Here is a 69,644-nt window from a genome sequence, read left to right as displayed (position 1 = left end):
CGATGAGGGGGCCCAGGGAGCGAGTGTAGAGAGAGAACAGGAGCGGGCCCAGGATGGAGCCTTGGGGTACGTCTATGAGGAGAGGTTGGGGGGTGGATGAGGAACCTTGCCATGTCACTTGGTAGGTCCAGTCGTTGAGGTAGGAGGAGATCCAGGTGAGAGCAGTTCCAGAGATACCGAGGTCAGCGAGGTAGGAGAGGAGGATGGAGTGATCGACAGTGTCAAATGCTGCAGAGAGATCAAGGAGGATGAGGACTGAGGAGAGGGAGGCCGCCCGAGCACACCGGGGGGAGTCAGTGACTGCCAGGAGAGCCGTCTCGGTGGTGATTCTGAGTCTGACATGTCCAGGGGTGTCACGAAGAGTTGCGAAGGGGAACAGTCTCTAGACAAGATGAGGTCTAACTGGCAGCCTGCTCTGTGAGTGGGTGGAGACGGAGAGAGAGAAGTTAAAGGAGTAAAAGAGAGGAAGAAATCCGGCAGAGTGGGAGGGTTTGGAGAGGATGGTAGGTGAGGACAGCGAGGGGAGGGAGGAGAGAAGAAAGTCGAGTTCATCCAGGAAGGTGGTGAGTGGACCAGGAGGACAGTAGAGAACTAGAAGAAAGAGGTGAGAGGGAATTCAAAGCTGTTGGAGGCGATAGAGGAGAGAGAGGGGGGTGGCACAGAGAATAGCAGAGAAGGGGAGAGCAGGAGCCCTATTCCCCCCCCACCCAGTAAGACAGGGGGAGTGGGACAGGACAAACACAGAGGATAAGGCAGCAGGGGTGGATGAGTTCTCCGGGGAGATCCATGTCTCAGTCAGAGCGAGGAAATCCAGAGAGTGGTGGGAGGCGAAGGCGGAGATGAAGTCGGCCTTGTTGGAAGCATACTTTACACATTTGGATGCCTGTGTGTATGTGTGTTTACTACATGTATGAATAAACTTTATTGCAAACTGCTATGCCCTGTACATGAAAAAGCAAAAGCCACAAGTGTTTTTCATTTATACTATCATTCATGCTTAGTTGGCGCTTTGTGTGCCTATTCAAATAATGGTTTGTGTGTACTGTATTGCATACGCAACCTATCGTTATCTTTCAAGTCGGAAGCACTGCCCAAGGGGGAGGGGTTGCTGTATAACAAAGCCGTCGCAGGGGCGGAGGCAGCGAGCTGATAAGGGAGCCTGCCACGAGGTGCACCGCAAGGGTGCCTAGGCAACACAACTCCAGACAGTTACCTCAGGGATCCCGTAGGGCCGCACCTGAGCCGTCCAGGAGCGAGGACCATAGTCACGCTCTACCGGGAGCTGTCTGCTATCAGCATATACAAAGCGGGGCTACAGAGGTTAACTCTTATGCCCTCCACTTACAAGAACAAGGCCGGCTGCTCTACTAGTGCAGCTAGGAGTGAGGCCGTAATCTACTTGCACAATGTCTGGTGTAGGCAATCAAGCACTTGTGCGGCCTCCGCGCAATATCATGGCAGTGGACCCCTGATCCAATAGGAGCGGGTCACAGACCCAATGAGAAAAATACAATATAATACATAGCTGGCTAATCAGAAAGAGTAGCCGAGCTGAACAATATACAATATAAACATATCGCATGACAGGAAGACAGGACAGGAAAACTTCGGAGGTTTCAGGAGAAGCATGCAATCTGCCTTAATGTTCAAAATAGCCCTATTGTAAATATAAACCAAAGATATTAAATGTTGTAATTTCCAAAACAGGGCAGTTGCCATAATATCAGGTACTGTCAAATGTTCTCTAGCCGAAAACTGTTTTTTTCAGTTTGTTACGCCATGGCGTCCAACTCGTAACACCTTTTTTCACTATGTCACCATAGAGACATTTCAAGCCAGGCAGTTTATTAGGTTTACAAATAATAATAAATAATCTAACTGCTGTTTGACGTCTCCCATGTCAGCTTCTCCTTGTACTGCTTCGAGACAGGACAGAAGATTGCTTTAGTTTCTATGTCGCCACAGTTTCAATGAAGGCACTGTTCCTCGGAAGATGTCACAGAAAATATACAGTATCCTCTTGGACTGGGGCTGGTATTGCGAGACCATGACCGTGCAGGCCCCACACCCCCATCTCCACAGCCATACTTCGTCCCAGTCAGCCTCACTGACCTCACTATTAAACAACTAAAAACATGATCCTAAGTCAAACTCACTAACAAGCCATTCAGCGGTGGTTCTAGCCCCTTTCATCTCGGGGGGCATGGCTGGGGCCAGTTGTAATCGTAGCGGGGCCATCATCGGGGGGGTGTATTGTCCATGATGTTAGTGGTGGGGGGGGTGCTGACAGTGTTTTGTCCACGGTGCCAGTTAGGGGGGCCACAGGGGGTATGTGCCAAATTTGAGGTATGTGCCTATCCTGCGTTTTCTTTTCTTTCTTATTTCTTTTTTTTTTTACATACCAAAGTAAAGCTGTGACCTTATTTGGCAAAGTAGGGTTCAGGATTTAAATTCACAGTGGCTACCTGAACTAACAGTAATGGGGCACACAACAAGTAAACAGAGAAAATAACTACACTATTCCTACCCTCCCAAATCTTACAGGACAGGTGAGATGCCCCTACTCCAAGATACTTATACAATAGAAAAACTATGGTAATAATAATATAGCCCAAGACAAAAAATATTAATCTTTCTAGACTGTATTAAAGTTCAGCACTTCGGAAAAATAGAATTATTTTGTATTTCAATAAAACAAAAATAATTACTGGTATCCACACACCCAACCAATGTAAATGTCACGGACGGTGTTAATTAGCTCCTTAATCACCATTACTTATTATATTTATATTTCACTTCACTTTATGCAATATGGCTTGTGTATTTTGTTTGGTTCTATATTGCCATTATTTTGTGTGTTGATTATCTTTCACTTTATTGTTTAATTTGTTATTCACTTAGTATTATTTTGATTGTTTGCACGCGTGCCTTATTATTTGTGTTTCTTTGAGCCAATCACCACCGCACAACTCACCTGGGTCCACCTGCACTCTTCACACGCGTCCCCACTTAATCACCCTGCCCTGGGAGAGGAGAGGAGGGAGCGTCTGATACGAGCCGCAGAGACCTCCCACATTGGAAAGTGGACTTCAGCAGACAGGAGGGGAGGTGGCAGACCTGGGAGCAGGACCCAGATCAACACGGCGCACAGGGACAGAATAGTGATGTCGTTCGCGAATGTGCCGGGTCCCGTCTGAGAAAGGATGTCTGTTCTTATGTTTTTATTTCTTATAAATGAATACAAGACAGAATAAAAGTATGAATGTTGTGTTGATGTGCTGCGTATGATGACATTGTCCCGGTGCTCCCGTTTGGTGCAGCACACACACCTCAACACAACATTCAGTCAGTGCGAGTGGTGCGGCCGAGCAGTGTGGCGAAAAGTTCATCTTTAATTACGGGTCAGAAAACAAGATGAGTGACAGGCACAAACGAAGTAGCATTTGGATGCATTTTGATAATATAAACAACAAAGGCAGAATGTAAAAATTGTAAAGTATCATATCAAGCAGGGTCTACTAACAACCTTCACAGACACATTAGAATTATAAATCCATCAATGCAGTTGGAAGAAAACAGGCAAGCTAGCATGCCTGCTACTGAAAATGAAAATACCTGTGCGATTACTGGAACCATTGCTGCTGCAGTGCTCACAGCCACCCCTCAGGCATCAGGTACTGCGACCTATTGCAACCCATAGTTCTATAAGCCAATTTATGCCAAAGGCCATGACCCCAGCAAGACCAAACACAATTGATGAGGTATTGGCTAAAATTATTGCAAGGGAATTCCAACCATTCTCAGTCGTGGAGGACAAGGGATTTAGAAGCTACACCCATGCTCTCAATCCAATGTATGTTCTTCCAAGCAGGAAAACACTCTCCCAAACAACTATTCCAAGACTGTATGACAGACAATGTGCTTCACTGCAAGAAAGGGTTAAAAAGGCTACAGCAGTTTGCCTGACAACTGACTGCTGGACATCCAGAGCCACCACTTCCTTCATGTCTGCTACATGTCACTTCATTGAAAATTATAAAAAATGGTGTCCAATCTTCTGGACTGTTTTGAGTTTAGTGGCAGACACACTTCAGATAACTTGGCAGAGGGACTGCTAAGAGTGCAAAAAAAGGGTGGCAAGTAGAAAACAAAGTGGATTGCTGTGTTACTGACAACGCAGCTAACATCACCAAAGCTTTTTAACATCTTGAAATGGACCCACCACCCATGTCTCGTGCACACAATCAACCTGGTTGTAAGAGATGCCCTGAAGGTGATGAAGCCCACTGTGAACAAAGTGAAGGCGATGCGGGAATTCTTCCATAAGAGCACACGAGCCACAGAGAAGCTGAAGTCTTCTCAACGCCAGATGGGTATGCCTGAGCTGAGGTCCAAACAAGAAGGTGGAATTCAACATTTCATATGCTGAAACGGGTTCTGGAGTCCAAGGATGCAATCATCTCTACCTTGGCCATTATCAATGCACCTGTTGATGCTCTGAGCCAAGAAGAGTGGGAGGAAGTGCGAGAGACATGCACTGTTCAGGAACCCTTTGAGCAGTCACTGTGGAGATCAGTGCAGACAGGTACAATGGACAACTGTTTTTACATTAGTATTACATAATTGCATATTTGAGGTGCATATTAGAGGGGAATGGCAGTAATAATAGACAAGAATAAACTGAACAAAGTCCATATACCACATAATAAAACAAAGCATAATTCTGAGTTTTCTCTTTTTTTTCAGCTACGTGACAGCCTCCAAAATGCTACTCCTGTGCAAGGGTCTGCAGAGAATAACAGCCCACCACCAGACAGGAGGAACAGTAACCAAAGGGAAAGAGAGAGAGTTGGTGACTGCTCTCTGTGCATCTATGGAAAGAAAGTTCCACAGAATGGAATACAATACTGTTCTCTCAGAAACCACCATAATGGACCCAAGGTTCAAACAGCTGTCCTTCAATGACAACAGAGCTGTTGATGAGGCACCTCAAAGAGTAACAGCAGCAGCAAGATGCAGCCCCAGCAGCCAGCAGGCTACACCACTAGGAGGCCAAGAGGGAGAAGAGGGAGCAGGGGCACTAGAAGTGGAGCCACAAACGTCTGCTGTTTGGAGGTTCTTTGATGAAAGAGCAACAGGAGACACTGCAAGAAGGAATCCCACAGCAGATGCTATACTGGAAGTAAGATCCTATCTTGAAGAGCCCCTTATCCAAAGAGCCACAGACCCGCTGAGCTGGTGGGAGACCGAGGCTTCAGTCTACCCACGACTGGTCAAGGTGATGGCAGGGAGACTCTGCATCGTAGCAACATCAGTCCCTTCAGAAAGAATCTTCTCCAAAACAGGGCAGATAATAACAGAAACCGGATCAGCCCCTGTAAGCTGAGGCACTTAGACTTTCTTAATGCCAGTCTGCACTAAAGACAAGGTCACTGGTAATATATACATCTAGAACTGTTGGATGCTGCCGTTATGCGCATTGTAATTCATTTTTTATTTGTTATATGGTTCCATTTTGAGTGTGGTTTGCTTGGAATGGTTTGTGTTTTGGATAGTTCAATATAAATAAAACGTTCAATACACGTGTAATAGTGTTTGATGTTTTCACATGATTTACGTTTTTTTTTTAATACAAAACATGTAAATTATGGTATTCTGGAAATTATAAGATTAAGTATAATTACATTGAATAAGTGATGTATGTGCACACATACCAATCATAGGTCCAAACATTGCTAAATTTGCCTGAATTATAAAAGCCAGAAGTGGTACTAAATGAAGAGCCATTTGGGAGCCGAAAGAGCCGGCTCTTATTGCTGAATTGAGCCAAATGGTCTGGCTCACTGAAACCAGCCGGAATTCCCATCACTAGGACAGAAGCAGAGAGAGATGGATTCCTCTGGAGGCTACAGTGAGTGCACCTTTGGTTTCGCTGATTTCCATGGAGTGTGGAAACGTAGAGAAGTTTAAGACGCCAAGCTGCGAGTGATTTCCTGCTGTGCCCACCCCTCTCCCCTCCTTGGATTATAAGCGATCGAGGAAAGACATTGAACATTACAGTGTCTGTTTACATACTGGACCTACTAACCTGGGCGCTGTGTTGCTTGGGTATTCCTCCATGCAGTGGGCAGGGCAGCTGGAAACCGGCAAACAGGGAAACCGGCAAACAGAGAAAGCGAGAAGAGGGTTAACATTAACGTTAACGAGCCTGACCCGGCAGTCCACTGTCCAGATTCCGCCCTGCAGTGAGATGGTGCTGTGGGCACAGGTGCCAGAGTTCCCCCACATAGCGGAATACTGTGTCCTGATCGAGGCTTGGGATGAGGAGCGAGAGCGGCAGGTGGCACGGACCATCACGTGGGTATGCCAGGGTAGGGTCCCGTTGCCAGTGTTAAATCTTTTCCCCTACCCTGTAGATGTGCCCCAGCGCTGCCCACTGGCTAGACTCTCCCGTATAGACCAGCAGGACATTATCACTGAGGATGAGGCGACATTCCAGTTCCGATATCCAGACATGGTAGAAGTGGGGGTCCGTCCGGTCCAGACACAGGGGGTGACAGGGACCGTGGACTGGACAGGGGGAGCCACCGACTTGTCCAGGGAGCAGTGAGGATGGTTAGGCCCTGTTGCAAAAGTGGTGTTGCGTCTAGTAATGTAACCATTCCTTATATCCCAGGACATTAGTTTATAGACACTGTTGCACCGTTTGTAGTAGAACACTTGCATTTACTCATAAGGCAGTTCCCTAATCTCAATCCCTTACACTGGTTTATTTATGGACTTCCTTCCTAATTGATAGGGTATTACTGTTTGTGAAAGAACTATTTCCATACAGTCAAAGTTTCATGACATTAGACTTTAAACTAACTCATATCTCATTCAATTATTTATTCATTTATTCTACATCAAGTTATATCTTCAGTAACGTCCGTATTTTCCCACGTTTCATTCAATCACCATCAGAAGCTCTCTGTGCTAAAAGTGGCAGCACATTTGTCTCACACACATCAAACTCGCCTTTTCCTGCTTCCCAAGCCTTATCAACTTACTCAGACCCTCGTCAACTTACTCAAACCCTCTTCAACTTTGGTCAACATTGCTCTGCATTCTAACAGCTATTCTTTCTCCTATTCTTAATTTCTTACAAGAAATGTATTCAGGTTTTTTTATCAATGTTTTATTTATATTTATACAGATGTCACTCCATTATTCGTTTATTGAAGTCATATATGTACCTAACAAAATATTAGCCAATAGGCCATTGATCTCAATAATGATTCCCATAATCCTAGGACACCTTCTCTTTTACTCTTCCTTTCCATTCTTACTTTTCTCCTGTAAAGCATTTTATATTACTTGAGCTTACTTATTCTATAGTTGTAATCTTATACTTCTGCGGTATCTTACCCTTTTCCTACATCACTCATCTTAAAACCATGGTCTACTTTGACTTTCATTTCAGGTATTATATGCTAGGCACCAATAACCAAACATTTTCTGAAAGACTGTAACATGTCACCAGACTGTTTACATTCTCCTGCTTTCACAGGCTGTCAGGGCTGCACCAGGCTCTCTTCTAGCCTTTCGTTTCCTTGAATTTGACTTTTGACAGAGCTTGTCCATAACATGATGTTTAACAAACAAATTCTGGTTCTTCTTGTGGAGACACCATGACTATTTATGTATTACTATTATTATCCATCTGTTTATTCAATGTATATTTTGGATTACTTTTCTTATAATAGTCTTTCTTTCTGATTTCTGATGCTTGAGGCACTCTGTATAGAGCCAAAGATCCTCATGAATATGATAAATCTGTTGTTACATTTTTAAATATAATTCTAAAATGATTGCCAAAACATAGACATTTACCTTATATCACCTTCAAACTATACATATTCATAAACACACAAAGCACATACACATTGATATCTAAAGATAATTCAGATATCCGATCTGTGGCATGTTTTATTGACCCTGCAGTGTCTCAAACAGCCCTTATAACTTATTATTTAAGCTTATGATTATTTAGAATAAAATGTCAAATAATCCCACTCGATTATTTCATTATTTCACTATCTCAGTTTTCTTGATCCATTGTGAAAAAGTTCTGTTATTTCCTCCTCATCTGTAGAGGCTACATTAGCCCACTCCCCGGTCTGATATTCTCGTAGTAACTGTATCCAAATGTTGGGCGGACATTTAGCCTTCACGATGATGTGTACATCGTGCGGGTGAAGGAGGTGAATAACCATCTTTTCATCTAGAATATCCCAAAAAGTTGTGTTACCCTGGTTTGGTTTTAATTTTGGGAGGGACGCCCATATCATTTCTTTTTCTCCTGGGGAGAAGGGGACATGGGTTTTAGTCGTATAGACTATTGATTGACCTTCCTCTTTACTCTGTCTAGTTTTGACTTGCATGGGTGCAGCTGGGACCGTTTTCAGAGCGGTCAGATCTGGATACAATGTATTATTATAACCAAAATCAGTGATTGATTTATATTCCGGATTATATGGGGGAGGAGCGCTAGCAAAACCTCCTTTTTCATATTCCCATGCTTTGCGATCTAAATCATCCCAATCGGGCCTGTCGTCCTCGGAGTGATCTGTGTCGCGACGCGCTCCTAACACGGCAGCACATCGCGCACCTACACCTTCACCTTTTCTGACCACTTTTCTTGCCCTTCTAATTTGCCTTGTAGTTCTATTAATTCTATCGTATTTTTCACAACTTCTTCTCTAAATTCACAATACTGTTTATGATGATCTTCCATTTCTGTTATTTTCTTTTCTTGATTCTCACCAACCTGACACAATATCACAATTCCTTTCTCTGTCTTATCTGGTTGTTGTTGCTTCCACCAGTCCCGGTGCTCCTTCGAAGACCAGTCTTTCTCCCAACTTCCTTCCAACATTTTCTTCTCTACATTCTGTTTTTTTATTTCTCAAAAAACCAATAATGCTGGTGTCACTCATTGTGACGATTTATCTGAAATATTACATTATTATATATTATATATATATATATATTATAATAAAAACAAACACTCTAGTAAGGTACGGACACCCGTACATGACACTGGCTAAGGTAAGGGAACCCATAAACAACCATAAGCACCCCCGGACCTAGGACAGCCTGTAACTTGCTAACTTGCTGTTTTGTTTGCTTCTCATCGTTTGCTGCTAGTTGCATGCCAAACGAGTTCGTTCTGTCCAAAATATAAGCTTTTTTTCTTCTAATAAACTCAATACAAATACAGTGCACTAGCAACTATTTCCCTTTCAAAAGTTGTAGTCCCGTTTCAGTTAAAACAAAATGTGTTCTTCAAACAAAGAAAATACTTGTGTTTCTTTTCCCTCTTTACCTGCTCTTATCACAAAGCTTCTCAACACAATCTCAGGTGCAGGTGCACTCTGCGCTATCCTTTGCCCGAGCTTTGTCCAGGAAAACTCACTGTAGCCATCTTAGTTCAACACGGGCTCTCCTTACCTGCGAGTCACACGGGTCCAGTTCACTTTGCAAGTGAACAGTCTCTTCTCAGAAACAATAAGGAAACTTGGAAAGAAACACAATCCCAGGTCGGTGTTAAAAAAAAGTTCTTTGTTTTCATATTAAAAGAAAACATTTGTATTTTCTCTGCACACTTCACAGCTCCAATTAGCACACTCAACTAATCCCTGCCCCCCTCAGAACCGTCACTAAAGAAAGGTACTCACAGTCATTTTAAATATGACATCCTGTAGTGTTTGTTTTCAAAATATGATCTTATTATCACTTGAACCAAATAAATCCTTTGACCCACTAATACCAAATTACAGTTAGGGGGGCCACAGATGTGATTTGAAAATACGATCTTCCATGTCTTTCTGTTGTGTTTTGACCTGGGGATCTGTAATTGTCCAAGTGGCTACTGCACATGTACTTATTTAATATTAAATGTGTTATTTAATTAGGCTTGGTTCTGGTGAGCATGTACAAGACGTCAGCTTTTTAAATAACTGTGTGTATTGGATCATACACATTTTAGAAATACTCTCTCAAACTTCCCGCATTGGTACCTCACCAGGGAGGTAGAAAACAGCAATAGCATTGAAAAAGTGTGATTGTAGTTCTGCTCTTCTGCAATATATTTCTACAATATCTTTAACATCTTCTTTAACATTGTTTTAAAGGCTGGGACCAATATGGTGGAATATCTCCAACACACGGACATTGAGAGACTCGACCCCTTTGTGCTGCTGCTCAGAGACCAACTCTCAGTTGTCTCTGAGTAGGCTATGGATCAACTTCCTTTCCTAATATGAAGGAGACAATGGATACAAAACCTATAGGCAACTATGAAAAACAGGTGATTATTGTTATTCTTCTCATTATAAACTACTTAATACATCTCTCCCATAAAGTACAACAGGATAGTGGTGACGTCATTCAGGATTGGATTGCCATTGGTCAAAAGCCCTCTGAGAGAAATTGTGTGGCGACACTCCACACTCTTAGAAGAAATTGTTCTGCACAGAACCATAAAGGGTTCCTCGAGTAATCGCTCTGGTGGATCCCTTTATGGTTCTATGTAGAACCCCTTCAAAGGGGTTACATGAAGAACCCCCAAACATAGCGTTCTACACAGAACCATTCGTTTTAAAATGTTATATATAGAACCCATTCAAAAGGGGGACACGTGCTATACCTGAATTTGTTTTCCAAATACAATCTTTAAAAAATGTATGAGTTCATATATACAAACACACATACACAACGTAGAAATCGCACTACTAGTGAACTAACTTCATTTACATTATATGCCACAACTCCTCAATTTGGAAAGCAAAAACAAGACATCTGATGTAAAAGTGTAAACTAATTACGAACAGCACTTTTGATTTTTATCTTCAATTCAGGGGCTACTTATTCGAACAGTAAACTGTATTCTCTCTTCAGAGTGACTGGAATGTTTTTGCCTACATTCAACTTAAATATGAAAGTTTCCAAAAACGGCATAGTTTTCTTTAAGGCTATTCAATGCCAAACACAAAATTCTCTCTGCTTTCAGTGCTTGTCCTTCAGCACAATTACACAGGTTCATGATGTTCTCATTTCAATACATTGTTTTCTTATTTAAACTATTTGACTTTGAGCTTACATTGAGAATAAAATCACTTTTGCAAGTAAAACCTGGCCAAGAAAGGAAGCAGCACTACAATAAAACAATACACAGAATACAAAGCAGTTCCTTCAAAAGTGAAAGTGATAAAGAGTGATGTCTGTCAGTAAATTACGTTGAGATACATATTGGTTATTTTGAATTAGGAGTCCAACTTCAATAACTTCTATTAACAAGCCAAAATACAGATCAGAATTACGGGTAATTGAAAATAATATGTAGCGGCTAGGTAAGCTTGGATGTGTTCAGAGAAACACTAAAAACGGATTGGCTTTATTTGTGGAATGCAATCCTGAAGAGTATTTGATATTTTGGGTAATAAGCTGACCGAAAATATTAGGAGAGCCATATGCACAAAATAGTATAGTCTCCTAGTGCACGTCACCGCCCTCTATTGCATAATCTACAACACCTTATACATCAAACCCAATTTACTAATATTATTGTTATGCATTCATTTGTCACATCTGCCTTTGTTGGTTAGGATAACAGTACAGGATCATCAAAATGTACTGTAACGAAACCTGTCCTAGTAAGGTCGTGTCCTAACTGGATTTGACAGAGGAGCATGTAGCTGCCACCACCTTTGGTTTACCGGACGGTCCGGTCGAATAACCCTGGAAGCTAAAATTAGTGATGTAAAGGGAGAGTGAAAAGCCAAGAGGAAGTATATAACCAAGTCTATTTAATAACCAATTTAATACGCTGGGTACACAATGTGCAATTTAGGCAAATAGAATAACAATCACAGTATCACTAAACAATCCATAAAAAGTCAATATCCATTAAACAGTTAAGTTAATTTCTCCCTCAAATACATACGACCAATTATTATAATAAAACCGCAATTGACCTTCATTAAAGAAATACTAAAATAAACCATACAATAAACACCAATGTAAGTGAAAAGAAACCACAATATAAACATCAGATAAACCATACAATAAACACACCAATATAAGTTACCACAATTACAACAGCAATTTCAACTATAAAAGCAAAATACAAACTCTTCAATGTAAAGCCAAAGAAAAACAAAAAACGGGTTAATTGTTGTTTTAGATCAATTGATTGGAATATAGCTAATAGGATCAGCACAATCCAATCAATCAATCACTCACTCACTTGGCCCTGTTACACAGACTGATTAATAGCAGTATGTTTAAGTCTAACCATAAATTCATAAATTAAAGCAAAGAAACTGTTACTATGTTTAAACTTGGTTTTATACAAGTCCTTGCCCAATGAAAACATGTAATCAAATACACATAATCCCACAAACAAACACATATAGATTTAAAATAGAGTCAGAGAGCTCCCGTCAACTGAACAGCTCCCCAGCATTTGGCGCACACTGCACACTGCACACTGCACACTGCACACTGCACACTGCACACTGCACACTGCACACTGCACACTGCACATGTAAAAACAAGCAGCCCCCTATTATCTGCACACAAACCAACACAAGCAATGCTAGCCGTAGAAAGAGTCTCTCTTGTGTCTTCTGAGCACTGCTTATATCCCCATCTGCTCCCGGTATGACATCCCGTGATTGGTCGCAATGCTCAGTCCAATTAGGGTTAATAAGAGCCAATTCAATCAGTGACAGAGCCGACTGGCTCATCACAGTACTACTATATTTACAGCATGACATAACAGCGCGGCGCTGGAGCGGGAAAGTGCGCTTCTTTTTGCACATCGTCTACATGCGCGAAAAGCCTGGACACTTGGGCTAAAAAAAAGACAAAAATAGAAAGTGTGAAATATGAACGTTAACATTGTAGCGCAAACATTGGGCTTCGAGCCACGTGTAACAGACAGTGCGATTCAGAACAAAGTCAAAAATAGCTTCTGCACAACAATACAACTCTTAGCTAGTAAATTCATGTGGAAAATGGACGCCCCGTCTACAGGGCTGCGGCAAGTCGTGGCCTATTTGTTGGGGAAGGATGTTGAGCTCGGTTTTCCAAACGAGCCGCTGCATATTGACCTATGTCTATTGTCTAAATGTCTATTTATTTATTGATGTATTCATTTATTTCTTTCAACATGTATTGATTCATTGATGATTTTCTCTGTGTATTCATTTTTAATTCTGGCATGGATTATCCTGCATACAAAAGCAAAGGCCCGGGACAGTGCGAGCATGACTTATACAGCGCAGTGCAATCATGGTCGCTGCTTGACATCGTCCTGCAAATAAAAAAACATTGGCTGGATGTCAAGTCACACATTGCCGGGCCAGACCTCGAACCCGGATCCTCCGGATCGTCACCCTGCTGCTCTCCAGCTGAGCTACTCCGGCAACGGAGCATCGGCGCGGAAGGGCGCTATTAACTGTGCGCTGTTTCTGCCGTCACTCATCTCCTGCAATGCCGTGTTTATGTGAGAGCTGTGACGCGCTGTAGCAGCAACTACATGTTTACTACATCTCATCTCCTCTGGGGTTTCAGTGTTTGTGAGACGGTGACACTAAACGCTGAAGTATAATGTCGGCCAATAAGCGCACTGGACACCGCCCACTGGCTGTGATTGACACAGCGGGCTTGTATGACGTCATTCACTGCTACAATGATCGAGCGCAGAGATACACCGTGGTCGTGCAAAAATGCTTTTTCTACTCTTGCGGTTTTTATTTTACACTACAGGAATAAATAACTAAACCAATATTAAATACATAGATACATGTCCCTGCCGATTCCAATGTTGGCGATTCATTGAACATGTAGCACTATTTGCACATGCATGTATTTATTGTCTCACATTAGAGATGAGATGTAGAAAACATGTAGTTGCTGCTACAGCGCGTCACAGCTCTCACATAAACACGGCATTGCACATGCCTGTAGCCAAAGTCCGTTTTTTTGTCTTCATTAAAATGATCCTTTACAGGAGTATTACATGCGAAGCCAAGGCCGGCCCTATCGGAACAGGCAAATGCTAGGGGCGCCCGAAAGAGTGAACATTTGTACGGAGGTTTGTTGCACTCAGTGCTTGTTATTGTGTGGAACCAAGTCACAGCAATTCCTGGTTATTAGCCAATAGGATGTGAGTGTTAATATGGGATGTCCTGTATAGAGCTGCTGTTAGGGAGTCAGTCAGTGAGTTGCACTGGGCAACAGCGGCACTTTGTACTGTCAAAAACAACACAAACACAGCTATTGGGTTTTGCTGATTTCTATACATAAGCAGCTAAAATTGGACATTGTCAACCTCGCCTCTAAAATATAAAAGTGCGCACACGACCGGGGGTCACGGTGCCATAGCTTGTGTTCACCTAGAAACTCGTCCGGCAGCGGCGGACGCAGCGGATTTCAGTGCAGACGCGTTTCAGCAGCGACACGTTTCCATCACACCCACCGGCACCGCGTCCAGTTTGCATATATAATGTTGCTTGATATGGGATTTTCCGCTGCTGATGTGTGGTTGTGAAGCAAAGATATGTTTGAGTCCAAATCTGCCTGATTTCATGGAGATTTTGAGCTGTTTTTTGACTTGTCTCCAGTTGTTAAAATCTTCCCCAGAACCCGCACCCTGAATTACTCAATCGTCTTTGCCCTCATTTTTCAACACTAATTTTGTGCAGTGCACAGTGGGACAAAGGGAAATGCTACAGACTTTAATCTAATAAGACACAAAATGCTTGAAAGTTTCTATTATGTTTATCTATATGACTACAATAATCTTTAACAAATTAAAATGTAAGTGGTCTGAAACCGTTTTAATACAAATATATACATTTATTTAACCAGTTGATTTTTGTACTTTGTGAAATGAATGTACTAAATATAAGCAACGGGGTAAGTGACTAATTCACAGATTTAGTCCATGTCTGGACCTTGATTATACCTTGACCAAGAAATGTGGACCCTGACACAACATAATTGACTACCCCTGCTGTAGAACATTGCTACATTATGCATATTGCACTAAGGTGTCTGTAATATCGTTTTTTCGTGCAATACTTTTATAATACTGTATTTATAATTCATTTTATGTCACTTGTTTCTTTAATACTGTTTTTATACTGTTTGTGTGGGGGTTTTGTTTCTAAAATAAAGAAGATCTCAAAGACATAAAGCTATGCAGTCTGTGAGTGTATGAACACAATGACCCTGCGATGCAGGGGGCACCACTTAAAATCTTGCCTAGGGCACCAAATTGGCCCTGTGCGCAGCAACTGACGTTATGCAAACGACATCCAGCTGGATAGTGAGTATGGGGTGAAAAGAGCAGGAGAGACGGGAGAGAAAGCAGGCAGCAGCGTCATTGTCGCAGAATATTGAACATATGTTCAAAAACACTGCCAAACAGGGTAAGGTTGTTATATTTACTACCTAATCTAACAGTTGAGATAGATAACGCTAACTACGTGCTAGCAAACAGTCGTCAACTCCACGCAGAAGGTAGCTAATGTTTTTACTCGTGTGTGTCTGTGTCTGTCAGATTACACAAAAACTACAAGACCGATTTTCACGAAACTCAGTGGAGGGGTGTAGCATGGGTCAAGGAAGAACACAGTAAATTCTGACCATTATCCATCCAGTGGGACTAGCTAGCTACAGTGACCGATTCAGAAGATTTTTACCCTGAATATGTGTGATGTGTCGGCGCTCCATTCACGTGTGTGTGTGTGTGTGTGTGCGCATGTGTCTGTGTGTCTGCGTGCGTGCATGCGTGTGTTTGGACTGAAAAAGGTGGTACATGATCTTGGTAAGCAATTTGACAACATTGTAGTAAATATTTTCGGTGCATCAAAAAGCGTCCTCGTTAAGATACCAGCAGACAAGCTAATCCAGCACAAATTAGTGCATAAAAAGTAACCAAAATGAAGTATTTAAACCTCATAATTGAATACAAAATGAGGGGAAAAACTGCAAAAAGGTCCACTTTTTGAAAAAAGAACCCCCCTTCCACTAGGCTGGCTACGGGCCTGTTGCAGGAGATGAGTGACAGCAGAAACAGCGCACAGTTAATAGCGCTCTTCCGAGTCTTTCCGGAGTTGCCCGAGTAGCTCAGTCGGGAGCGCGTCAGACTGAAGGTATGAAGCCCCAGGTCCGATCCCTGGCTCTGGCAATGAGCTACACTGTTTCCACTTCCACACTTTTACTCTGCACAACAATCTGACGCAGAGCAACCATGATTTTACAGCAAAGTGAAATCATGGTCACTCTGCTTCAGATTGTTCTGCAAAGTAAAAGCTTTCATTTCATGTTGTGTAAAAAAAGTGCAAAAGTCCAAAAGTGTCTTGACAAGTGTTGAAATTAAAGCTAGACCCACGCTAACGCGATTCTTTAAATCCCAGACGATATTTAAAATGGTGGGCTGCTCACATTTAACGACAGGCAGGATTTCACGGAATTTAGGTCTTTTGCATCATGATGCCCCAAAACAACTATTGTTATTTGAGGTATTTGAATCAATACTTATGAAAGTCAAAATCAAAAACTCAAAATAATGTAACTTGTTTTCGTGGATGTGCTCGACTCTCATTGGCTGCTGCCGGTCTCGGACCCGAGTCGCATCTTTAATATGAATTGTGTTGGATCTACTCGCCTGCCTGGCGAGCTGCAGGTTTGAGCAGAGGGCAGCGGCTCATCGGTTAGGCCCCGACCTGCTGCTTTCTGTTCAACCGGACACTCAATGACTCCATTGAATGAACAACCGGCTTAGATTGTACTTTTCAAATTGTGTAAAAAATAGTTGGTTCTTTAATATGTTATTCATACAATTCTATGCTTAACTTAAACCCTCTACAGTTAAAAATAATGAAAATGCTCTGATTAAGGTTCAATTAAGCAATCGAGAGCTCTGTTGGAACAGATACCACAGGCAGTGCCCATCTTGCCCATCTTGCCAAAGACTATCAACATCAATATTATTAGCATTAGTAATGTAACTATTCTCAATTTCCCAGCTGAGCTCACAGACACTTTCACTGACCCCCCCCTCCTTCCTGGGGGGTGAATCCCTTCCTAATTGATAGGGTATTTCTGTTAGTGAAAGGACTATTTCCATACAATATCATGACTTTAGACTTTAAACTATATCTCATTCAATGATTTATTTATTTTACATTAAGTTATACCTTCAGTAACTTCCTTATTTTCCCTCATATTCCATTCAACCACCTTCACAACTCTCATGCTGAAAGTGGCAGCACATGTCTTTCACACATATCAAACTCCCTTTTTCCAGCTTCCCAAGCCTCATCAACTCTTAAACCCCTCGTCAACTTCCTCAAACCTTCCTCAACATCGCTCAGACCCACTAAATTGCTCTGTATCCTAACAGCTGTTCTTTCTCCTTTTCCTAATTTCTTACAAGAAAATTCAAGTTATATTTATTGACATGTATTATTACTATTTATACACACATTTCACTCCATTATTTTAACTAAAATATTTACTTAACAAAATATCTTTTAGAAAATAAGCCTTTTAATTGATTTCAATAATGATTCCCAGGTACCTCAGGAAAACAAAGTTTCAAAAAATGTGTCCAGTCAATGATTTCCCCAATGAAGAGTTTGCGTGGGCACTAAGACTGTCCACCTGCGCGGCTCATATGTCCTTATTGTGTCAACTTCCTCCTATTGAAGTCCAATCTACACCGGTACATGTTCAGAAGAACTGTTCCCGAAACTAGGTTGAACTGATCAATAGTTAATTTCTTACCTACACATTGTATTTAGGGATCTTATATCTGGGATTTTCAAAAACTCTTCATTGTGGAACTCACAGCTACCAAACGACCCTTTAATTTCCTGGAGTATCTGGTTATCTATTGAAGACTCTGTATAGGAAGTTGAAGAAAGTGTTTTGTGATAATTATATAATGTTTTATATTAATACTAGCATTAGAAGTAGTTTGTATACAGACTGAGCAGATTAGATTTAGCAGCACAAGTAAAGGGTCAACAAGGTTGATTTGTTAGAAACTCCTGTCAGAAATGAAAGATCACCCAGTGCCGAAATAGCCTACAGATGTCTGCTGAGAATTTGTTTATGACTTAATCGTTTCTCCAGATAGGCAGGAATTGTTTCTGTTAACGAGCGATTGACACTAGGTAAATGACGACCGTGGGATCGCATCTTCCTAGTGCACATCAAAGACGGACATCTGCTTTGGATCCATCACCTCTTCACGGGAGGACAGATCATAAAACGGACCCGGACCTGTATCTTCTGATTGGATGAACGGCCATAAGATGTTACGTAATTTTCCTATAAAGCTGCACTCATGTTGGTAAACATTAAGTTCTCACTGAAGGAATTATTCCTGACGTGGGGCTTCCGAGCGGCTTGATTAAAGTTCTATTTGCTTTATCTCCACGATTTCTCCACTGATTTCCGAGACGGTTCTACATCTATGTATTCATATCTTCACCATATTTTACTGTTTCCTCAGATTCCCATTTCAGAAATTAGCTCAAATTCAATTTTCAACATTTTATTTTGTATTTCTGGGTTGTAAAATAGTATTTTATTTTTATTTTCTCCTTTAAATGGTTCAATGTTAATTTAGCTCACTTCTTCAATGCTTGTCATTTTATATTTCTATAGTATCCTTCAAATTCGTACCCTTTGACTACTTCACTCATCTTAAATCCAAGGTCTAATTTATTTCAGGTATTTTATGCTGGCCCCAAACATTTTCTGAAAATAAGACTATAATATATCACTATTCTGTTTACATTCTCCTGCCTGGATTTTACATCAGGCTGTCAGGGCTGCACCAGAGTGCTGCTCCTGTGGATGTCAGCCTTTCATTTCCCTTTAATTTGACTTTATAGAATTTGTCCATAATATGATTTTTAACAAACAAATCCTTGTCCTTCTGGGTCTTAGACGACACCATTACTATTTATTTACTTTATTATTACTTTATTTTTATTATTTAGTGTATATTGTGTATTACTTTAACATTATTCTCATAATAGAATATATAATTTATTTATAATTTGTGATGCCTTATGCACTCTATATGCACTCTATATACAGTTAAATGTTTAGATCCAGCCTGGAGCTGAACCTCTGGAGCCACTGGGGAGCTGTTCAGTTGACGGGAGCTCTCTGACTCTATTTTAAATCTATATGTGTTTGTTTGTGGGATTATGTGTATTTGATTACATGTTTTCATTGTTTAAACTTGGTTTTATACAAGTCCTTGCCCATAGTAACAATGTCTTTGCTTTAATTTATGAATTTATGGTTAGACTTAAACATACTGCTATTAATCAGTCTGTGTAACAGGGCCAAGTGAGTGATTGATTGATTGGATTTTGCTGATCCTATTAGCTATATTCCAATCAATTGATCTAAAACAGCAATTAACCCGTTTTTTTTTGTTTTTTTTTGGCTTGTTGTGAATTTTGGCTTTACATTGAAGAGTTTGTATTGTGTTCTTTTGTAGTTGAAATTGCGGTTGGAAGATCGTATTTTTTTTTCGCCACACTGCTCGGCCGCACCACTCGCACTGACTGAATGTTGTGTTGAGGTGTGTGTGCTGCACCAAACGGGAGCACCGGGACAATGTCATCATACGCAGCACATCAACACAACATTCATACTTTTATTCTGTCTTTTTTTTTTTTTTGGCTTGTTGTGAATTTTGGCTTTACATTGAAGAGTTTGTATTGTGTCCTTTTTTAGTTGAAATTGCTGTTGTAATTGTGGTAACTTATATTGGTGTGTTTATTGTATGGTTTATCTGATGTTTATATTGTGGTTTCTTTTCACTTACATTGGTGTTTATTGTATGTTTTATTTTAGTATTTCTTTAATGAAGGTCAATTGCGGTTTTATTATAATAATTGGTCGTATGTATTTGAGGGAGAAATTAACTTAACTGTTTAATGGATATTGACTTTTTATGGATTGTTTAGTGATACTGTGATTGTTATTCTATTTGCCTAAATTGCACATTGTGTACCCAGCGTATTAAATTGGTTATTAAAAAGACTTGGTTATATACTTCCTCTTGGCTTTTCACTCTCCCTTTAACATCACTAATTTTAGCTTCCAGGGTTATTCGACCAGACCGTCCGGTAAACCAAAGGTGGTGGCAGCTACATGCTCCTCTGTCAAATCCAGTTAGGACACGACCTTACTAGGACAGGTTTCGTTTCAGTACATATTGATGAACCTGTACTGTTATCCTAACCAACAAAGGCAGATGTGACAAATTAATGCATAACAATAATATTAGTAAATTGGGTTTGATGTATAAGGTGTTGTAGATTATGCAATAGATCTCAACGTAATTTACTGACAGACATCACTCTTTATCACTTTCACTTTTGAAGGAACTGCTTTGTATTCTGTGTATTGTTTTATTGTAGTGCTGCTTCCTTTCTTGGCCAGGTTTTACTTGCAAACGTGATTTTATTCTCAATGTAAGCTCAAAGTCAAATAGTTTAAATAAGAAAACAATGTATTGAAATGAGAACATCATGAACCTGTGTAATTGTGCTGAAGGACAAGCACTGAAAGCAGAGAGAATTTTGTGTTTGGCATTGAATAGCCTTAAAGAAAACTATGCCGTTTTTGGAAACTTTCATATTTAAGTTGAATGTAGGCAAAAACATTCCAGTCACTCTGAAGAGAGAATACAGTTTACTGTGCGAATAAGTAGCCCCTGAATTGAAGATAAAAATCAAAAGTGCTGTTCGTAATTAGTTTACACTTTTACATCAGATGTCTTGTTTTTGAGTTCCAAATTGAGGAGTTGTGGCATATAATGTAAATGAAGTTAGTTCACTAGTAGTGCGATTTTTTCGTTGTGTATGTGTGTTTGTATATATGAACTCATACATTTTTTAAAGATTGTATTTGGAAAACAAATTCAGGTATAGCACGTGTCCCCCTTTTGAATGGGTTCTATATATAACATTTTAAAACGAATGGTTCTGTATAGAACGCTATGTTTGGGGGTTCTTCATGTAACCCCTTTGAAGGGGTTCTACATAGAACCATAAAGGGATCCACCAGAGCGATTACTCGAGGAACCCTTTATGGTTCTGTGCAGAACAATTTCTTCTAAGAGTGTGGAGTGTCGCCACACAATTTCTCTCAGAGGGCTTTTGACCAATGGCAATCCAATCCTGAATGACGTCACCACTATCCTGTTGTACTTTATGCGAGAGATGTATTAAGTAGTTTATAATGAGAAGAATAACAATAATCGCCTGTTTTTCATAGTTGCCTATAGGTTTTGTATCCATTGTCTCCTTCATATTAGGAAAGGAAGTTGATCCATAGCCTACTCAGAGACAACTGAGAGTTGGTCTCTGAGCAGCAGCACAAAGGGGTCGAGTCTCTCAATGTCCGTGTGTTGGAGATATTCCACCATATTGGTCCCAGCCTTTAAAACAATGTTAATGAAAGGTACTCACAGTCATTTTAAATATTACATCCTGTAGTGTTTCCTTTCAAAATATAATCTTATTATGACTTGAACTAAATAAATCCTTTGACCCACTAATACCAAATTACAGTTAGGGGGGCCACAGGTGTGATTTGAAAATACGATGTTCCATGTCTTTCTGTTGTGTTTTGACCTGGGGATCTGTAATTGTCCAAGTGGCTACTGCACATGTACTTATTTTATATTAAATGTGTTATTTAATTAGGCTTGGTTCTGGTGAGCATGTACAAGACGTCAGCTTTTTAAATAACTGTGTGTATTGGATCATACACATTTTAGAAATACTCTCTCAAACTTCCCGCATTGGTACCTCACCAGGGAGGTAGAAAAAAGCAATAGCATTGAAAAAGTGTGATTGTAGTTCTGCTCTTCTGCAATATATTTCTACAAGATCAAGAACGGGCTCTGAAAACACTGAGGGTACAGGACGAGGACAGCGAAGCAATGAGCAACACTTGATACAGGATAAGAGCAACGGATACTTAGAATTTATAGGTGTAGGCCCCGTAGTAAAATATTCCCATCCGTTTTCATGGTACAATACTTTGATAATGACCCCCAATAGTCTTTCAAATGCCTGAATATCTGAAAAACATTTTTTTTTTCTGAATTGAAAACCCTAGCTGGCTATGCATTCGTTTGGCACCATCTAACATTTCGGAATCTGTGCATTCTTTACCCTTCCACAGGCGGTACACACTGGCAGCAAAACATAAATTGTTACCTTGGTTTATGTCTATTATTTTACTAAATAAAATACCTTTTAAGCGCCTCCGCGCACCACCACCACCTTGCATATTTCTAATCACAGTGACCGTTATTCGCAAACTCAAATGTGATAGAATTTTGTTGTGACTTTGTAGTAAATTAGCTATGCTCTCTAAGAAATCTGCAGCGTCCAGCTCCCCCACATTTCGCCTCCTCGATTAGAAAAGATTATTTAATGACCCCGAGCTCGGTCTCAGCTGTACAAAATCATTAGGACCCACATTGTGTGATATTTCATTTAGCAATCCTTGCACAGCTCCATGCTCAATACGGACAGCATTCATATAAGATTGTACCAGATCCAGGTTCACAAACCTGAATTCTTCATAAAACTCCATACCCCGAAACCTATTAATTTCTCGGTCATAGCGACGAATAATCTCCAAAAACCCCCGAGGAGGGTCCCCGCCAACGCCACCCTCAGCCATTTGTTCATCATTTTCATTATTCATCTCTAACATTGCAGCATCACCACCCCCGATCTGATTATCATTGTTATTAGCTACCGATGCTAGTTCCTTAGATACATCCTGATCTATATATTCCTGAATTTCCAAGTTTACCGGATGGCCTCCCGTCTGGAGAGTGTGCAACAGTGTCTGTGACCGTGCTAATTGTGACACATTTGTTCTAAATTTAAGCCTACACAGCATTCTTTTCGCAGCATTAATTTTATTTCGCATTACCCCCCTAATTACACAAGCAGACTGACAGATTTTGTGCTTCTCCTTTTTCATTGTTTGTCAATTGTTGTTTTCAGAATTGGTTGTTTTTTGTAACAACCCTTCTCGATCTTGCAGAGACTGATTGATTCACAGTGTGAATTACAGATTCATCAAACTCTCATCAGAAACGGGTCAATTCCCTATTTGTTTTAACAAATTTGTCAAAACATGTATTATGCACTGAGCGGTGTTTAACGCCTCCACAAGCTGACTGCATATCTTGCTAAACACCAGGGCCCTACAATCACCAGGGGTCTGTATGTCAACACAGGGTGATTGATCACATTTCATCTCAGTATCCCCACTAGTGGTGGCTTTAACCGTGCTTTTACCCCGTTTACCTCTTTTTACAGTAGCGGAGCTCGGTCGGTTCACTTTCACACATTGCACCCCCACATCGGTGGTGTCGTGTGCCACCCGGTTTGTCTTACTCAGGGCTTTTCTGGGCGCTGTGTTTCCCCTTTGTGTGACTGGTGGCTGTCTCCCCCGCTGTAGAACGGACCTCCCTTTATCAGCACGATCGGATCTCTTCACCTGTTTTCCACTTGACAAGCCTCTCAAGCAGGGCAATGCAGGCTGTGCCGCATTTTTAGCTATAATAAAACAAACATGTCAATTACACTTTATACAGTGACTTTTCACTACATTTCGAACAAATACAAAATATAATATTATTATTATTATTATTATTATTATTAATAACATTGGTAAAAACGGTGAATGTTACACACCTCCATTCAAAGTTTGCTCTGTGACTTGGGGTGGGTGGGGGAGTGTGTAGTTATGTGGGTTAAACAACTGTCAAATCAAAAAACAAACATTGGTCCCATAAATGTACACAATATAATGTTTTAGAAGATGTAATTAATTTATAATATGTAACAACTTGTTCTATGGCATACCATGAAATCTGAATAAAACTGGCCATTAAACACATTGCTTTGGCCCACCTTCAGAACACGTGTCTCCTGCGGTTTGGAAGGCGCTGTTCGGGACGTAGGCGTTGGGGGTTGCGAGTTCCACTCTCCGTGGTCCCCTGCGGGGTGCTCGGCCCGACAGTCTCGGCTCTGTTATTCTGTGCTGTAATATCTCGGTTCTCTCTCACCTTAAATTATACAAACCATGAACTATGCATGATATACTAACACTTTTAAACCCAACTCTATTACTATAAAAAACATTCTTACCATCAATACATGATAACGCATTTACTAGCTCTTCCTCATCAAATGGACCCCAGTCAGATGCCATTATGAAGAGTGTGTCCCTTCATATATTATATTGGATGTGTAAAATTAACTGCTTGGAGCGGCTTATTTATGGGGGGGCAAAATGGTATTTCATAATTTTTCTAAGAATCACACAAAATTGTATTCCACATAACATACCAGGAAACCGCCAAAAATGTTGTTCTTATTACAGAATTCAGTTGGGGCGGTATGTTGGGGTGTCTATTTCACTCCGATAAAGTTGATCTCCAACAGACATCTGTATCTATGCGTGCTATGGTCATGGTCTCACGTTCAAAACAACGTGTACACACTGGGTGAGGTGACCATTTGGAGAGATAAATTGTTATCACATATTTGTTATGGACACGAGCCTAATGGGTACAAATGACTGTACCCACGTGGCACCCATACACGCACCCAACTCCGCCCACACTCCTCCTCCTCTGTAGAGCCACTGCCCCCCATTTACCCACGTGTCCCCACACACGCCCCCAACCCCACCCACACCCCGCCTCCTCTGTAGAGCCGCCGGCCACCATTTACAGTATAAAGAGCATGCTGGTAAACACAGAAAACATGTCACCCGTTCGGGACAGAACAGGTCTGCGGTAACTGGTGGAAACCCCCATAGCGCACTATGGCTACACCAGCTAAGAAGACACCCCCTAGCGACCACGCTGCTGATGAAGATGCGGGGGCACCTAACACAAAATTAAGATGGTCGGAAGACAGGGACCCAAAAGAGGTAACACTTTATTTTACTTTAAAAACGTGTTTAGAATATTATTATTAATTTTAAACGTATGCCGGTGTTTACATGCTGTTAGGCCGTATGTGTGTATATATAAATTTCAATGCAAAGTGAATTTAAATGCATGTTTTCTTCTTTGTATGTTTATCAAAAGAATAGTGTCAGCGCTCCTCCTCCGAGCCCCAGGGATGCTCTCCCAATGTCTGATGAAGACGAAGGTGTCAACACTGGTGATGAGTCTGAAGATGATGACAAGGACCATGAACATGGCAGGGAGGATAAAACCTCAGACACTGATGATGGAGTTGGACCATCAATGGAAAGAGAGGTAAATATAGAGGTCCTACAACTGTGTATAGTTGTGTACTTCTTTACTGACCGACACACATTACAGTTTTAAGTGTTATTTTCTTTTCTCTTCATTAGAATAGTGGAGAACCAGACACCATTGATATGGATTCCTCTGTCAACTCTTTAAGACCCCGAACAAGATTGAACATTGCAGGCTTCTGTTCTTGCCTTGCTAGAACCCACAAGAGTTTTGATTCAGACAGGGAAGTTCTGAGATATAATTGTAAAAACTATGATGATCATGTAACACTAGTGATGACACACACCATAAAGGGCATTATTGCGCTAGTGTTACAACATTGTATTGGCCGTGAATTAGTTGATAAGTGTGAGGCCTGTCTGATAGGTGACCCCAGCCAAGCACAGCATCTCTGTCTAACTTTAGATCACGAGCAAGGGAGTGTCTGGAGTAGTGTCGCTCTTATATGTAACAAAATAAGTGTCACCCACTTTCTAAATGTTGTGTTATGTGTTGCACGTGCCCTATGTGGGCTATGCATCACCAGACAGACTGAGAAAGAAGTGAAATCTCTTTTGCATAGCTTAGAAACATGCACTCTACCTTTGAGATGGTTAAGTGACTTGTTGGAAAGTGTAGATGAGTAAGTGATACAATTAATTGAGAAGGTTATAAATAACAAGCCTTATAAGATGTTTTACAAATTTGTTTTGCAATAAGACATTATATATATTTTTTCCAGAGAAAGAAAACTCCTGCTGCCGTGGGTTTATGTATACGTATGTTTGAGGAATCTCTGCTTGAAGATGCCATCCTCACTCTAATAGCTCACAAGTTTGGTGATTTGTGATGACACTGGTAATCCTAATGTGACATTGCTGGTTGAGGATATTGTGAAAACAGTGGATGCCCTCCCCAACATGCTCAAGAGAATGCTGTATAAAGATCCACGTCCTGGTGTACCTGCTTTTACAGCTGTTCAAAAAGTTCTCCAGAGTTCTTTTGGAAACACCATCCCTATCATGACCAAGTCCAATATATATGTGTGTATTTAAAACTTGTATTTTTTAATTTACTAAAACAGTATCATAAGACAATATAACCTTAAAAACACAGTTTATGCTATAAAACATTACACCTCCACACAAGCAGGGTGAGGTACACTCGGACCCTCACCATGATGGATGTCACCCTAGCAAAATGGCTACCATCTTACCAAATGACCTATGACCTTACAAATGGTAACAAAATGGCTCCCATCTTACCAGATGACCTATGACCTTACAAATGGCTGACATCCAATATGGCCGATATCATCCAAGATGGCTGACAAGGGAGGGTAAAAGGGTAACCCTGGGGGTGATGGGAAGGAGAGAGAAGTTCCGGTTCAAAGGTGGGGGTAACCGGAAGGTGAGGTGGGCCTTCCGGTCTATGGTACGTAGGGAGGGCGGGACTTCCGGCTGTCAAAATTGTAAGTGATGCTGCCATCATACCGTTTGACATTGTCTCCAAGGTTCTCATCGTGAATAACAAACAAAATTCAAACTACCTTCTGGCCTGACCTTCTAGCTTGACCTAATCTTTCTTAAGTATACAAGAGAGAAAAACAGGTGTGAGAAAAGAATTTCTAACTTTCCTTCCATACATACATACATACATACATACATACATACATACATACGGAAAATAAATAATAGAATTTTGAATCACAATAAGATGTAATCAAGTACAGAAAAAGAAAATGTAATAAAATGTGATCTTAAATACATACAAATAAAGAAAATTGGTTTACTATTTCCAGATTCCTTTTTTGAAATACATTGACATGCATTACAAATGAGTATTTACATTATATTTACAGCCGGTGCTCGTGTGTCACTGTGTCCCTCAGGCTGTGGTAGGCGCTGACATATTGGGCAGCCAGGGTGGCTGTGTGTCCCTCCCCCAGGAGGACTGACCGTTTTTCTTTTTTCTAAGTTTTGTCACAGGTTGGGTGGGCATCCATTATGTTGTTACAGAATGTGTCCCTTATTTTGGGCTAAAGCTTTCCGTGGAGGGGAACGTGGATCAGTTTGTACCAATTTTGGGAAGATCTGCCTTGTTGGGGCGGAGCTGTGATCCAGGTGAACAGCAGATCGGGCATAGGTGGGCATGTGGGCAGAGGAGTAGGAAGGCCGGTCAAGCAAATAAGCTTGCTAAGGTACGCAGCAGCAGCAAGCAGCCCCCCCATCCAGCCAGCCAGCCAGTCTGGCTAGCAGTGACTGAGTGGTTGACAGACGGCAAGCAACGGAATGTACGTGCTCTGTGATGTCATAGCAGTCAGCTGAGAGAGGCTCGTGATGTCATCGCTGAGCTGTCTGTCTGTCTGTCTGTCTCTCTCTCTCTCTCTCTCTCTCTCTCTCTCTCTCTCTCTTCCTCTCAATTCAATTCATTTGTATTGTCAAAGCAATTGGACATACATACATACATACATATATATATATATATATACACTCACCTAAAGGATTATTAGGAACACCTGTTCAATTTCTCATTAATGCAATTATCTAACCAACCAATCACATGGCAGTTGCTTCAATGCATTTAGGGGTGTGGTCCTGGTCAAGACAATCTCCTGAACTCCAAACTGAATGTCTGAATGGGAAAGAAAGGTGATTAAAGCAATTTTGAGCGTGGCATGGTTGTTGGTGCCAGACGGGCCGGTCTGAGTATTTCACAATCTGCTCAGTTACTGGGATTTTCACCCACAACCATTTCTAGGGTTTACAAAGAATGGTGTGAAAAGGGAAAAACATCCAGTATGCGGCAATCCTGTGGGCGAAAATGCCTTGTTGATGCTAGAGGTCAGAGGAGAATGGGCCGACTGATTCAAGCTGATAGAAGAGCAACTTTGACTGAAATAACCACTCGTTACAACCGAGGTATGCAGCAAAGCATTTGTGAAGCCACAACATGTACAACCTTGAGGCGGATGGGCTACAACAGCAGAAGACCCCACCGGGTACCACTCATCTCCACTACAATTAGGAAAAAGAGGCTACAATTTGCACAAGCTCACCAAAATTGGACAGTTGAAGACTGGAAAAATGTTGCCTGGTCTGATGAGTCTCGATTTCTGTTGAGACATTCAGATGGTAGAGTCTAATAATAAACATAATGAGAACATGGATCCATCATGCCTTGTTACCACTGTGCAGGCTGGTGGTGGTGGTGTAATGGTGTGGGGGATGTTTTCTTGGCACACTTTAGGCCCCTTAGTGCCAATTGGGCATCGTTTAAATGCCACGGCCTACCTGAGCATTGTTTCTGACCATGTCCATCCCTTTATGACCACCATGTACCCATCCTCTGATGGCTACTTCCACCAGGATAATGCACCATGTCACAAAGGTCGAATCATTTCAAATTGGTTTCTTGAACATGACAATGAGTTCACTGTACTAAACTGGCCCCCACAGTCACCAGATCTCAACCCAATAGAGCATCTTTGGGATGTGGTGGAACGGGAGCTTCGTGCCCTGGATGTGCATCCCACAAATCTCCATCAACTGCAAGATGCTATCCTATCAATATGGGCCAACATTTCTAAAGAATGCTTTCAGCACCTTGTTGAATCAATGCCACGTAGAATTAAGGCAGTTCTGAAGGCGAAAGGGGGTCAAACACAGTATTAGTATGGTGTTCCTAATAATCCTTTAGGTGAGTGTATATATATATATATATATACATACATACATACATCCATACATGCTAGAAAGTCATTACTATGTTATCTTAAAGGCTAACTAAGCAGAACATATATCATTATAGAACAGAGTTCATAGGTCAACACATGGTTTTAGGGAACAGGCTCGTAGGTCATACCGTTTGACATTGTCTCCAAGGTTCTCATCGTAAATAACAAACAGAAATCAAACTATCTTCTGGGCTGACCTTCTAGTTTGACCGTATCTTTCTTAAGTATACAAGAGAGAAAAACAGGTGTAAGAAAATAATTTCTAATTTTCCTTCTACACATATATACATACATACATACATATGTAGCGTTATGTTGGGTGTATTTGGATAAGAGCATTTGGGCTCTGAGCTGAAGCACGGATCTAAAGAAGACCTCTCCCCCCCCCAAAGTTATCAGATTTCCTTAGCTCATCAGCTTGGAACTGGTTTGCATCAAAGTGACAGTTTTGGGGAGGATGGCACCGAGAAGAGGCCAAATAGTTTGGAATTCTGCTATGAGATGTCTGGAGAAAGGGGCCTGTAGGTGATAAAAACTCTTTGAAGTGGACGAGAGCCGAAATCCCGACATAGAGCTACGAACCCGGGCCAACCGGCATTTCCAAAAGATGGCATGGATTGACATCAGTCATAAATCAAGCCCCCCTCCAATAGGACACTGGGGGCTGAAACCGAAATCCAATCTCAAGAACTCAGGGACCAATCACCTACTGATCTGACAGACTTTAAGGAACAGCGGACAGTCTTTCTCTCTCTCTTTCTCTCACCTGAACCAGAAACTCGCTGCCACAGCTCAACCTGTAGCTCTGTTGCCAGAACCAGAATCAGAAACCAACCAAGTCTTTGCCGGCAACAGAAGAGTTAAACTGGGAGAAGGAGATTGAGCCGTACGAAGAATTCTTTTAAAGGACTTTATTAAATAAATAACTTTACAGACCCACCTGATCAGTGGAGTTTTACAGCTGGACAATTGACTAAGTCGACTGAATACGAAAGTGTCAGTCACTTAAATAGCTATTTGAGTCTTAAGAAACTTGACCCTTGGAATAAACAGGGCCCTGCTTTCCTCAAAGACTTTGTCTTCAAGTAACTACGGTGGAACCCTGCTTACAAAGAAGATATTGTGCACAACCTTGGAGCATTCAAACCAGTGGAAAATCTGTTTGGAAAAGACTCTACATTCCCGAAACCCCAACTTCCAGGTGCATCGACTGAGTGGAAGTTCTTGGACAAAGCCGAACCAGACTGCCTTTGTTCCAAACCACACAGACCTCGTGCCGAGTGCTGTTATCTGAGCCCGAAGCCAGAGAGGCCTCTCTGCGACGAAGTTCACATAAGTTTAACAGTTTGGAGTTTGTGATTCATGACATTTGAGAAATCAATTAGAAATGTTAATCTGTGATTCATAACTCTAGAATGTGTAATATCATTTAGTTTTCTTAAATATAAATGTGTGTTGCATTAAACTGTTTTGTTGATAATTTTAGAAATAAAATCTGTCAACCCCGAGAAATATCTTCTCATTCCTGTTTAACTGTTTAGTCTGAAATTGACACAAGTGAATAGACATTAGATTATTGGTGGCCCTGCCTATCCTTAATCATTGAATAATAATCAGTTAAGGGAAATTGTGGTAACAAATAGGATCTTTCTCGGCACCTAAACGTAAATGAGACTGATATATATATAACGAGAAGTTACCCGACATAAATACTAACCTGCGTAGTTATTTAATGTCTGACTAATAATACTAACAATAGACTCACCTTCGTCTTACTAACCGGTATTGTAGTCAATGTGTTTATAACCTTTTTTGTTTAACGATTTGTTAAACGGAATGTATGTGCTCTGTGCTGTCATAGCAGTAAGCTGAGAGAGGCTCGTCATGTCATCGCTGAGCTGGCTGGCTGGCTGGCTGGCTCTCTGTGTGTGTGTGTGTGTGTGTGTATGTGTGTCTCTCTGTCTGTCTGTCTGTCTGTCTCTCTCTCTCTCTCTCTCTCTCCCTCTCAATTCAATTCATTTGTATTGTCAAAGCAATTGGACATGCATACATACATACATACATATATATGGAAAATAAACAATATGTGTACATCTCTTTCGGCATTAGTGGTGCCCTCACAGATGTGCAAGTTACATGACAGACAGACAGACAGACACACACACACTTTCACACACAGACAGACAGACAGACAGACAGACACACGCATATTATGGGTCTTTGTTGGGTAGTGAAATGGGTAGCATCAGTCGCAGTGTGGGTTATGTCAGGGAGCCAATCATAGTCCCCGTTATTTGCATATCGTGGCGCAAAGCATTCTGGGAAAAGCAACTAAACACGTTTAGTCATGTATTTGTCCATAGTTTACACATGAGATGAAAGAGACAGTATGACGTATTGAGCACCTGGGATTCCTCATGTGTATGTGAGGGGCAGAGGAACCGGATCCCAAGTGTGCGTCCCAGGTGCTATAGGTTTCAAAGCATGCAGGGGAATAGGCACCCCACCCTGACACAAAGAAGACTGGATAGGGAGATATAAATAGCAATGGGGAGACTCTTGTACTTGGTGTGGCTCTATCCATATAGTGGGGCCAGCAGGTGCAGCAATAGAAGCTCAGCCTGGGGAGACTGGATTTAGCATTTCCTCTCCATTTTGATAACTATCCATAATCATTTCTGCAAAATACTTCTATGATACCTATGTATGTTTTTTACTTGTACTATATTATACTATCAAGTATCAGTGTACACATACAATGTGACCTGTTACATTAATACAGAGGCCACGGAAGGCCAGATCACTAATAGCCACTGTCCCCTGATATTACACTTTTTCACAATCACTTTGGCACTCATTTCAGAACCTTGATGTCATTTTTCAAAACTCTAGACACTAAACTCACACCCGATGATCAAAATGCACATTTTTCAAAACTCTAACACTTTTTTACAATTGCTTGGATACAATACACATCAACCTCAGATCATTTGTTCATTGAACTAAAATGACACAACTTAACATCAAAGTATTACCATTTCAAAATGCAATTCACACATTACATCTGAGATCACTGTCTATTCATTTCATTACAAAGATCTAATTATCAATTGATACAGCTGCTCAAAATGATAAGTGACTGTTGCATTACTCTTAATGCATAATTTTATGGAAACTGACAAACAATATTCCATGTTTCGATCATGAAAGTTTCAGGATAATGAGATCCATTGACACCAATAACCGAGGAGCATGAACCAGTTGGACTACATTATCTATGGATGTAATATTTCATCATCATTCATCATCATGTAGCACTTTTCCACACCATGTTTTCAGTGTGGAAGGAAAGTTAGAAATTCTTTCTCTAATACCTGTTTTTCTCTCTTGTATACTTAAGAAAGATACGGTCAAGCTAGAAGGTCAGCCCAGAAGATAGTTGGATTTCTGTTTGTTATTTACGATGAGAACCTTGGAGACATTGTCAAACGGTATGACCTACGTGCCTGTTCCCTAAAACCATGTGTTGACCTATGAACTCTGTTCTATAATGATATATGTTCTGCTTAGTTAGCCTTTAAGATAACATTATAATGACTTTCTAGCATGTATGGATGTATGTATGTATGTATATATATATATATATATATATATATATATATGTATGTATGTATGTCCAATTGCTTTGACAATACAAATGAATTGAATTGAGAGGAAGAGAGAGAGAGAGAGAGAGAGAGAAAGAGAGAGAGAGAGACAGACAGACAGACAGACAGACAGCTCAGCGATGACATCACGAGCCTCTCTCAGCTGACTGCTATGACATCACAGAGCACGTACATTCCGTTGCTTGTCGTCTGTCAACCACTCAGTCACTGCTAGCCAGACTGTCCCTAAGACAAAGTGTACAATACTTCAATTATATCTCCTCCAGACAGATAAAGAGTATTAAGAGCTACGATGAAGTTACCCAGGAGACGTAAAAAGCTTGCATCACCTGGTATTTCCTGGAGGTCACCCATCCAAGTACTAACCAGGCCCTGGCCCGTTTAGTTTCCAAGGTCTGACGAGATCGGGCACGTTCAGGACGGTGTGGCCGCAAGCCGAGATGCCTGGCTGCATGATGTCTCTTAAAGGCTGGCGGGTATTGACGGAATTTCCAGCAAAAAATAAAAAATAAAAAAATAAAAAAATGGAGGGAAAAATAACAGTGCAGGAAAGGGTGTTGAAAGTAGCCGGGAACGTGTACAATTCTTCAATTATATCTCCTCCAGACAGAAAGAGAGTATTAAGAGCTACGATGAAGTTACCCAGGAGACGTAAAAAGCTTGCAGCACCTGGTATTTCTAGGAGATCTCCCATCCAAGTACTGACCAGGCCATGCCCCGTTTAGCTTCCGAGATCTGACGAGACGGGGTGCGTCCAGGACGGTGTAGCCGCAAGCCGAGAGGCCTGGCTGCATGATGTCTCTTAAAGGCTGACGGGTGTTGACGGAACTTCCAGCAAATAAAAAAAGAAAAATTGAGGGAAAAATATCAGTTCAGCAAAGGGTGTTGAAAGTAGCCGGGTACGTGTACATTTCTTCAATTATATCTCCTCCAGACAGAAAGAGAGTATTAAGATCTACGATGATGTTACCCAGGAGACGTATAAAGCTTGCAGCACCTGGTATTTCCAGGAGGTCACCCATCCAAGTACTGACCAGGCCCTGCCCTGTTTAGCTTCCGAGATCTGATGAGATCGGTCGCGTTCAGGACGGCGTGGCCGCAAGCCGAGAGGCCTGGCAGCATGATGTCTCTTAAAGGCGGGCGGGTTTTGACGGACCTTCCAGCAAAAAAAAAAAAGAAAAAAGAAAAATGGAGGGAAAAATATCAGTGCAGCAAAGGGTGTTGAAAGTTGCCGGGTACGTGTACATTTCTTCAATTGTATCTTCTCCTGACAGAAAGAGAGTATTAAGAGCTACGATGAAGTTACCTAGGAGACGTAAAAAGCTTGCAGTACCTAGTTTTTCCAGGAGGTCACCAATCCAAATACTGGCCAGGTCCTGCCACGTTTTGCTTCCTAGATCTGACAAGATCGGGCGCGTTCAGGACGGTGTGGCCGCAAGCCAAAAAGCCTGGCTGCATGATGTCTCTTAAAGGCTGGCGGGTATTGACGGAACTTCCAGCAAAAAAAAGAAAAATGGAGGGAAAAATACCAGTGGAGCAAATGGTGTTGAAAGTAGCCGGGTACGTGGACAAATCCTCAATTATAACACCTCCAGACAGAAAGAGAGTATTAAGAGCTACAATGAAGTTACTCAGGAGACTAAAAAGCTTGCAGCGCCAGGTATTTCCAGGAGGTCTCCCATCCAAGTATTGACCAGGCCCTGCCCCGTTTAGCTTCCAAGATCTGACAAGATCGGGCACGTTCAGGTCAGTGTGGCCGCAAGCCTAGAGAGCTGGCTGCATGATGTCTCTTAAAGGCTGGAGGGTATTGACAGAACTTCCGGCAAAAAAAAAAAGAAAAAAGAAAAATGGAGGGAAAAATATCAGTGCAGCAAAGGGTGTTGAAAGTAGCCGGGTACGTGTACAATACTTCAATTATATCTCCTACAGACTGAAAGAGTATTACGAGCTACGATGAAGTTACCCAAGAGACGTATAAAGCTTGCAGCACCTGGTATTTCCAGGAGGTCACCCATCCAAGTACTGACCAGGACCTGCCCCGTTCAGCTTACGCGATCTGACGAGATCGAGCGCGTTCAGGACGGTGTGGACACAAGCCGAGAGGCCTGGCTGCATGATGTCTCTTAATGGTTGGCGGGTATTGACGGAACTTCCAGCAAAAAAAAAAAAAAAGAAAAACGGAGGGAAAAATATCAGTGCAGCAAAGGATGTTGAAAGTAGCCAGGTACGTGTACAATACTTCAATTATATCTCCTCCAGACAGAAAGAGAGTATTAAGAGCTACGATAAAGTTACCCAGGAGACGTAAAAAGCTTGCAGAACCAGGTATTTCCAGGAGGTCCCACATTCAAGTAATGACCAGGCCCTGCCCCGTTTAGCTTCCGAGATCTGACGAGATGGGGCGCGTTCAGGACGGTGTGGTTGCAAGCCAAGAGGCCTGGCTGTATGATGTCTCTTAAAGGCTGGAGGGTATTGATGGAACTTCCAGCAAAAAAAAAAAAAAAAAGAAAAACGGAGGGAAAAATATCAGTGCAGCAAAGGGTGTTGAAAGTAGCCCGGTACGTGTACAATTCTTCAATTATATCTCCTCCAGACTGAAAGAGAGTATTAAGAGCTACGATGAAGTTACACAGGATACGTAAAAAGCTTGCATCACCTGGTATTTCCAGGAGGTCACCCATCCAAGTACTAACCAGGCCCTGGCCCGTTTAGTTTCCAAGGTCTGACGAGTTCGGGCGCGTTCAGGACGGTGTGGCCGCAAGCCGAGAGGCCTGGCTGCATGATGTCTCTAAATGGCTGGAGGGTATTGACAGAACTTCCAGCAAAAAAAAATGAAAAAAGAAAAATGGAGGGAAAAATATCAGTGCAGCAAAGGGTGTTAAAAGTAGCCGGGTACGTGTACAATACTTCAATTATATCTCCTCCAGACAGAAAGAGAGTATAAAGAGCTACGATGAAGTTACCCAGGAGACGTAAAAGCTTGCAGCACCAGGTTTTTCTAGGAGGTCTCACATTCAAGTACTGACCAGGTCCTGCCCCGTTTAGCTTCCGAGATCTGATGAGTTCGGGCGCGTTCAGGACAATGTGTCCGCATGCCAAGAGGCCTGGCTGCATGATGTCTCTTAAAGGCTGGAGGGTATTGACGGAACTTCCAGCAAAAGAAAAAAGAAAAAAGAAAAATGGAGGGAAAAATACCACTGCAGCAAAGGGTGTTGAAAGTAGCCGGGTACGTGTACAATTCTTCAATTATATCTCCTCCAGACAGAAAAAGAGAATGAAGAGCTATGATAAAGTTACCCAGGAGACGTAAAAAGCTTGCAGCACCAGGTATTTCCACGAGTTCTCACATTCAAGTACTGACCAGGCCCTGCCCCGTTTAGCTTCCGAGATCTGATGAGATCGGGCGCATTCAGGACAATGTGTCCGCATGCCAAGAGGCCTGGCTGCATGATGTCTCTTAAAGGCTGGAGGATATTGACGGAACTTCCAGCAAAATAATGAAGAAAAAAGAAAAATGGAGGGAAAAATATCAGTGCAGCAAAGGGTGTTGAAAGTAACCGGGTACGTGTACAATACTTCAATTATATCTCCTCCAGACTGAAAGAGAGTATCAAGAGCTACGATAAAGTTACCCAGCAGACGTAAAAAGCTGGCAGCACCTGGTATTTCCAGGAGATCTCCCATCCAAGTACTGACCAGGTCCTGCCCCGTTTCGTTTCCGAGATCTGACGAGATCGGGCGCGTTCAGGTCTGTGTGTCCGCAAGCCGAGATGCCTGGTTGCATGATGTCTCTTAAAGGCTGGCGGATATTGATGGAACTTCCAGAAAAAATAAAAAATAAAAATAAAAATGGCGGGAAAAATATCAGTGCAGCAAAGGGTGTTGAAAGTAGCCGGGTACGTGTACAATTCTTCAATTAAATCTCCTCCAGACAGAAAGAGAATATTAAAAGCTACGACGAAGTTCCCCAGGTGACGTAAAAAGCTTGCAGCACCTGGTACTTCCAGGAGGTCTCCCATCCAAGTACTGACCAGGTCCTGCCCCGTTTAGTTTCCGAGATCTGACGAGATCGGGCGTGTTCAGGACGGTGTGGCCACAAGCCGAGACGCCTGGCTGCATGATGTCTCTTAAAGGCTGGCGGGTATTGACGGAATTTCCAGCATAAAAAAAAAAAAAAAAAAATAGAAAAATGGAGGGAAAAATATCAGTGCAGGAAAGGGTGTTGAAAGTAGCCGGGTACGTGTACAATTCTTCAATTATATCTCCTCCAGACTGAAAGAGAGTATTAAGAGCTACGATAAAGTTACCCAGGAGACGTAAAAGCTTGCAGCACCAGGTATTTCCAGGAGGTCTCACATTCAAGTACTGACCAGGTCCTACCCCGTTTAGCTTCCGAGATCTGACGAGATCGGGCGCGTTCAGGATGGTGTGGCAGCAAGCCAAGATGCCTGGCTGCATGATGTCTCTTAAAGGCTGGCGGGTATTGACGGAATTTCCAGCAAAAAAAAAGAAAAACGGAGGCAAAAATATCAGTGCAGCAAAGGGTGTTGAAAGTTGCCGGGTACGTGTACAATACTTCAATTATATCTCCTCCAGACAGAAAGAGAGTATTAAGAGCTACGATAAAGTTTCCCAGGAGAAGTAAAAAGCTTGCAGCACCTGGTATTTCCAGGAGGTCACCCATCCAAGTACAGACCAGGCACTGCCCCGTTTAGCTTCCGAGATCTGACGAGATCGGGCGCGTTCAGGATGGTGTGGCCGCAAGCCGAGACGCCTGGCTGCATGATGTCTCTTAAAGGCTGGCGGGTATTGACGGAACTTCCTGCAAAAAAAAAAAAAAAAAAAAAGAAAAATGCAGGGAAAAATATCAGTGCAGCAAAGGCTGTTGAAAGTAGCCGGGTACGTGTACAATTCTTCAATTATATCTCCTCCAGACAGAAAGAGAGAATTAAGAGCTACGATGATGTTACCCAGGAGAAGTAAAAAGTTTGCAGCACCTCGTATTTCCAGAAGGTCACCCATAAAAGTACTGACCAGGCCCTGCCCCGTTTAAATTCCGAGATCTGACGAGATCGGGCGCATTCAGGACGGTGTGGCCGCAAGCCGAGAGGCCTGGCTGCATGATGTCTCTTAATGGCTGGCGGGTATTGACGGAACTTCCAGCAAAAAAAAAAAAAAAAAAAAAGAAATAGAAAAATGGAGGGAAAAATATCAGTGCAGTAATGGGTTTTGAAAGTAGCCGGGTACGTGTACAATTCTTCAATTATATCTCCTCCAGACAGAAAGAGAGTATTAAGAGCTACGATGAAGTTACCCAGGAGACGTAAAAAGCTTGCAGCACCTGGCATTTCCAGGAGGTCACCCATCCAAGTACTGACCAGGCCCTGCCCCGTTTAAATTCCAAAATCTGATGAGATCGGGGGCGTTCAGGACGGTGTGGCTGCAAGCCAAGAGGCCGGGCTGCATGATGTCTCTTAATGGTTGGCGGGTTTTGACGGAACATCCAGCAAAAAAAAAAAAGAGAAATGGAGGGAGAAATACCAGTGCAGCAAAGGGTGTTGAAAGTAGCCGGGTACGTGTACAATTCTTCAATTATATCTCCTGCAGACAGAAAGAGAGTATTAAGAGCTACGATGAAGTTACCCAGGAGACGTAAAAAGCTTGCAGCACCTGGTATTTCTAGGAGGTCTCCCATCCAAGTACTGACCAGGCCCTGCCCCGTTTAGCTTCCGAGATCTGACGAGATCGGGCGCATTCAGGACGGTGTGGCCGCAAGCCGAGAGGCCTGGCTGCATGATGTCTCTTAAAGGCTGGCGGGTATTGACGGAACTTCCAGCAAAAAAAAAAAAAAAAAAATAGAAAAATGGACGGAAAAATATCAGTGCAGCAAAGGCTGTTGAAAGTAGCCGGGTACGTGTACAATTCTTCAATTATATCTCCTGCAGACAGAAAGAGAGAATTAAGAGCTACGATGAAGTTACCCAGGAGACGTAAAAAGTTTGCAGCACCTCGTATTTCCAGAAGGTCACCCATAAAAGTACTGACCAGGCCCTGCCCCGTTTAAATTCCGAGATCTGACGAGATCGGGCGCGTTCAGGACGGTGTGGCCGCAAGCCAAGACGCCTGGCTGCATGATGTCTCTTAAAGGTTGGCGGGTATTGACGGAACTTCAAGCAGAAAAAATAAATAATAATAAAAATAAAAAAATTGATGGAAAAATATCAGTGCAGCAAAGGGTGTTGACAGTAGCTGGGTACGTGTACAATACTTCAATTATATCTCCTCCAGACAGAAAGAGAGTATTAAGAGCTACGATAAAGTTACCCAGGAGACGTAAAAGCTTGCAGCACCAGGTATTTCCAGGAGGTCTCACATTCAAGTACTGACCAGGTCTTGCCCCGTTTAGCTTCCGAGATCTGATGAGATCGGGCGCGTTCAGGACGGTGTGGCCGCAAACCTAGAGGCCTGGCTGCATGATGTCTCTAAAAGGCTGGCGGGTATTGACGGAACTTCCAGCAAAAAAAAAAAAAAAAAAAAAGAAATAGAAAAATGGAGGGAAAAATATCAGTCCAGTAATGGGTTTTGAAAGTAGCCGGGTACGTGTACAATTCTTCAATAATATCTCCTCCAGACTGAAAGAGAGTATTAAGAGCTACGATGAAGTTACCCAGGAGACGTAAAAAGCTTGCAGCACCTGGTATTTCCAGGAGGTCACCCAACCAAGTACTGGCCAGACCCTGCCCCGTTTAGCTTCCGAGATATGATGAGATCAGGCGCGTTCAGGACGGTGTGGCCGCAAGCCAAGAGACCTGGCTACATGATGTCTCTTAACGGCTGGCAAGTATTGACGGAACTTCCAGCAAAAAAAAAAAAAAAAAAAAATAGAAAAAGGGAGGGAAAAATATCAGTGCAGCAAAGGGTGTTGAAAGTAGCCGGGTACATGTACAATTCTTCAATTATATCTCCTCCAGACAGATAGAGAGTATTAAGAGCTACGATAAAGTTACCCAGGAGACGTAAAAGCTTGCAGCACGAGGTATTTCAAGGAGGTCTCACATTCATGTACTGACCAGGTCCTGCCCCGTTTAGCTTCCGAGATCTGACGAGATCGGGCGCGTTCAGGATGGTGTGGCTGCAAGCCAAGAGGCCTGGCTGCATGATGTCTCTTAAAGGCTGGCGGGTATTGACGGAACTGCCAGCAAAAAAAAAAAAGAAAAATAGAGGTAAATATACCAGTGCAGCAAAGGGTGTTGAAAGTAGCCGGGTACGTGTACAATTCTTCAATTATATCTCCTGGAGACAGAAAGAGAGTTTTAAGAGCTACGATGAAGTTACCCAGGAGACGTAAAAAGCTTGCAGCACCTGGTATTTCCAGGAGGTCACACATCCAAGTACTGACCAGGCCCTGCCCCGTTTAGCTTCCGAAATCTGATATGATCGGGCGCGTTCAGGACGGTGTGACTACAAGCCAAGAGGCCTGGCTGCATGATGTCTCTTAAAGGCTGGCGGATATTGACGGAACTTCCAGCAAAAAAATAAAATAAAAAGAAAAATGGAGGGAAAAATATCAGTGCAGCAAAGGGTGTTGAAAGTAGCCTAGTACGTGTACAATTCTTCAATTATATCTCCTGGAGACAGAAAGAGAGTATTAAGAGCTACGATGAAGTTACCCAGGAGACGTAAAAGGCTTGCAGCACCTGGTATTTCTAGGAGGTCTCCCATCCAAGTACTGACCAGGCCCTGCCCCGTTTAGCTTCCGAGATCTGACGAGATCGGGCGCGTTCAGGACGGTGTGGCCACAAGCCGAGACGCCTGGCTGCATGATGTCTCTTAAAGGCTGGCGGGTATTGACGGAATTTCCAGCAAAAAAAATAAATAGAAAAATGGAGGGAAAAATATCAGTGCAGGAAAGGGTGTTGAAAGTAGCCGGGTACGTGTACAATTCTTCAATTATATCTCCTGAAGACAGAAAGAGAGTATTAAGAGCTACGATGAAGTTACCCAGGAGACGTAAAAAGCTTGCAGCACCTGGCATTTCCAGGAGGTCACCCATCCAAGTACTGACCAGGCCCTGCCCCGTTTAAATTCCAAGATCTGATGAGATCGGGGGCGTTCAGGACGGTGTGGCTGCAAGCCAAGAGGCCGGGCTGCATGATGTCTCTTAATGGTTGGCGGGTTTTGACGGAACATCCAGCAAAAAAAAAAAAGAGAAATGGAGGAAGAAATACCAGTGCAGCAAAGGGTGTTGAAAGTAGCCGGGTACGTGTACAATTCTTCAATTATATCTCCTGCAGACAGAAAGAGAGTATTAAGAGCTACGATGAAGTTACCCAGGAGACGTAAAAAGCTTGCAGCACCTGGTATTTCTAGGAGGTCAGCCATCCAAGTACTGACCAGGCCCTGCCCCGTTTAGCTTCCGAGATCTTACGAGATCGGGCGCATTCAGGACGGTGTGGCCACAAGCCGAGAAGCCTGGCTGCATGATGTCTCTTAAAGGTTGGCGGGTATTGACGGAACTTCCAGCAAAAAAAAAAAAAAAAAAAAAAAAGAAAAATGGATGGAAAAATATCAGTGCAGCAAAGGGTGTTGACAGTAGCTGGGTACGTGTACAATACTTCAATTATGTCTCCTCCAGACAGAAAGAGAGTATTAAGAGCTACGATGAAGTTACCCAGGAGACAAAAAAGCTTGCAGCACCAGGTATTTCCAGGAGGTCACCCATCCAAGTACTGACCAGGCCCTGCCCCTGTTACCTTCCGAGATCTTACGAGATCGGGCGCATTCAGGACGGTGTGGCCACAAGCCGAGAGGCCTGGTTGCATGATGTCTCTTAAAGGTTGGCGGATATTGACGAACTTCTAGCAAAAAAAAAAAAGAAAAATGGAGGGAAAAATATCAGTGCAGCAAAGGCTGTTGAAAGTAGCCGTGTACGTGTACAATACTTCAATTATATCTCATCCAGACAGAAAGAGAGTACTAAGAGCTACGATGAAGTTACCCAGGAGACAAAAAAGCTTGCAGCACCAGGTATTTCCAGGAGGTCACCCATCCAAGTACTGACCAGGCCCTGCCCCTTTTACCTTCCGAGATCTGACGATATCGGGCGCGTTCAGGACGGTGTGGCCGAAAGCCAAGAGGCCCGGCTGCATGATGTCTCTTTAGGCTGGTGGGTATTGACGGAACTTCCAGCAAAAAAAAAAAAAAAAAAAGAAAAATGGAGGGAGAAATATCAGTGCAGCAAAGGCTGTTGAAAGTAGCCGGGTACGTGTACAATTCTTCAATAATATCTCCTCCAGACTGAAAGAGAGTATTAAGAGCTACGATGAAGTTACCCAGGAGACGTAAAAAGCTTGCAGCACCTGGTATTTCCAGGAGGTCACCCAACCAAGTACTGGCCAGACCCTGCCCCGTTTAGCTGCCGAGATCTGACGAGATCGGGCGCGTTCAGTATGGTGTGGCCGCAAGCCGAGATGCCTGGCTGCATGATGTCTCTTAAAGGATGGCGGGTATTGACGGAATTTCCAGCAAAAAAAAAAAAAAAAAAAAATAGAAAAATGGAGGGAAAAATATCAGTGCAGCAAAGGGTGTTGAAAGTAGCCGGGTACGTGTACAATTCTTCAATTATATCTCCTCCAGACAGAAAGAGAGAATTAAGAGCTACGATAAAGTTACCCAGGAGACGTAAAACCTTGCAGCACCTGGTATTTCCAGGAGGTCTCCCATCCAAGTACTGACCAGGTCCTGCCCCGTTTAGCTTTCGAGATCTTACGAGATCGGGCGCGTTCAGGATGGTGTGGCCGCAAGCCGAGATGCCTGGCTGCATGATGTCTCTTAAAGGCTGGCGGGTATTGACGGAACTGCCAGCAAAAAAAAAAAAGAAAAATAGAGGGAAATATACCAGTGCAGCAAAGGGTGTTGAAAGTAGCCGGGTACGTGTACCATTCTTCAATTATATCTCCTGGAGACAGAAAGAGAGTTTTAAGAGCTACGATGAAGTTACCCAGGAGACGTAAAAAGCTTGCAGCACCTGGTATTTCCAGGAGGTCACACAGCCAAGTACTGACCAGGCCCTGCCCCGTTTAGCTTCCGAGATCTGACGAGATCGGGCGCATTCAGGACGGTGTGGCCGCAAGCCAAGAGGCCTGGCTGCATGATGTCTTTTAAAGGTTGGCGGGTATTGACGGAACTTCCAGCAAAAAAAAAAAAAAAAAAGAAAAATAGATGGAAAAATATCAGTGCAGCAAAGGGTGTTGACAGTAGCTGGGTACGTGTACAATACTTCAATTATATCTCCTCCAGACAGATAGAGAGTATTAAGAGCTACGATAAAGTTACCCAGGAGACGTAAAAGCTTGAAGCACCAGGTATTTCCAGGAGGTCTCACATTCATGTACCGACCAGGTCCTGCCCCGTTTAGCTTCCAAGATCTGACGAGATCGGGCGAGTTCAGGATGGTGTGGCCGCAAGCCGAGATGTCTGGCTGCATGATGTCTCTTAAAGTCTGGCGGGTATTGACGGAATTTCCAGCAAAAAAAAATAAAAAAAAATAGAAAAATGGAGGGAAAAATATCAGTGCAGGAAAGGGTGTTGAAAGTAGCCGGGTACGTATACAATTCTTCAATTATATCTCCTGGAGACAGATAGAGAGTATTAAGAGCTACGATAAAGTTACCCAGGAGACGTAAAGCTTGAAGCACCAGGTATTTCCAGGAGGTCTCACATTCATGTACTGACCAGGCCCTGCCCCGTTTAAATTCCAAGATCTGATGAGATCGGGGGCGTTCAGGACGGTGTGGCTGCAAGCCAAGAGGCCGGGCTGCATGATGTCTCTTAATGGTTGGCGGGTTTTGACGGAACATCCAGCAAAAAAAAAAAAAGAGAAATGGAGGGAGAAATACCAGTGCAGCAAAGGGTATTGAAAGTAGCCAGGTACGTGTACAATTCTTCAATTATATCTCCTGCAGACAGAAAGAGAGTATTAAGAGCTACGATGAAGTTACCCAGGAGACGTAAAAAGCTTGCAGCACCTGGTATTTCTAGGAGGTCAGCCATCCAAGTACTGACCAGGCCCTGCCCCGTTTAGCTTCCGAGATCTTACGAGATCGGGCGCATTCAGGACGGTGTGGCCACAAGCCGAGAGGCCTGGCTGCATGATGTCTCTTAAAGGTTGGCGGATATTGACGAACTTCCAGCAAAAAAAAAAAAGAAAAATGGAGGGAAAAATATCAGTGCAGCAAAGGCTGTTGAAAGTAGCCGTGTACGTGTACAATACTTCAATTATATCTCCTCCAGACAGAAAGAGAGTACTAAGAGCTACGATGAAGTTACCCAGGAGACAAAAAAGCTTGCAGCACCAGGTATTTCTAGGAGGTCACCCATCCAAGTACTGACCAGGCCCTGCCCCTTTTACCTTCCGAGATCTGACGATATCGGGCGCGTTCAGGACGGTGTGGCCGAAAGCCAAGAGGCCCGGCTGCATGATGTCTCTTTAGGCTGGTGGGTATTGACGGAACTTCCAGCAAAAAAAAAAAAAAAAAAAAAAAAATGGAGGGAGAAATATCAGTGCAGCAAAGGCTGTTGAAAGTAGCCGGGTACGTGTACAATTCTTCAATAATATCTTCTCCAGACTGAAAGAGAGTATTAAGAGCTACGATAAAGTTACCCAGGAGATGTAAAAGCTTGCAGCACGAGGTATTTCAAGGAGGTCTCACATTCATGTACTGACCAGGTCCTGCCCCGTTTAGCTTCCGAGATCTGACGAGATCGGGCGCGTTCAGGATGGTGTGGCCGCATGCCGAGATGACTGGCTGCATGATGTCTCTTAAAGGCTGGCGGGTATTGACGGAACTGCCAGCAAAAAAAAAAAAGAAAAATAGAGGGAAATATACCAGTGCAGCAAAGGGTGTTGAAAGTAGCCGGGTACGTGTACAATTCTTCAATTATATCTCCTGGAGACAGAAAGAGAGTTTTAAGAGCTACGATGAAGTTACCCAGGAGACGTAAAAAGCTTGCAGCACCTGGTATTTCCAGGAGGTCACACATCCAAGTACTGACCAGGCCCTGCCCCGTTTAGCTTCCGAAATCTGATATGATCGGGCGCGTTCAGGACGGTGTGACTACAAGCCAAGAGGCCTGGCTGCATGATGTCTCTTAAAGGCTGGCGGATATTGACGGAACTTCCAGCAAAAAAATAAAATAAAAAGAAAAATGGAGGGAAAAATATCAGTGCAGCAAAGGGTGTTGAAAGTAGCCTAGTACGTGTACAATACTTCAATTATATCTCCTGGAGACAGAAAGAGAGTATTAAGAGCTACGATGAAGTTACCCAGGAGACGTAAAAAGCTTGCAGCACCTGGTATTTCCAGGAGGTCTCCCATCCAAGTACTGACCAGGCCCTGCCCCGTTTAGCTTCCGAGATCTGACGAGATCGGGGGCATTCAGGACGGTGTGGCCGCAAGCCGAGAGGCCTCGCTGCATGATGTCTCTTAAAGGTTGGCGGGTATTGACGGAACTTCATGCAAAAAAAAAAAAAAAAAAGAAAAATGGATGGAAAAATATCAGTGCAGGAAAGGGTGTTGAAAGTAGCCGGGTACGTGTACAATTCTTCAATTATATCTCCTCCAGACAGAAAGAGAGAATTAAGAGCTACGATAAAGTTACCCAGGAGACGTAAAACCTTGCAGCACCTGGTATTTCCAGGAGGTCTCCCATCCAAGTACTGACGAGGTCCTGCCCCGTTTAGCTTCCGAGATCTGACGAGATCGGGCGCGTTCAGGATGGTGTGGCCGCAAGCCGAGATGCCTGGCTGCATGATGTCTCTTAAAGGCTGGCGGGTATTGACGGAACTGCCAGCAAAAAAAAAAAAGAAAAATAGAGGGAAATATACCAGTGCAGCAAAGGGTGTTGAAAGTAGCCGGGTACGTGTACAATTCTTCAATTATATCTCCTGGAGACAGAAAGAGAGTATTAAGAGCTACGATGAAGTTACCCAGGAGACGTAAAAAGCTTGCAGCACCTGGTATTTCTAGGAGGTCTCCCATCCAAGTACTGACCAGGCCCTGCCCCGTTTAGCTTCCGAGGTCTGACGAGATCGGGCGCATTCAGGACGGTGTGGCCACAAGCCGAAAGGCCTGGCTGCATGATGTCTCTTAAAGGTTGGCGGGTATTGACGGAACTTCCAGCAAAAAGAAAAAAAAAAAAAATAGAAAAATGGAAGGAAAAATATCAGTGCAGGAAAGGGTGTTGAAAGTAGCCGGGTACGTGTACAATTCTTCAATTATATCTCCTGCAGACTGAAAGAGAGTATTAAGAGCTACGATAAAGTTACCCAGGAGACGTAAAAGCTTGCAGCACCTGGTATTTCCAGGAGGTCTCACATTCAAGTACTGACCAGGTCCTGCCCCGTTTAGCTTCCGAGATCTGACTATATCATGCGCATTCAGGACGGTGTGGCCGAAAGCCGAGAGGCCCAGCTGCATGATGTCTCTTTAAGGCTGGCGGGTATTGACGGAACTTCCAGCAAAAAAAAAAAGAAAAAAGAAAAATGGAGGGAAAAATATCAGTGCAGCAAAAGGTTTTGAAAGTAGCCGGGTACGTGTACAATTCTTCAATAATATCTCCTACAGACTGAAAGAGAGTATTAAGAGCTATGATGAAGTTACCCAGGAGACATAAAAAGCTTGCAGCACCTGGTATTTCTAGGAGGTCTCCCATCCAAGTACTGACCAGGCCCTGCCCCGTTTAGCTTCCGAGATCTGACGAGATCGGGCGCATTCAGGACGGTGTGGCCACAAGCCGAAAGGCCTGGCTGCATGATGTCTCTTAAAGGTTGGCGGGTATTGACGGAACTTCCAGCAAAAAAAAAAAAGAAAAAAAGAAAAAAGAAAAATGGATGGAAAAATATCAGTGCAGCAAAGGGTGTTGACAGTAGCTGGATACGTGTACAATACTTCAATTATATCTCCTCCAGACAGAGAGAGAGTATTAAGAGCTACGATAAAGTTACCCAGGAGACGTAAAAGCTTGCAGCACTAGGTATTTCCAGGAGGTCTCACATTCATGTACTGACCAGGTCCTGCCGCGTTTAGCTTCCGAGATCTGACGAGATCGGGCGAGTTCAGGATGGTGTGGCCGCAAGCCGAGATGCTTGGCTGCATGATGTCTCTTAAAGGCTGGCGGGTATTGACGGAACTGCCAGCAAAAAAAAAAAAGAAAAATAGAGGGAAATATACCAGTGCAGCAAAGGGTGTTGAAAGTAGCCGGGTACGTGTACAATTCTTCAATTATATCTCCTGGAGACAGAAAGAGAGTATTAAGAGCTACGATGAAGTTACCCAGGAGACGTAAAAAGCTTGCAGCACCTGGTATTTCTAGGAGTTCTCCCATCCAAGTACTGACCAGGCCCTGCCCCGTTTAGCTTCCGAGATCTGACGAGATCGGGCGCATTCAGGACGGTGTGGCCACAAGCCGAAAGGCCTGGCTGCATGATGTCTCTTAAAGGTTGGCGGGTATTGACGGAACTTCCAGCAAAAAAAAAAAAAAAAAAAGAAAAATGGATGGAAAAATATCAGTGCAGCAAAGGCTGTTGAAAGTAGCCGGGTACATGTACAATTCTTCAATTATATCTCCTCCAGACTGAATGAGAGTATTAAGAGCTACGCTGAAGTTACCCAGGAGATGTAAAAAGCTTTCAGCACCTGGTATTTCCAGGAGGTCACCCATCCAATTACTGACCAGGCCCTGCCCAGTTTTTCTTCCGAGATCTGACGAGATCTTGCGTCTTCAGGACGGTGTGGCCGCAAGCCGAGATGCCTGGCTGCATGATGTCTCTTAAAGGTTGGCGGGTATTGACGGAACTTCCAGCAAAAAAAAAATGGATAAAGAAAAATGGAGGGAAAAATATCAGTGCAGGAAAGGGTGTTGAAAGTAGCCGGGTACGTGTACAATTCTTCAATTATGTCTTCTCCAGACAGAAAGAGAGTATTAAGAGCTACGATGAAGTTCCCCAGGAGACGTTAAAAGCTGGCAGCACCTGGTATTTCCAGGAGATCTCCCATCCAAGTACTGACCAGGCCCTGCCCCGTTTAGTTTCCGAGATCTGACGAGATCGGGCGCGTTCAGGACGGTGTGGCCACAAGCCAAGAGGCCTGGCTGCATGATGTCTCTTAAAGACTGACGGGTATTGACGGAACTTCCAGCAAAAAAAAAAAAAAAAAAAAGAAAAATGGAGGGAAAAATATCAGTGCAGGAAAGGGTGTTGAAAGTAGCCGGGTACGTGTACAATTCTTCAATTATATCTCCTCCAGACAGAAAGAGAGTATTAAGAGCTACGATGAACTCACCTAAAGGATTATTAGGAACACCATTCTAATACTGTGTTTGACCCCCTTTCGCCTTCAGAACTGCTTTAATTCTACGTGGCATTGCTTCAACAAGGTGCTGAAAGCATTCTTTAGAAATGTTGGCCCATATTGATAGGATAGCATCTTGCAGTTGATGGAGATTTGTGGGATGCACATCCAGGGCACGAAGCTCCCGTTCCACCACATCCCAAAGATGCTCTATTGGGTTGAGATCTGGTGACTGTGGGGGCCAGTTTAGTACAGTGAACTCATTGTCATGTTCAAGAAACCAATTTGAAATGATTCGACCTTTGTGACATGGTGCATTATCCTGCTGGAAGTAGCCATCAGAGGATGGGTACATGGTGGTCAAAAAGGGATGGACATGGTCAGAAACAATGCTCAGGTAGGCCGTAGCATTTAAACGATGCCCAATTGGCACTAAGGGGCCTAAAGTGTGCCAAGAAGACATCCCCCACACCATTACACCACCACCACCAGCCTGCACAGTGGTAACAAGACATGATGGATCCATGTTCTCATTCTGTTTACGCCAAATTCTGACTCTACCATCTGAATGTCTCACCTCTTTTTCCTATTTGTAGTGGAGATGAGTGGTACCCAGTGGGGTCTTCTGCTGTTGTAGCCCATCCGCCTCAAGGTTGTACGTGTTGTGGCATCACAAATGCTTTGCTGCATACCTCGGTTGTAGCGAGTGGTTATTTCAGTCAAAGTTGCTCTTCTATCAGCTTGAATCGAGTCGGCCCATTCTCCTCTGAGCTCTAGCATCAACAAGGCATTTTCGCCCACAGGACTGCCGCATACTGGATGTTTTTCCCTTTTCACACCATTCCTTGTAAACCCTAGAAATGGTTGTGCGTGAAAATCCCAGTAACTGAGCAGATTGTGAAATACTCAGACCGCCCCGTCTGGCACCAACAACCATGCCACGCTCAAAATTGCTTAAATCACCTTTCATTCCCATTCAGACATTCAGTTTGGAGTTCAGGAGATTGTCTTGACCAGGACCACACCCCTAAATGCATTGAAGCAACTGCCATGTGATTGGTTGATTAGATAATTGCATTAATGAGAAATTGAACAGGTGTTCCTAATAATCCTTTAGGTGAGTGTATATGTATGTATGTGTATGTATGTCCAATTGCTTTGACAATACAAATGAAATTAATTGAGAGAGAGAGAGAGAGAGAGAGAGAGAGAGAGAGAGAGAGAGAGAGAGAGAGAGAGAGGGAGGAATATGAGCTCCTAAAAAACATTTGTTTTTATACATAAGCGGATTTAATTTGTGATTTACAAATGTATATATAGCACTATAAACATACACAGAAGACATGGAATAGAAATTCAGAAGAAAAAGTATTCAAAAAATAATAATTTTAAGAGAAACACAAAAAGAAGAAAGCAGAGAGACAGTTCAGGAAGAAAAGTCAGAAAAGAAAAGCTGAAGACAAGAATTGGAGGTAAGAGACAAATAATTAAACAAAAAAATATGTATTAATAAAATAAATAAGCATTCTCAGTAGTTGACTCAGCCAATGAAAATGCAGAGCTCCGATTTGAATAGAGTGACAGTAGGAGAGAGCCCAACTGCCACTGAGACTGATAGAAATCTATCGAACAGCAGTCTGACTGCAGAGCTGCCTTTTGAAATCCGATACCCTGAAGACATTCGCTCTGCACAGGCTAAGAAGGACTACAAACAAGCTGTGATGAGAGCATCTCCTGAGACCCTCATCCTAGACTACACCGGTAAAGGAGAAAACAGGGTCAAGAACAATCTACTGTTCTACACCGCCTTTCACAAAACCCTGTGCCAGACATACCCCAATAACAACAAGAGGGGCATTAGCAGAGGCAGGCAGATCTCAGTGCTGGTAGAGAAAGACACAGACAGTGTGATGCTCACTTTTAATGTATACCACAACGGGACCATCATGGTGCAGGGCAGCGAGAGCAGCCTGGACCAATTAGCTCTCGGCTTCCACACCTCAAAGCAGCAGACTGAGGTAGAGAAACAAGAGCCAGAGCCGGCCACCCTGCAGTCTGCCCCCAGCCACACGGAGCCAGACAGTGCCCCATCTCCCACAGACTGCCCCCCTGTCTCCCCAAAACTCTCCAGCAACATTAAAACACTAAAGGAATGCCTATCAGTGCTGGAGCTGGAGTTTGCGGAGTTCAGGGAGCAGACCTTGAGCACCCTGGCCCAGACCTCCTTGTGCGATCAGCTCCGGGATGAGATGCACAGACTAAAGATGCAGCACAAGGCTGAGATCCATGAGCTGAGAGCAGCAGTGAGAGACCTGGAGGAGCAGAGCCAAACCCTGAGGACGGAGCTGCGCAGAGCGAGGGAGGAGCTGACCAGGACACCCCAGCACAGCCAGCTAAGGAGCCTGCAGAGCCAGCTGGAGGAGCTAAGAGAGGAGCTACACATCACTGGAGCACAGAGACTGCACTGCACTGACCCCACAACACCTCCAACCCCTGACGCACCCACTGATCCACCCACACTCCCCACCACTCCTGACACACCCACTATCACCAGACCTGCCACTAATACACAACCCCCTGAAACGCCACTCCCCCAAAACACACCCGCTGCCCCCACCACTCCCGACGCAAACCCGGAGTGGCAGGTCAACGCAGAGGTGGTCATTCTGAGCGAATCCAATGGGAAGTTCCTGGTTGAGAGGCGCCTCTTCCCTGGGCGAAAAGTGAAAAAGCTTTGGTGCTCCACAGCACAGAGAGCCCTGGAGCTGCTCTCCAAGAGGAGGCTTTGCCAAGTCAAACACATCCTCATCCACACCGGCACTAACGACCTGAGTGCCCGCAGGGGCGATGTGGCCTCAGCCCTGAGACAGGTAGCAACGAAAGCCACAGAGGAATTCCCAACTGCCAAAATTTCCATCTCCACACTGCTGCCCCGCACAGACGTGCCCCTGCACATCATCCAGGCCATCAACGCAGAAGTGTCCCGAAGATGTGCCCTCCTCCCCAACGTCCACCTGGCACACCACTGAGACATCCAGCCACATCACCTGTATGACCACGTCCACCTCAACAAGACGGGTGTGAGGATCATCTCAAAGGTCCTCAAGGACACAACCCTGGGCCGAAACCCCACACACCCCCACCTCGAGACCAGGAGCAAACCCCCCAGCCCCCGGCCACATCCCCAGCCACCGGCTCCACCCCAGCCCCAGCCCCTGAGACCCCGCGGCCCCATTCCCCACCCCCCCATCCCCAGAGGGCCCGTCCAGCACAGCAGAGCGGACAGCCGGGGACCAGCACAGCCACACAGCCACGCAGCAGCGGCTTCCAGAGCCTGGAGGCCCGATGCTGCCCAGCTGGCCCAGATAAGGCAACTCCTCAGTGTCATCTGTACCACACTGCTGAGTTAACTGAGCCTCAACACACATATATATGGTTGTGGAGATGGAGAGTAAGAAAAAATGTGATTTAATTATTCTGATATTTTGATGCAAAGATAAAATCTTTGTGTGATTATTATGTATATCCATATATAATTATTAATAGTAATATAATATCAGTTGTAGACCACAAATTAAACTTTCTTATGTAGAAGAGACAAGTATAATAAAATATATTAACATGTCCTTTAAAATAAGCAGTTGGAATATGCAGGGTTTACGCTCCTCAACTTTTGGAATGAAGAGCACAGGCCCTGAACTGATCAACACTGTAAATAGTTCAGATGTTTTCATTCTTGTAGAGACTTGGTGCTGTGCAGATATGTCTATACACTGGATGGATACAATGGATACAGGGAGCTGATTGTGCCCTCCTATAAAAAACCCAAAGTCAGGTGTGGCAGGGCCTCGTGGGGGATTATCGTGTGGTACAGGGAGGAGCTCCGAGCAGCCCTATGCCCAGTACAGAGAGGAGACACACACCTGTGGATGAAAATCAGAAAAGACACCCTACAAAATAACACAGATATATACCTATGTGCAATTTATATGCCACCCGCAGACTCCCCCTACTATAATGAGGAAGGCTTTCATGAGCTTCAAAACGAAATCTGCCACTTCCAGACCCTGGGCTCTGTACTGCTGTGTGGCGATCTCAATGCCAGGACTGGCAGAGAGATGGACTACATCAATACAGAGGGGAACACACACCTGTTCGGAGACTCCCCGCTGTGCCACACACACACCTCCACACTGACACAGCCACGACAGCGTGGTAAACAAGAGCAGGAAGCAGGTAGTGCGCCTATGTAAAAGCCTGGGTCTATATATCATCAATGGCAGGACCAGGGGGTACTCTCTGGGGAGATTCACATACTGCTCGGCTCTGGGCAGCAGTGTGGTGGACTACGCCATAACTGACCTGGACCCACAAGCCAACAATGCGTTTATAGTCAGACAACAATCTCCACTATCAGACCACAGCCAAATAACACTTTACCTAAAAAGATCAGCGCAGCCACAAGTCAGAGCCAAACTTCCCACAAAACTGGTCTCCCTGCCACCCAGTTAGAGATGGTCAGAGCCCAGCACAGAGAACTACACAAGAGCCCTGAATAGTGATGAGATTGAAAACATGTTAGACAGATATCAATCCTCACACTATCAAATAAACCAAAACGGAATAAACTCAGCCACCAAAACACTGAATGAAATATTTGAGAGACTGGCTTTAAAATCAAACATTAAAACAATTAAAAACCAAAATATGAAATCGTCTAAAAGAAAAAAAGAACAGTGGTGTGACCAGGAGTGTGAAACTTCTAGGAAACACCTGAGACATCTCTCCAACACTAAACACAGAGAGCCCGACAACCAGGAGGCTCGCCTCAGCTACTGCCAGGCCCTGCGGCACTACAAGCAACTCCTCAGTAAGAAAAAAGACCACTATATGGGCAGAATAAATACCCCAAAAACAAAAAATGAAATACCAATTCAAAATGGAGAAATCTGGAAAACACACTTTGAAAAACTTTACCAAAATGTTGAAAACAATCCAAAGCCAGAACAGGTTAAAATATTAAAAAACCTAAATAAATTGGAAGAAATCATTAAGAATAACCAAAATCCCTTAGATAACCCATTTACAATACAGGAACTAAAACATCAACTCAAAATCCTCAAACCCAGGAAAGCCAGCGGCCCCGACAGCATCAGCCCTGAGATGCTGAAGCACAGCAGCCCGCAGCTGCAGGAGGCTCTGCTCAAACTCTTTAACCTGGTGCTGAGAGCCGGGTGTTTCCCTGAGGTCGGGAATCAAGGATTGATCACCCCGATTTTTAAAAGTGGAGACAAATTAGACCCCAATAACTACTGGGGCAGCTGTGTGAGCAGTAACCTGGGGAAGGTGTTCTGCAGTATCATCAACGCCCAGATACTGGCCTTCCTTACCAAGCACAGTGTCCTGAATAAGAGTCAGATTGGCTTCCTACCAAAACACCGCACAACCGATCATATTTACACTCTACACACCCTCATAAATAAATATACCCAAAACAATAAAGGAAAAATATTTGCCTGTTTTGTAGACTTTAGAAAGGCATTTGACTCAATCTGGCACAAGGGATTATTTTATAAACTTCTACAGAGTGGTGTAGGGGGTAAAGTTTATGACATCATTAAATCAATGTATTCTGAAAACAAATGCGGAGTTCAAATTGGCAACTCAAGAACAGAGTTCTTCACTCAGGGGCGGGGAGTGAGACAGGGCTGCAGTCTGAGTCTAACACTGTTCAACATCTACATCATCGAGTTGGCCACAGTGTTGGAGCAGTCTGACGCCCGCAGCCTAACTCTCCATGACACAGAGATCAAGTTCCTGCTCTATGCAGACGACCTGGTGCTGCTGTCGCCCACAGAGCAGGGGCTTCAGCAGAACCTGGCGCTGCTAGAGCAGTACTGTCAGAAATGGGCCCTGGCAGTCAATCTGGACAAGACCAGAGTTATGGTTTTCCAGAAAAAAGCCCCATCTCAGGGAAACAGGTACCGCTTCACTCTGGGCAGCACTGGATTAGAGCACTGCACCAGATACAACTACCTTGGCCTGACCATCAGTGCGTCAGGGAGCTTCAGCCTGGCTATAAACGCATTAAAAGACAAGGCACGCCGGGCATTTTATGCCATAAAGACACAATTTGGGAAAACAACAATACCAATAACTATTTGGATTAAAATATTAAACTCCATCATCCAACCAATCCTGCTATATGGGAGCGAAGTGTGGGGTCCCGTCATGAACCTCAATAACAACAATTGGGACAAAAGCCCCATGGAAATATTCCACCTAGAATTTAATAAAAACATCTTACACGTACACAGAAACGCCCCCACGGCTCTGAGGCTCACAGAGCCCGAACACACAATGACCAAAACAACAACAATTGGGAAAATTGACATGTACCTGAAAAGCAAATACACAAAAGATTAGAGACACGAATTAGAATTACAAAACAAATTGGAATGCTACCGGGCCCTGAATAGAAACATTACATTGGCTGAATACTTAAAAATCCAAAATATAAAAGAGAGACAAAATCTAACTAAATACAGGCTCAGTGACCACAGCCTCGCCATTGAAAATGGCCGCTACAGAAAATTCTGGGTTGCCAGAGAAGAGCGGCTGTGCAGCCAGTGTGACCTAGGGGAGGTCGAAACACAGGCGCATTTCCTGCTGTCCTGCCCTAAATACACAAAAATCAGGGAGACATACTTTAAAATATTAAAAATGCATATCCCTGAGTTCAGCATGATCCCCGATTGCTGCAAACTCCCCGTCCTGCTGGGAGAGGAGGAGCGCACTGCCTTCTTAGCAGCGCAATATGTATCCACCTGCCACAGCCTGCGAGACAGTGTGTAGACACCAGCCTGTGGCACTCCATTTGCAAAACAAAATAAAAACAGTGATTTTTCTGATGTCATGACACAAATTTTGATACAAACAACAAATATGGTTTATATCCTACTTAATTTTATTTCAATGTGTACTATATTTGTTCCACTGAATCTTGTATTGCAATGTTTTGTCTTGATTGATAGAACATTTGTATCTGCTTTGGCAATATTGTGATAGATCATGCCAATAAAGCACCTTTGAATTGAATTGAAATGAATTGACAGACAGACAGACACACGCACACACACACACACACACACACACACACACACACACAGAGCCAGCCAGACAGACAGCCAGCCAGCTCAGCCATGACATCACGAGCCTCTCTCAGCTGACTGCTATGACATCACAGAGCACGTACATTCCGTTGCTTGCCGTCTGTCAACCACTCAGTCACTGCCAGCCAGACTGGCTGGCTGGCTGGATGGGGGGGCTGCTTGCTGCTGCTGCGTACCTTAGCAAGCTTATTTGCTTGACCGGCCTTCCTACTCCTCTGCCCACATGCCCACCTATGCCCGATCTGCTGTTCACCTGGATCACAGCTCCGCCCCAACAAGGCAGAGCCCCCCAAGAATGGTACAAACTCACCCACGTTCCCCTCCACAGAAAGCTTTAGCCCAAAATAAGGGACACATTCTGCCCAATATGTCAGCGCCAACCACAGCCTGAGGGACACAGTGACACACGAGCACCGGCTGTAAATATAATGTAAATACTCGTTTGTAATGCATGTCATTGTATTTCAAAAAAGGAATCTGGAAATGGTATACCTATTTTCTTTATTTGTATGTATTAAAGATCACATTTTATTACATTTTCTTTTTCTGTACTTCATTACATCTTATTGTGATTCATAATTCTATTATTTATTTTCCGTGTATATGTATGTATGTATGTATTGTGACAAACCAAGGGGCAGGGTCATACATGGCAGATATGTCAGGCCAGGTCTGCTGCAAGGTGTGTACTCTAGGGTAGAATACCGACCCTAGGCAACTACACTCCCCAGAAACCCTCAGGCAGCCATTCTAGCACCTAATGTGGTCACTTGGTGTTACTTCCTCAATTATTCACCAGGTATATAAGGCGGGCCTGAGAGAGAGAGAAGTGAGAGACAATAGGGTGAGTTATCTGGAAAACAGAGGTAGCTCATAAGGAGAAAGCCAAGACTTATTTATTCCAGACTTTGTTTAAAATAGAATGATTATGTAAGATTAGTTACAACTCCAGTGTGAGTTAGGTTTTGTTTTCAGATTTGTTTTGTTTGAAGTAAACATACAGGCACAGCCCTGTATTTGCAACCTCCTCCCTGGGTCATGACTGGTTTTTACTCCTAAGAAGATCACAGAGAAGACCCGCACATGTGTACAGCCAAGGCGTTTTGTCACATTTGGTGTAGAATGCGGGCAGCACCTCATGAAACCCAGACTGGCTGAGTGAATTTTTTTATCCAAAAAAAAAAAAACTACAGGCTGTAATAGCCCAACAGGAAGCGACCAGGGTGCAGCAGGTGGCTCACCAGGATGCTATGCGGATGCATCAGGAAGCACTGCAGGTCCAGCATGATACAAATAAAATGTTTAGAGAAGAGCAGGAAAAGGTGACTAAAGAGCTGAAAGAGAGTGTTGAAGCACTTGCAACCAGGATTGGGCCACAGGGGGCTGCAACCCATTCCACTCCCCGCACCAATCACTTTCTGCAGAAAATGACAAAACAGGACGATGTTGAGGCCTTCCTTATGACCTTTGAGAGGACAGCAGAGAGAGGGATGGCCAAAAGATTCCTGGGCAGGGCTTGTGGCACCTTATCTGGCAGGGGATGCACAGAAAGCGTACTTTGATCTGGAGCTGAAGGACGCCCAGGACTATGATAAATTGAAAGCGGAGATAATGACCCGATTGGGCGTGACCACCGCAGTGAGGGCACATCGGTTTCAGCAGTGGGCCTACCAACCAGGACAACCAATCCGAACGCAGATGTTTGATCTGATCCATCTGGCCAGGAAATGGCTACAGCCAGAGGTCCATTCATCAGCCGAGGTGGTGGAGGCCATAGTCCTTGACAACTACCAACGCTGTTTGCCCAAGGACGTTCGACGCTGGGTTGGCCAGAATGAGGTGCTGTCCGCTGACACCTTGGTGGCCATTGTAGAGCGGTTCTATACAGCCGGAGCAGCAGAGCATGTACCGGAGGTTAAAAACTCGTTCCCCAGGCCATGACGAACCAGCGGACCGGGTAAGATGGTTCCAAAGTACTCTGGGAAACATGACGCGCTGGATTGGAAGAAAAGAGCAAGACTGAGGGGGGCAAAGGTGGGGCCTAAAGCCGAGACTAAGGGTTATAGGGGGTCACCATCACAACCAATTGTCTGCTACAATTGTGACAAAGTAGGACATATTGCGGCCCACTGCCCAGGTAGAGAGGAACCAATGCAATGTAATGTGTGTGATATGGGGAAAGAGAAACCGGTATTTTATGCCTGCCCTGTTGGGACGGATGTTTTCATAGGCGGAGTACCTAATCCAAAACACATGTGTACAGTGATAGTCGATGAGAAAGAAGTGGCTGCTCTACTCGACTCTGGCAGTATGGTTACACTGGTCACAGAAAAATTAGTAGCGACCAACAAGCTGGATAGACATCAGGAGCTCAGTATCACATGCACACATGGTGACACACGCCCCTATCCCACAGCCCTTGTAAACATACAGACAGAGGCCGGGAAACTAGATTACGAAGTCGGTGTGGTACCCAACATGCCATATGATGTGATACTGGGACGATATTTTCCTAATTTTGGAAAACTAGATAGAAAACATAGTAAATTGGAAATGCACACTGAAAACTGTAAGCCAGAAGTTGCCTCGATCCCACAACTAGAGCTAAAAGTAGACCTGGTTCCAGTTGAGTCGACAGTGAAGGTTTTGGTTGGGGAAAATTAAACTGAAAACATAGGGGTGGAATGTAGTGACGTAGATGACCCTATGGAGGGTGAGGAACCCAGCACTAGCAGGGTGGGTGAGAATCCATTCATAGAGACCCCTGAAGCTGACAATGTAGAAGTGTCAGTGTTAGAGGGACTCCCCACTGATTTTGGCAGCGCACAGGTGCGAGATCTCACTCTACACTATGCTATAGAAAATGTGAAGGTAGTAAATGGGACCCCTATGACTACTGCAGACCCGCCAACAGCTTATCCTTATTTTATGGTAAAAAATGACCTATTGTACCGTGTAAATAAGATAGGGGTGGACATTGTGGAGCAATTGCTAGTTCCCACCCCATTCAGACGAACAGTTCTCAATCTGGCACATGGGCATATCCTGGGGGGACATCTGGGGATGGACAAAACCAAGGATAGACTCCTGAGGAGGTTTTACTGGCCAGGCGTACATGCAGACGTGACAGAACATTGTAGCTCATGTCCTGAATGTCAACTACATGCTCCTAAACCAGCCTTCAGAAGCCCACTGGTCCCTTTGCCCATCATAGAGACCCCCTTTGCTAGGATAGCTATGGATGTGGTGGGACCTCTCCCAAAATCAGCCAGAGGGCATCAGTATATACTGGTTATTTTGGATTATGCCACCAGGTACCCAGAAGCCATTCCACTGCGGACCATGGCTTCAAAAGGTATTGCAAAAGAGCTAATGTTGATGTGTAGTAGGGTGGGGATACCGAGGGAGATATTAACAGATCAGGGCACACCCTTTATGTCTAAGGTTATGACCGATCTGTGTAAATTGTTGCAGGTTAAGCAGTTGAGAACATCAGTCTACCACCCACAAACAGATGGGTTGGTTGAGAGATTTAATAGGACCCTGAAGTCCATGCTAAGAAAGGTAATCGATAAGGATGGGAAAAATTGGGAATTCATGCTGCCCTACTTGATGTCTGCCATTAGGGAAGTCCCACAGGCTTCCCTGGGCTTTTCGCCTTTTGAACTGTTATATGGGAGGCACCCCAGGGGGATATTAGACATAGCCCGTGAAACGTGGGAACACGAGTCCACTCCTTTCCGGAGTGTAGTCGAGCACATCAATGCTATGCAAGAGAGAATAGCCACAGTCACTCCCATTGTGAGAGAGCACCTAAGGCAGGCACAGGAACACCAACAATTCGCCTATAATCGTCAGGCTACACTGAGGGTGTTCCAGCCTGGTGATAGGGTGTTGGTGTTGGTTCCCACTGTAGAATGTAAATTTCTGGCTACGTGGATGGGACCTTATGAGATTATAGAGCGAATACGGGAAGTGAACTATAAGGTTCAGCAACCCGGCCGCCGACCCCCAGAACAAATATATCATGTCAACTTAATAAAAGCCTGGAAGGACAGGGAAGTGTTGATGTTGACTTACCCCCCTCAGCCACTAGGGACACCGAAGGTGAATATTGCAGCTGCCTTGTCACCTGACCAGTTGAAGGAGGTGAACGACTTGATAATACGTAATAGGGAAGTTTTCTCAGGCATACCGGGGCGTACCCATTTAGTCTCTCACAACATTGTGTCTCTCCCAGGAAAGAAGGTAAATATGAGGCCTTACAGGGTACCAGAAGCTCGCAGGAACACTATTAGAAATGAGGTTAAGGAAATGCTGGAGGCAGGGGTTATTGAAGAATCCCACAGTGAGTGGTCCAGCCCTATAGTCATGGTTTCCAAACCTGATGGCTCCTGGAGATTCTGTAATGATTTTAGAAAGGTTAATGAAATTTCAAAGTTTGATGCATACCCAATGCCCCGAGTAGATGAATTGTTAGAGAATATTGGGAATGCTCGCTATATTTCAACTATTGACTTAGCCAAGGGCTACTGGCAGATTCCCTTGACCCCGGGTGCCAAAGAAAAAACAGCCTTTGCAACCCCAGATGGTCTGTTTCACTACACAGTGATGCCCTTTGGCCTGCATGGTGCTCCTGCCACCTTTCAAAGGTTGATGGACCACATACTTAGACCACACAGGACGTATGCGGCAGCATATTTAGATGATGTGGTCATTCACAGTCCAGATTGGGAATCACATTTGTCTCAGCTCCAAGCGGTATTGGATTCAATACATGCAGCAGGCCTGATGGCTAATCCAACCAAATGCAATTTGGGGTTGGAAGAGGCCAAATACTTGGGCTATACAGTAGGGAGGGGTATGGTGAAACCCCAAATATCCAAGGTTGAAGCCATAAACTCTTGGCCTAGGCCTGTCAATAAAAAGCAGGTTAGGGCATTTTTAGGGTTAACTGGGTATTACCGGAGGTTTATTCCCAACTATGCTACCTTAGCGGCCCCTCTGACTGATATGACTAAGGCTACAGAACCCAATATGGTTAGATGGGGTGATACAGCAAACCGGGCTTTCCGGAGCCTACAGGAGGCGCTCTGCCGCAACCCCGTTTTAATGGTACCTGACTTTCAGAAAGAATTTATAGTCCAGACGGACGCCTCTGAGGTGGGGATCGGAGTGGTTTTGTCCCAAAGAATGGGTGATCACGAACACCCGGTGTTGTTCCTTAGCAGAAAGTTGGAATCCAATGAAATAAATTATTTGGTAGTTGAAGAAGAATGTTTGGCAGTGAAGTGGGCTTTGGACAGTCTTCGATACTATTTGTTGGGCAGGCACTTCACCCTGATCACTGACCATGCCCCCCTCACTTGGATGCATCGTTCGAAAGACAGGAATGCCCGTGTGATGAGGTGGTTTTTGAGTCTCCAACATTTTCATTTCACCCTGCAGCACAGGCCAGGGAAGGCCATGGGGAATGTTGATGGGCTGTCCCGGGTGCATGCTTTTTTGCGGCTGTCGCTCGACCTATGGGGTCGCAGCTGGGGGGGAGGATGTGGGACAAACCAAGGGGCAGGGTCATACATGGCAGACATGTCAGGCCAGGTCTGCTGCAAGGTCTGCACTCTAGGGAAGAAAACCGACCCTAGACAACTACACTCCCCAGAAACCCTCAGGCAGCCTAATGTGGTCACTTGGTGCTACTTCCTCAATTATTCACCAAGTATATAAGGCGGAAAGATAGAGTCAAGCTAGAAAGTCAGGCCAGAAGCTAGTTTGATTTCTGTTTGTTATTTACGATGAGAACCTTGGAAACAATGTCAAACGGTATGACCTACGTGCCTGTTCCCTAAAACCATGTGTAGACCTATGGACTCTGTTCTATAATGATATATGTTCTGCTTAGTTAGCCTTTAAGATAACATAGTAATGACTTTCTAGCATGTATGCATGTATGTATGTATATATATATATATATATATATATATATGTATGTATGAATGTATGTATGTCCAATTGCTTTGACAATACAAATGAATTGAATTGAGAGGGAGAGAGAGAGAGAGAGAGAGAGAGAGAGAGAGAGAGACAGACAGACTGAAAAACAGACAAACAGACACACACACACACACACACACACAGACATACACACACACACACAGAGCCAGCCAGCCAGCCAGCTCAGCGATGACATCACGAGCCTCTCTCAGCTGACTGCTATGACATCACAGAGCACGTACATTCCGTTGCTTGCCGTCTGACAACCACTCAGTCACTGCCAGCCAGAGTGGCTGGCTGGCTGGATGTGGGGGATGCTTGCTGCTGCTGCGTACCTTAGCAAGCTTATTTGCTTGACCGGCCTTCCAACTCCTCTGCCCACATGCCCACCTATGCCCGATCTGCTGTTCACCTGGTCACAGCTCCGCCCCAACAAGGCAGATTCTCCCAAAAATGGTACAAACTGATCCACGTTCCCCTCCACGGAAAGCTTTAGCCCAAAATAAGGGACAAATTCTGTAACAACATAATGGATGCCCACCCAACCTGTGACAAAACTGAGAAAAAAGAAAAACGCCAGTCCTCCTGGGGGAGGGACACACAGCCACCCTGGCTGCCCAATATGTCAGCGCCTACCACAGCCTGAGGGACACAGTGACACACGAGCACCGGCTGTAAATATAATGTAAATACTTGTTTGTTATGCATGTCATTGTATTTCAAAAAAGGAATCTGGAAATAGTAAACCTATTTTCTTTATTTGTATGTATTAAAGATCACATTTTTTTACATTTTCATTTTCTGTACTTCATTACATCTTATTGTGATTCATAATTCTATTATTTATTTTCCGTGTAGATGTATGTATGTATGTATGTATGTATGTATGTATGTATATGTATGTATGTCCAATTGCTTTGACAATACAAATGAATTGAATTGAGAGGGAGAGAGAGAAAGAGAGAGAGAGAGAGAGAGAGAGAGAGAGAGAGAGAGGAATATGAGCTCCTAAAAAACATTTGTTTTTATACATAAGCGGATTTAATTTGTCATTTACAAATGAATATATAGCACTATAAACATACACAGAAGACATGGAATAGAAATTCAGAAGAAAAAGTATTCAAAAAATAATAATTTTAAGAGAAACACAAAAAGAAGAAAGCAGAGAGACAGTTCAGGAAGAAAAGTCAGAAAAGAAAAGCTGAAGACAAGAATTGGAGGTAAGACCTTTCACCTATAGAGACAAATAATTAAACAAAAAAATATGTATTAATAAAATAAATAAGCATTCTCAGTAGTTGACTCAGCCAATGAAAATGCAGAGCTCCAATTTGAATAGAGTGACAGTAGGAGAGAGCCCAACTGCCACTGAGACTGATACAAATCTATCGAACAGCAGTCTGACTGCAGAGCTGCCTTTTGAAATCCGATACCCTGAAGACATTCGCTCTGCACAGGCTAAGAAGGACTACAAACAAGCTGTGATGAGAGCATCTCCTGAGACCCTCATCCTAGACTACACCGGTAAAGGAGAAAACAGGGTCAAGAACAATCTACTGTTCTACACTCAGTACCCCACCGCCTTTCACAAAACCCTGTGCCAGACATACCCCAATAACAACAAGAGGGGCATTAGCAGAGGCAGGCAGATCTCAGTGCTGGTAGAGAAAGACACAGACAGTGTGATGCTCACTTTTAATGTATACCACAACGGGACCATCATGGTGCAGGACAGCGAGAGCAGCCTGGACCAATTATCTCTCGGCTTCCACACCTCAAAGCAGCAGACTGAGGTAGAGAAACACGAGCCAGAGCCGGCCACCCTGCAGTCTGCCCCCAGCCACACGGAGCCAGACAGTGCCCCATCTCCCACAGACTGCCCCCCTGTCTCCCCAAAACTCTCCAGCAACATTAAAACACTAAAGGAATGCCTATCAGTGCTGGAGCTGAAGTTTGCGGAGTTCAGGGACTAAAGATGCACCACAAGGCTGAGATCCATAAGCTGAGAGCAGCAGTGAGAGACCAGGAGGAGCAGAGCCAAACCCTGAGGACGGAGCTGCACAGAGCGAGGGAGGAGCTGACCAGGACACTCCAGCACAGCTACCTGAGGAGCCTGCAGAGCCAGCTGGAGAAGCTAAGAGAGGAGCACAGAGACTGCACTGCACTGACCCCACAACACCTACAACCCCTGACGCACCCACTGACGCACCCACTGATCCACCCACACTCCCCACCACTCCTGACACCCCCACTATCACCAGACCTGCCACTAATACACAAACCCCTGAAACGCCACTCCCCTAAAACACACCCGCTGCCCCCACCACTCCCGACGCAAAACCCGGAGTGGCAGGTCAACACAGAGGTGGTCATTCTGAGCGACTCCAATGGGAAGTTCCTGGATGAGAGGCGCCTCTTCCCTGGGCGAAAAGTGAAAAAGCTTTGGTGCCCGACAGCACAGAGAGCCCTGGAGCTGCTCTCCAAGAGGAGGCTGTGCCAGGTCAAACACATCCTCATCCACACCGGCACTAACGACCTGAGTGCCCGCAGGGGCGATGTGGCCTCAGCCCTGAGACAGGTGGCAAAGAAAGCCACAGAGGAATTCCAAACTGCCAAAATCACCATCTCCACACTGCTGCCCCGCACAGACGTGCCCCTGCACATCATCCAGGCCATCAACGCAGAAGTATCCCGAAGATGTGCCCTCCTCCCCAACGTCCACCTGGCACACCACTGAGACATCCAGCCACATCACCTGTATGACCACGTCCACCTCAACAAGACGGGTGTGAGGAAGGTCCGTTTTTAGTGTTTCTCTGAACACATCCAAGCTTACCTAGGCGCTACATATTATTTTCAATTACCCGTAATTCTGATCTGTATTTTGGCTTGTTAATAGAAATTATTGAAGTTGGACTCCTAATTCAAAATAACCAATATGTATCTCAACGTAATTTACTGACAGACATCACTCTTTATCACTTTCACTTTTGAAGGAACTGCTTTGTATTCTGTGTATTGTTTTATTGTAGTGCTGCTTCCTTTCTTGGCCAGGTTTTACTTGCAAAAGTGATTTTATTCTCAATGTAAGCTCAAAGTCAAATAGTTTAAATAAGAAAACAATGTATTGAAATGAGAACATCATGAACCTGTGTAATTGTGCTGAAGGACAAGCACTGAAAGCAGAGAGAATTTTGTGTTTGGCATTGAATAGCCTTAAAGAAAACTATGCCGTTTTTGGAAACTTTCATATTTAAGTTGAATGTAGGCAAAAACATTCCAGTCACTCTGAAGAGAGAATACAGTTTACTGTTCGAATAAGTAGCCCCTGAATTGAAGATAAAAATCAAAAGTGCTTTTCGTAATTAGTTTACACTTTTACATCAGATGTCTTGTTTTTGCTTTCCAAATTGAGGAGTTGTGGCATATAATGTAAATGAAGTTACTTCACTAGTAGTGCGATTTTTTCGTTGTGTATGTGTGTTTGTATATATGAACTCATACATTTTTTAAAGATTGTATTTGGAAAACAAATTCAGGTATAGCACGTGTCCCCCTTTTGAATGGGTTCTATATATAACATTTTAAAACGAATGGTTCTGTGTAGAACGCTATGTTTGGGGGTTCTTCATGTAACCCCTTTGAAGGGGTTCTACATAGAACCATAAAGGGATCCACCAGAGCGATTACTCGAGGAACCCTTTATGGTTCTGTGCAGAACAATTTCTTCTAAGAGTGTGGAGTGTCGCCACACAATTTCTCTCAGAGGGCTTTTGACCAATGGCAATCCAATCCTGAATGACGTCACCACTATCCTGTTGTACTTTATGGGAGAGATGTATTAAGTAGTTTATAATGAGAAGAATAACAATAATCACCTGTTTTTCATAGGTTTTGTATCCATGGTCTCCTTCATATTAGGAAAGGAAGTTGATCCATAGCCTACTCAGAGACAACTGAGAGTTGGTCTCTGAGCAGCAGCACAAAGGGGTCGAGTCTCTCAATGTCCGTGTGTTGGAGATATTCCACCATATTGGTCCCAGCCTTTAAAACAATGTTAAAGAAGATGTTAAAGATATTGTAGAAATATATTGCAGAAGAGCAGAACTACAGTCACACTTTTTCAATGCTATTGCTGTTTTCTACCTCCCTGGTGAGGTACCAATGCGGGAAGTTTGAGAGAGTATTTCTAAAATGTGTATGATCCAATACACACAGTTATTTAAAAAGCTGACGTCTTGTACATGCTCATCAGAACCAAGCCTAATTAAATAACACATTTAATATTAAATAAGTACATGTGCAGTAGCCACTTGGACAATTACAGATCCCCAGGTCAAAACACAACAGAAAGACATGGAAGATCGTATTTTCAAATCACATCTGTGGCCCCCCTAACTGTAATTTGGTATTAGTGGGTCAAAGGATTTATTTGGTTCAAGTGATAATAAGATCATATTTTGAAAACAAACACTACAGGATGTCATATTTAAAATGACTGTGAGTACCTTTCTTTAGTGACGGTTCTGAGGGGGGCAGGGATTAGTTGAGTGTGCTAATTGGAGCTGTGAAGTGTGCAGAGAAAATACAAATGTTTTCTTTTAATATGAAAACAAAGAACTTTTTTTTAACACCGACCTGGGATTGTGTTTCTTTCCAAGTTTCCTTATTGTTTCTGAGAAGAGACTGTTCACTTGCAAAGTGAACTGGACCCGTGTGACTCGCAGGTAAGGAGAGCCCGTGTTGAACTAAGATGGCTACAGTGAGTTTTCCTGGACAAAGCTCGGGCAAAGGATAGCGCAGAGTGCACCTGCACCTGAGATTGTGTTGAGAAGCTTTGTGATAAGAGCAGGTAAAGAGGGAAAAGAAACACAAGTATTTTCTTTGTTTGAAGAACACATTTTGTTTTAACTGAAACGGGACTACAACTTTTGAAAGGGAAATAGTTGCTAGTGCACTGTATTTTTATTGAGTTTATTAGAAGAAAAAAGCTTATATTTTGGACAGAACGAACTCGTTTGGCATGCAACTAGCAGCAAACGATGAGAAGCAAACAAAACAGTTAGCAAGTTAGCAAGTTAGCAAGTTACAGTCTGTCCTAGGTCCGGGGGTGCTTATGGTTGTTTATGGGTTCCCTTACCTTAGCCAGTGTCATGTACGGGTGTCCGTACCTTACTGGAGTGTTTGTTTTTATTATAATATATATACATAATATAATATATAATAATGTAATATTTCAGATAAATCGTCACAGTGAGTGACACCAGCATTATTGGTTTTTTGAGAAATAAAAAAACAGAATGTAGAGAAGAAAATGTTGGAAGGAAGTTGGGAGAAAGACTGGTCTCCGAAGGAGCTCCGGGACTGGTGGAAGCAACAACAACCAGATAAGACAGAGAAAGGAATTGTGATATTGTGTCAGGTTGGTGAGAATCAAGAAAAGAAAATAACAGAAATGGAAGATCATCATAAACAGTAATGTGAATTGAGAGAAGAAGTTGTGAAAAATACGATAGAATTAATAGAACTACAAGGCAAATTAGAAGGGCAAGAAAAGTGGTCAGAAAAGGTGAAGGTGTAGGTGCGCGATGTGCTGCCGTGTTAGGAGCGCGTCGCGACACAGATCACTCCGAGGACGACAGGCCCGATTGGGATGATTTAGATCGCAAAGCATGGGAATATGAAAAAGGAGGTTTTGCTAGCGCTCCTCCCCCATATAATCCGGAATATAAATCAATCACTGATTTTGGTTATAATAATACATTGTATCCAGATCTGACCGCTCTGAAAACGGTCCCAGCTGCACCCATGCAAGTCAAAACTAGACAGAGTAAAGAGGAAGGTCAATCAATAGTCTATACGACTAAAACCCATGTCCCCTTCTCCCCAGGAGAAAAAGAAATGATATGGGCGTCCCTCCCAAAATTAAAACCAAACCAGGGTAACACAACTTTTTGGGATATTCTAGATGAAAAGATGGTTATTCACCTCCTTCACCCGCACGATGTACACATCATCGTGAAGGCTAAATGTCCGCCCAACATTTGGATACAGTTACTACGAGAATATCAGACCGGGGAGTGGGCTAATGTAGCCTCTACAGATGAGGAGGAAATAACAGAACTTTTTCACAATGGATCAAGAAAACTGAGATAGTGAAATAATGAAATAATCGAGTGGGATTATTTGACATTTTATTCTAAATAATCATAAGCTTAAATAATAAGTTATAAGGGCTGTTTGAGACACTGCAGGGTCAATAAAACATGCCACAGATCGGATATCTGAATTATCTTTAGATATCAATGTGTATGTGCTTTGTGTGTTTATGAATATGTATAGTTTGAAGGTGATATAAGGTAAATGTCTATGTTTTGGCAATCATTTTAGAATTATATTTAAAAATGTAACAACAGATTTATCATATTCATGAGGATCTTTGGCTCTATACAGAGTGCCTCAAGCATCAGAAATCAGAAAGAAAGACTATTATAAGAAAAGTAATCCAAAATATACATTGAATAAACAGATGGATAATAATAGTAATACATAAATAGTCATGGTGTCTCCACAAGAAGAACCAGAATTTGTTTGTTAAACATCATGTTATGGACAAGCTCTGTCAAAAGTCAAATTCAAGGAAACGAAAGGCTAGAAGAGAGCCTGGTGCAGCCCTGACAGCCTGTGAAAGCAGGAGAATGTAAACAGTCTGGTGACATGTTACAGTCTTTCAGAAAATGTTTGGTTATTGGTGCCTAGCATATAATACCTGAAATGAAAGTCAAAGTAGACCATGGTTTTAAGATGAGTGATGTAGGAAAAGGGTAAGATACCGCAGAAGTATAAGATTACAACTATAGAATAAGTAAGCTCAAGTAATATAAAATGCTTTACAGGAGAAAAGGAAGAATGGAAAGGAAGAGTAAAAGAGAAGGTGTCCTAGGATTATGGGAATCATTATTGAGATCAATGGCCTATTGGCTAATATTTTGTTAGGTACATATATGACTTCAATAAACGAATAATGGAGTGACATCTGTATAAATATAAATAAAACATATTGATAAAAAAACCTGAATACATTTCTTGTAAGAAATTAAGAATAGGAGAAAGAATAGCTGTTAGAATGCAGAGCAATGTTAACCAAAGTTGAAGAGGGTTTGAGTAAGTTGACGAGGGTCTGAGTAAGTTGATAAGGCTTGGGAAGCAGGAAAAGGCGAGTTTGATGTGTGTGAGACAAATGTGCTGCCACTTTTAGCACAGAGAGCTTCTGATGGTGATTGAATGAAACGTGGGAAAATAAATAAACTTGATGTAGGATAAATGAATAAATAATTGAATGAGATATGAGCCGCAGAGACCTCCCACATTGGAAAGTGGACTACAGCAGATAATCCTCTCCTCTCCCAGGGCAGGGTGATTAAGTGGGGACGCGTGTGAAGAGTGCAGGTGGACCCAGGTGAGTTGTGAAAGAAAGAAGAAACAAAAATAATAAGGCACGCGTGCAAACAATCAAAATAATACTAAGTGAATAACAAATTAAACAATAAAGTGAAAGATAATCAACACACAAAATAATGGCAATATAGAACCAAACAAAATACACAAGCCATATTGCATAAAGTGAAGTGAAATATAAATATAATAAGTAATGGTGATTAAGGAGCTAATTAACACCGTCCGTGACATTTACATTGGTTGGGTGTGTGGATACCAGTAATTATTTTTGTTTTATTGAAATACAAAATAATTCTATTTTTCCGAAGTGCTGAACTTTAATACAGTCTAGAAAGATTAATATTTTTTGTCTTGGGCTATATTATTATTACCATAGTTTTTCTATTGTATAAGTATCTTGGAGTAGAGGCATAGGTGGGCATGTGGGCAGAGGAGTAGGAAGGCCGGTCAAGCAAATAAGCTTGGTAAGGTACGCAGCAGCAGCAAGCAGCCCCCACATCCAGCCAGCCAGCCAGTCTGGCTGGCAGTGACTGAGTGGTTGACAGACGGCAAGCAACGGAATGTACGTGCTCTGTGATGTCATAGCAGTCAGCTGAGAGAGGCTCGTGATGTCATCGCTGAGCTGGCTGGCTGGCTGGCTGGCTGGCGGACTGGCTGGCTCTGTGTGTGTGTGTGTTTGTGTGTGTGTCTGTTTTTCTGTTTGTCAGTCTGTCTGTCTGTCTCTCTCTCTCTCTCTCTCCCTCTCAATTCATTTGTATTGTCAAAAGCAATTGGACATACATACATTCATACATATATATATATATATATATATATATATATACACTCACCTAAAGGATTATTAGGAACACCTGTTCAATTTCTCATTAATGCAATTATCTA

General features: G+C 43.3%; 8 non-coding genes and 36 pseudogenes across 8 annotated transcripts; all 44 read right to left on the bottom strand.

The window, feature by feature from the left end:
* Positions 1-33,102: 33,102 nt before the first annotated feature.
* Positions 33,103-33,221, bottom strand: LOC136736326 (uncharacterized; annotated as a pseudogene).
* A 221-nt stretch (positions 33,222-33,442) lies between these two features.
* Positions 33,443-33,561, bottom strand: LOC136736553 (uncharacterized; annotated as a pseudogene).
* A 209-nt stretch (positions 33,562-33,770) lies between these two features.
* LOC136736077 (5S ribosomal RNA) lies at positions 33,771-33,889 on the bottom strand. The gene has a single exon (XR_010811535.1). It is a non-coding gene; the product is annotated as a 5S ribosomal RNA (ribosomal RNA).
* Positions 33,890-34,106: 217 nt separating this feature from the next.
* Positions 34,107-34,225, bottom strand: LOC136736060 (uncharacterized; annotated as a pseudogene).
* A 205-nt stretch (positions 34,226-34,430) lies between these two features.
* LOC136736539 (uncharacterized) lies at positions 34,431-34,549 on the bottom strand (annotated as a pseudogene).
* A 214-nt stretch (positions 34,550-34,763) lies between these two features.
* On the bottom strand, positions 34,764-34,882 carry LOC136736591 (uncharacterized; annotated as a pseudogene).
* A 213-nt stretch (positions 34,883-35,095) lies between these two features.
* LOC136736056 (uncharacterized) lies at positions 35,096-35,214 on the bottom strand (annotated as a pseudogene).
* A 215-nt stretch (positions 35,215-35,429) lies between these two features.
* Positions 35,430-35,548, bottom strand: LOC136736432 (uncharacterized; annotated as a pseudogene).
* Positions 35,549-35,762: 214 nt separating this feature from the next.
* Positions 35,763-35,881, bottom strand: LOC136736043 (uncharacterized; annotated as a pseudogene).
* Positions 35,882-36,097: 216 nt separating this feature from the next.
* LOC136736447 (uncharacterized) lies at positions 36,098-36,216 on the bottom strand (annotated as a pseudogene).
* A 216-nt stretch (positions 36,217-36,432) lies between these two features.
* LOC136736039 (uncharacterized) lies at positions 36,433-36,551 on the bottom strand (annotated as a pseudogene).
* Positions 36,552-36,767: 216 nt separating this feature from the next.
* LOC136736275 (uncharacterized) lies at positions 36,768-36,886 on the bottom strand (annotated as a pseudogene).
* Positions 36,887-37,106: 220 nt separating this feature from the next.
* On the bottom strand, positions 37,107-37,225 carry LOC136736316 (uncharacterized; annotated as a pseudogene).
* A 207-nt stretch (positions 37,226-37,432) lies between these two features.
* On the bottom strand, positions 37,433-37,551 carry LOC136736173 (5S ribosomal RNA). The gene has a single exon (XR_010811612.1). It is a non-coding gene; the product is annotated as a 5S ribosomal RNA (ribosomal RNA).
* A 219-nt stretch (positions 37,552-37,770) lies between these two features.
* Positions 37,771-37,889, bottom strand: LOC136736438 (uncharacterized; annotated as a pseudogene).
* A 225-nt stretch (positions 37,890-38,114) lies between these two features.
* LOC136736324 (uncharacterized) lies at positions 38,115-38,233 on the bottom strand (annotated as a pseudogene).
* A 210-nt stretch (positions 38,234-38,443) lies between these two features.
* LOC136736377 (5S ribosomal RNA) lies at positions 38,444-38,562 on the bottom strand. The gene has a single exon (XR_010811664.1). It is a non-coding gene; the product is annotated as a 5S ribosomal RNA (ribosomal RNA).
* Positions 38,563-38,781: 219 nt separating this feature from the next.
* On the bottom strand, positions 38,782-38,900 carry LOC136736442 (uncharacterized; annotated as a pseudogene).
* A 223-nt stretch (positions 38,901-39,123) lies between these two features.
* LOC136736395 (uncharacterized) lies at positions 39,124-39,242 on the bottom strand (annotated as a pseudogene).
* A 225-nt stretch (positions 39,243-39,467) lies between these two features.
* On the bottom strand, positions 39,468-39,586 carry LOC136736356 (uncharacterized; annotated as a pseudogene).
* Positions 39,587-39,806: 220 nt separating this feature from the next.
* On the bottom strand, positions 39,807-39,925 carry LOC136736577 (uncharacterized; annotated as a pseudogene).
* Positions 39,926-40,135: 210 nt separating this feature from the next.
* On the bottom strand, positions 40,136-40,254 carry LOC136736421 (uncharacterized; annotated as a pseudogene).
* Positions 40,255-40,470: 216 nt separating this feature from the next.
* On the bottom strand, positions 40,471-40,589 carry LOC136736097 (5S ribosomal RNA). The gene has a single exon (XR_010811537.1). It is a non-coding gene; the product is annotated as a 5S ribosomal RNA (ribosomal RNA).
* Positions 40,590-40,801: 212 nt separating this feature from the next.
* Positions 40,802-40,920, bottom strand: LOC136736223 (uncharacterized; annotated as a pseudogene).
* Positions 40,921-41,130: 210 nt separating this feature from the next.
* Positions 41,131-41,249, bottom strand: LOC136736219 (uncharacterized; annotated as a pseudogene).
* Positions 41,250-41,470: 221 nt separating this feature from the next.
* LOC136736286 (uncharacterized) lies at positions 41,471-41,589 on the bottom strand (annotated as a pseudogene).
* A 208-nt stretch (positions 41,590-41,797) lies between these two features.
* On the bottom strand, positions 41,798-41,916 carry LOC136736497 (uncharacterized; annotated as a pseudogene).
* A 216-nt stretch (positions 41,917-42,132) lies between these two features.
* On the bottom strand, positions 42,133-42,251 carry LOC136736272 (uncharacterized; annotated as a pseudogene).
* A 220-nt stretch (positions 42,252-42,471) lies between these two features.
* On the bottom strand, positions 42,472-42,590 carry LOC136736288 (uncharacterized; annotated as a pseudogene).
* A 210-nt stretch (positions 42,591-42,800) lies between these two features.
* On the bottom strand, positions 42,801-42,919 carry LOC136736171 (5S ribosomal RNA). The gene has a single exon (XR_010811610.1). It is a non-coding gene; the product is annotated as a 5S ribosomal RNA (ribosomal RNA).
* Positions 42,920-43,134: 215 nt separating this feature from the next.
* LOC136736045 (uncharacterized) lies at positions 43,135-43,253 on the bottom strand (annotated as a pseudogene).
* Positions 43,254-43,470: 217 nt separating this feature from the next.
* Positions 43,471-43,589, bottom strand: LOC136736620 (uncharacterized; annotated as a pseudogene).
* A 211-nt stretch (positions 43,590-43,800) lies between these two features.
* On the bottom strand, positions 43,801-43,919 carry LOC136736217 (uncharacterized; annotated as a pseudogene).
* A 208-nt stretch (positions 43,920-44,127) lies between these two features.
* Positions 44,128-44,246, bottom strand: LOC136736554 (uncharacterized; annotated as a pseudogene).
* Positions 44,247-44,461: 215 nt separating this feature from the next.
* On the bottom strand, positions 44,462-44,580 carry LOC136736621 (uncharacterized; annotated as a pseudogene).
* A 210-nt stretch (positions 44,581-44,790) lies between these two features.
* On the bottom strand, positions 44,791-44,909 carry LOC136736420 (uncharacterized; annotated as a pseudogene).
* A 216-nt stretch (positions 44,910-45,125) lies between these two features.
* On the bottom strand, positions 45,126-45,244 carry LOC136736059 (5S ribosomal RNA). The gene has a single exon (XR_010811533.1). It is a non-coding gene; the product is annotated as a 5S ribosomal RNA (ribosomal RNA).
* A 215-nt stretch (positions 45,245-45,459) lies between these two features.
* LOC136736332 (uncharacterized) lies at positions 45,460-45,578 on the bottom strand (annotated as a pseudogene).
* A 210-nt stretch (positions 45,579-45,788) lies between these two features.
* On the bottom strand, positions 45,789-45,907 carry LOC136736148 (5S ribosomal RNA). Its single transcript, XR_010811586.1, has one exon. It is a non-coding gene; the product is annotated as a 5S ribosomal RNA (ribosomal RNA).
* A 554-nt stretch (positions 45,908-46,461) lies between these two features.
* LOC136736123 (5S ribosomal RNA) lies at positions 46,462-46,580 on the bottom strand. Its single transcript, XR_010811562.1, has one exon. It is a non-coding gene; the product is annotated as a 5S ribosomal RNA (ribosomal RNA).
* A 224-nt stretch (positions 46,581-46,804) lies between these two features.
* LOC136736606 (uncharacterized) lies at positions 46,805-46,923 on the bottom strand (annotated as a pseudogene).
* Positions 46,924-47,133: 210 nt separating this feature from the next.
* Positions 47,134-47,252, bottom strand: LOC136736243 (uncharacterized; annotated as a pseudogene).
* A 217-nt stretch (positions 47,253-47,469) lies between these two features.
* Positions 47,470-47,588, bottom strand: LOC136736583 (uncharacterized; annotated as a pseudogene).
* A 216-nt stretch (positions 47,589-47,804) lies between these two features.
* Positions 47,805-47,923, bottom strand: LOC136736323 (uncharacterized; annotated as a pseudogene).
* Between the last annotated feature and the right edge of the window lie 21,721 nt (positions 47,924-69,644).

This window comes from Amia ocellicauda, unplaced genomic scaffold, assembly GCF_036373705.1.
Source record: "Amia ocellicauda isolate fAmiCal2 unplaced genomic scaffold, fAmiCal2.hap1 HAP1_SCAFFOLD_46, whole genome shotgun sequence".
Classification (NCBI taxonomy): Eukaryota; Metazoa; Chordata; class Actinopteri; order Amiiformes; family Amiidae; genus Amia; species Amia ocellicauda.
This window is presented reverse-complemented; position numbering and strand designations above follow the sequence as displayed.